Source organism: Sander lucioperca, chromosome 21 (assembly GCF_008315115.2).
Source record: "Sander lucioperca isolate FBNREF2018 chromosome 21, SLUC_FBN_1.2, whole genome shotgun sequence".
NCBI lineage: Eukaryota > Metazoa > Chordata > Actinopteri > Perciformes > Percidae > Sander > Sander lucioperca.
Genome location: NC_050193.1, coordinates 6,182,720 through 6,244,787, shown reverse-complemented (window position 1 = coordinate 6,244,787; position 62,068 = coordinate 6,182,720). Strand labels below are relative to the sequence as shown.

The 62,068-nt window shown below is 40.4% G+C and overlaps 4 protein-coding genes across 24 annotated transcripts in view; 2 read left to right on the top strand and 2 right to left on the bottom strand.

The window, feature by feature from the left end:
- Window positions 1–1,350: 1,350 nt before the first annotated feature.
- On the top strand, window positions 1,351–9,817 carry prkcsh (protein kinase C substrate 80K-H). 2 transcript variants are annotated; one of them, XM_031312792.2, is made up of 18 exons: window positions 1,351–1,475; window positions 1,833–1,992; window positions 2,140–2,256; window positions 2,941–3,036; window positions 3,124–3,181; window positions 3,351–3,468; window positions 5,008–5,137; window positions 5,400–5,484; window positions 6,754–6,832; window positions 7,150–7,233; window positions 7,316–7,465; window positions 7,553–7,646; window positions 7,958–8,027; window positions 8,138–8,227; window positions 8,318–8,392; window positions 8,494–8,593; window positions 8,687–8,846; window positions 9,602–9,817. In XM_031312792.2, the coding sequence occupies exons 2-17, from the start codon at window positions 1,893–1,895 to the stop codon at window positions 8,831–8,833; spliced, it is 1,593 nt and encodes a 530-aa protein (XP_031168652.1). In that variant the 5' UTR covers window positions 1,351–1,475; window positions 1,833–1,892; the 3' UTR covers window positions 8,834–8,846; window positions 9,602–9,817. The 2 variants fall into 2 exon arrangements, with proteins under 2 accessions (XP_031168652.1, XP_031168653.1); XM_031312793.2 differs by having other exon boundaries at window positions 1,373–1,460.
- A 362-nt stretch (window positions 9,818–10,179) lies between these two features.
- Window positions 10,180–28,041, bottom strand: elavl3 (ELAV like neuron-specific RNA binding protein 3). 16 transcript variants are annotated; one of them, XM_031312796.2, is made up of 8 exons: window positions 27,558–28,033; window positions 20,607–20,826; window positions 20,411–20,514; window positions 18,030–18,183; window positions 17,669–17,894; window positions 17,331–17,384; window positions 16,711–16,749; window positions 10,180–15,936 (listed from the first exon to the last, which is right to left on the bottom strand). In XM_031312796.2, the coding sequence occupies exons 1-8, from the start codon at window positions 27,564–27,566 to the stop codon at window positions 15,588–15,590; spliced, it is 1,155 nt and encodes a 384-aa protein (XP_031168656.1). In that variant the 5' UTR covers window positions 27,567–28,033; the 3' UTR covers window positions 10,180–15,587. The 16 variants fall into 16 exon arrangements, with proteins under 16 accessions (XP_031168656.1, XP_031168654.1, XP_031168657.1 ...); XM_031312794.2 differs by having other exon boundaries at window positions 17,669–17,897; window positions 27,558–28,025; XM_031312797.2 differs by having other exon boundaries at window positions 10,180–15,915; window positions 17,669–17,897; window positions 27,558–28,025.
- Window positions 28,042–36,173: 8,132 nt separating this feature from the next.
- Window positions 36,174–62,068, top strand: part of LOC116059603 (dedicator of cytokinesis protein 7-like) — a 31,741-nt gene continuing 5,846 nt past the window's right edge. Inside the window, exons 1-41 of one of the 4 annotated variants that reach the window (XM_031312791.2) lie at window positions 36,272–36,437; window positions 38,813–38,900; window positions 40,157–40,339; window positions 40,557–40,625; window positions 40,777–40,903; window positions 41,337–41,549; window positions 43,207–43,292; window positions 43,413–43,479; window positions 43,745–43,894; window positions 44,034–44,114; window positions 45,014–45,170; window positions 45,322–45,452; window positions 46,295–46,388; window positions 46,499–46,661; window positions 49,312–49,429; window positions 49,991–50,061; window positions 50,158–50,296; window positions 50,419–50,520; window positions 50,626–50,712; window positions 51,125–51,356; window positions 53,508–53,672; window positions 53,822–53,994; window positions 54,767–54,868; window positions 55,231–55,317; window positions 56,547–56,642; window positions 56,817–56,957; window positions 57,271–57,384; window positions 57,500–57,670; window positions 57,780–57,919; window positions 58,041–58,210; window positions 58,344–58,495; window positions 58,774–58,956; window positions 59,660–59,786; window positions 59,899–59,983; window positions 60,121–60,217; window positions 60,313–60,447; window positions 60,858–61,010; window positions 61,204–61,362; window positions 61,458–61,558; window positions 61,642–61,834; window positions 61,993–62,068. The exon at window positions 61,993–62,068 is cut by the window's right edge and continues 68 nt beyond it. In XM_031312791.2, coding sequence (XP_031168651.1) covers window positions 40,263–40,339; window positions 40,557–40,625; window positions 40,777–40,903; window positions 41,337–41,549; window positions 43,207–43,292; window positions 43,413–43,479; window positions 43,745–43,894; window positions 44,034–44,114; window positions 45,014–45,170; window positions 45,322–45,452; window positions 46,295–46,388; window positions 46,499–46,661; window positions 49,312–49,429; window positions 49,991–50,061; window positions 50,158–50,296; window positions 50,419–50,520; window positions 50,626–50,712; window positions 51,125–51,356; window positions 53,508–53,672; window positions 53,822–53,994; window positions 54,767–54,868; window positions 55,231–55,317; window positions 56,547–56,642; window positions 56,817–56,957; window positions 57,271–57,384; window positions 57,500–57,670; window positions 57,780–57,919; window positions 58,041–58,210; window positions 58,344–58,495; window positions 58,774–58,956; window positions 59,660–59,786; window positions 59,899–59,983; window positions 60,121–60,217; window positions 60,313–60,447; window positions 60,858–61,010; window positions 61,204–61,362; window positions 61,458–61,558; window positions 61,642–61,834; window positions 61,993–62,068 — 4,984 coding nt within the window. In that variant the 5' untranslated portion in view covers window positions 36,272–36,437; window positions 38,813–38,900; window positions 40,157–40,262. Of the gene's footprint in view, window positions 36,438–38,812; window positions 38,901–40,156; window positions 40,340–40,556; window positions 40,626–40,776; window positions 40,904–41,336; window positions 41,550–43,206; window positions 43,293–43,412; window positions 43,480–43,744; window positions 43,895–44,033; window positions 44,115–45,013; window positions 45,171–45,321; window positions 45,453–46,294; window positions 46,389–46,498; window positions 46,662–49,311; window positions 49,430–49,990; window positions 50,062–50,157; window positions 50,297–50,418; window positions 50,521–50,625; window positions 50,713–51,124; window positions 51,357–53,507; window positions 53,673–53,821; window positions 53,995–54,766; window positions 54,869–55,230; window positions 55,318–56,546; window positions 56,643–56,816; window positions 56,958–57,270; window positions 57,385–57,499; window positions 57,671–57,779; window positions 57,920–58,040; window positions 58,211–58,343; window positions 58,496–58,773; window positions 58,957–59,659; window positions 59,787–59,898; window positions 59,984–60,120; window positions 60,218–60,312; window positions 60,448–60,857; window positions 61,011–61,203; window positions 61,363–61,457; window positions 61,559–61,641; window positions 61,835–61,992 lie in introns of all 4 variants that reach the window. The other 3 variants (XM_031312788.2, XM_031312790.2, XM_031312789.2) reach the window with 3 other exon arrangements.
- Window positions 47,020–48,749, bottom strand: si:dkey-114l24.2 (uncharacterized protein LOC107990273 homolog). Of its 2 annotated transcripts, XM_035996697.1 has the most exons (4): window positions 48,210–48,748; window positions 47,596–47,739; window positions 47,303–47,413; window positions 47,020–47,222 (listed from the first exon to the last, which is right to left on the bottom strand). In XM_035996697.1, exons 1-4 carry the CDS (start codon window positions 48,519–48,521, stop codon window positions 47,205–47,207), a joined length of 585 nt encoding a protein of 194 aa, XP_035852590.1. In that variant the 5' UTR covers window positions 48,522–48,748; the 3' UTR covers window positions 47,020–47,204. The 2 variants fall into 2 exon arrangements, with proteins under 2 accessions (XP_035852590.1, XP_035852591.1); XM_035996698.1 differs by lacking the exon at window positions 47,303–47,413 and having other exon boundaries at window positions 48,210–48,749.

The following is a 62,068-nucleotide window of genomic DNA, read 5'->3' as shown; positions in this document are numbered from 1 at the left end:
ACTTAAGGTTGTTAAGTGAACCACTAAAACACTGCAGGCCACATCATCACCTTTTCATTCTCTGGTTATGTTTTCGCTCACTTGTGCTGACATTTTTTAATTGTCCACATCTATTGTTAAAATCAACTATATTTGTACCAGCACTTTATTTCGCCAGGTTTTAAGGCAGACAGTGTGTTTCAGGTAGTGAACAGTCTGTGCTGGTGGTTTGGTCATTGGCAGTCACCTGTTGATTATACTCCATTGAGCGAAATCACAAACCATCATTGTGCAGTAGTCAATGTTAATCCCTTTTCCAGAGACATAATCAAACAAACTAGTCATTCTCTATTAATAGTCAATGTGAGATTGAACTAATTTGACTGATAAAGTCAAATGTAAGCTGATGTAGTCACATAGGATGTGACATGTTCAAAGGAAATAAATGTGTCCTTATCTAACTTGGCCATCTCTAGTACTATCACCACCTCAATTTGTTAGTAACTTTGGTCCCCATCTGGGTTGCTGTCAGGTTACTTTGTCGCAGACTGACTCCCTCTGTGAATAACTCTCTGGGCTTTAATTCATGTGTTTATTCACGAGTAAGAAAGATTATTCAAGGGAAAAAACAATATGAAATGATTGTAATATTTGTAAATGATCTTGCTGTAATGTGTAAAATGTGTCCAAGTTATTTTTTATATTATTTTTATGAAAGTTTTTTCCTCTTAACAGAGCTGAGGTTTCATTTTGTGAATAAATGCATTTAATAAGCAAACATCTATATATAAAATAATATTATAGTATATCAGTATATTTTTCTTTTATTTCACTGTTCAGTACTGTAAAGTGTGTTAAAAATACAAATAAAGTAAGATTTTTAAATTAAATGCAATACAGTTGTCATGTTTGCGGTTATTACAGTTTCCTTGTATGCTTGTCCACTGTTAGGTGGTTTGTTAGCAAATCAAGTGTCAGCATACTTGTTTATATGTATTACATTGTTATTTATCCAGGGGCTGGTAGCCAAATCTTATTTTTGTAGCAAGACTGTATTAATAACTGGATATTGCAGGCAACGCCCCTTGGTTGTTAAAAACATTTATACTAGTTTTTAGATACTTTGTAATGATAGTGGTAGTTTTAAAATAATATCTGTCCATTTGAACGTTACCTACTCGTTAGTTTTTACGCCGTTATTAATTATGGTGTAAGGATAACGGTGCAAAGAGTTATGACTACCTGAACCCATGGATAAGAAAACGCCTGCACCTGTCTGGCTCCATGGATGTAAAAAAACTGGCTCTGGCATGAGATGGCTGCATCTTCCCCAGAATCCTCTACTTCAGACGGGTGCCATCATATTTCTATGGATGCCATGGCTCTCCACCAATCACAGGGGCTAAATAAAGCGTCGTCCAATCAGAGTGAAACATGACAGAGTGGTGATATACGCATGCGCTCTGACACCACGGAACTAGGTGGCGTATTTACTGGTAATAATCATTAGCTTGTTCTAAGAAAACGTTTCATTTTACTCTACCCACTTTATTAACCTTATAGTATTGTGATGTTTTGTGATGTTATTGTAACAACATACGTACTCTTGGTATTTTGTTAATGTATGGGTTGCTTATAGCAAAAGCTTTAGCTAAATTGGCTAGATAGCATTCATTTGTTAGCTCTCGGCTAACGTTACGTTGACAAGACGTTGTACGTTATTTGTCGAAATAGGCCTATGTAAGAACAGGCGCAGTTTTGTCAATGTTGTGTTTTATAACGCTCTCGTCCTTGTCATGGCATGTTAATAGTGAGTGCTTCTTGTATTAAACTGCAAAATCTGTGTGATTGAGGCGGTTCCCGGTGCAGCTGAATCTTGCTAAATACTGACTCAGTGTGGAGCCCGCCCCATCATGATGTGCTGTCAGTACATTCTGCTGCTGCTGCTGCTAGGTGTCTCAGGAGGAGTCTCAGCGGTGGAAGTCCAACGCCCTCGCGGTGTCCCTTTGTCAAGTAAGCATTTAATTTAATCACAACTATAACAAGACAGTTATATGAGTACAGTTGTATATTTTGCGCTAGGGTGAAAGTTCACAATGAGTTTCTGTAGTTTTAAAGCTGTGATGGCACTGACCCGCTTCTTCTGTTCAACCTGTGAAGAACGGCAGTTCTATGAAGAAGACAAACCTTTTACTTGCCTGGATGGCTCCCGCAATATTCCCTTTGACAGAGTGAATGATGACTACTGTGACTGCCAAGACGGCTCTGATGAGCCAGGTGCGTATATCCTGCATGCTGGAGACTCCTGTACTTCTCTAGTACTATTTTAGTACTTGCTGCTTAGTCTGTATAATGAATTAATGAACAGTAAATACCAGTCCATAGTGCCAGGCAAATCACTGCTATAACCCTATGGTACACCAAGCATCCACTTTACCAATAAATTATATATTTCATAGTTAAAATATTCACTGTTCTTTAACATGGTAATATAATCACTCTATATAAATCGAAACATCACTGTATATACTGTCATATCCACCTACCTCATGTATATAAAGGAACCTGTTACATTAATCATCCCATATTTATTCCAGCACCCTTTGCACTCTGCACTATTGCACTATTACGCTTTACAAATTCCATTGTGGTGTTTTATATATATGTGATACTTTTTAATATATATTTATATCTACCTAGTCTAATTAGTTATAGTAGTTATTGTTTGTAGGCTTGTTTGTTTACCTTCAGCTTTGTTGTTCTTGTTTTTAGCCATATGTCTATTTCTGTGTGTACGTTAGGTGCAACACAAATTTATTCAAATTCCTTGTATGTGTGTACACACACACACACACACACATACTTGGCCATTAAAGCTTATTCTGATAATTCTCCCTTTGCAAGGTCATGACAATATCCAGCAGTTTTGTATATCTACAGTAATAAGACATTTATTTGCAGGCACTGCTGCTTGTCCCAATGGCAGCTTCCACTGCACTAATGCAGGTTTCCGACCAGGCTTCATCCCTTCCTCCCGCATCAATGACGGAATCTGTGGTATGAGTTTTAAACTTTGCTGACTATTTCTTTTCAGATGTGTTGTGTGGGCAGGGTTTTGTTAAACGCCTGTGTTTCTTGGGACAGACTGCTGTGACACAACCGATGAGTACAACAGTGGTGCCGCCTGTCAGAACACCTGCAGGTGGGGATGTTTTTGGGTTATAATGCTAATAATTTAAGCATGCTTCATAGTCTTAAGCCTGGCTTCTCCATAGATCCTATACATGTGCTTAAATACACATTTAGTTTCCAGAAAATGTTAAATGTTTTGTTTTTGTTGAGTATTTTCTTTATATCATGTGTGATTGCAGGGAGTTGGGGCGCAAAGAAAGGGAGAGCCTGCAGAAGATGGCAGAGATCGCTAAGGAGGGCTTTCTGCTTAAACAACAACTTATCCAGGAGGCCAAGAGGGGCCTAGAGGATAAGAAGGTATGAATGACAAGAAAACCTTTGGTATTTGTTTGTGTAATAATTGAGAGCTCTGAAACATTGATTGTCACATTGTCAAATATGTTGTTATACAGAGATACAGACACTTCAGTAGAAATGTTTGAAGGTGTCTACGCCAACTGTTGCATATCTAGTTACGTCACTAGAGCTGGGCAATATGGATAAAATCAAATATCACGATATTTTTTACCAAATACCACAATATCGATATTGCGGCGATATTGTAGGGTTGACAATTGGTGCTTATACAAAATAATAACACATTGAGATTTTTGATAAATAATCATCAGTGGATATAATGACTAAAGCGTGGTTTATGCTTCTGCGTTAAATCTACGCCGTGGCTACGTACGTAGTCTCACTATGCTTCTAGAGTCGCTACTCACTCCAATGCTACGTTTACACGTGGCCGGCTATTTTCATAAACGGACATTTCAACCTCTCCGTTTTCAAAAATAACATCGTGCACAGGTGGCAGTGTAACGAGAAGCTCAAGCCCACGTTAGCCAATCAGAATCCCGAAATATAGCAACAACAGCAACATATCACTTCCTCTCTCTTCTCTTCCTCGGCTGCCTAAATCTCCGTTTGTCTCAGTTTACAAAATCTCCACTCTGGTCTGGAGTTTTTAGAAAGAATCGTTTTCAGAGGCGAATTCTCCGTTTGCGTGTAAAGGAAGGGCACAGACGAAGGGAAATCTCTCCGTTTTTCAAAATAACCATGTACGTGTAAACGGGGTACAAATCTAATCGCCGTTACTCTCTCACTCGCTCTACCACACTCCCCACGCACACACACATGCCGGCCCTGCTGTTTTCTTAAAGAGATTGACACGCACACCAACGCACAAGTATAAACTTCAGGCCACTTATGTAGGCTATGGCGAAAGCTCTGTGTGGAGCCTCCGCAGGACCATAAATCACGCTTTAGTGTGGAAAAGCAAATAATATAACAGCTAGAACAGTCTGGTAAGTTCATAAAATGACATCACTTTACTGTAATGTAGCCTTTAAAACCAGGAAAAGACTTGTGTCATAATACGATATCCACAATTTAAGACGATATCTAGCCTCATATATCGATATGATAACGATATATTGCCCAGCCCTATATGTCATGTTTTGCCTATTATACACAGAAAAACTGAAAGCAGTAGTAGGAGTGACCAAATGTTGAGCACATCCTACTCATTTACTCTTAATGGGCCTGGTTCACATCCAGAAACTAGACGCTGGCTGGCCATCTTAAGGCACGTGTAAAACACACACAAAATTAAGCTGATTTTAGATTAAAAAAGATGTGTTGTTGTGAGGCTTTAGGTGGCAGATTAGTTATTCTTTCCGGTTTCATTTCATCGTTACTGTAGCTTATTATGTGACCTGCTGTTGTTGTTGCATCTGACAGTTGTTTTCTCTGGAATATATGTTAAGATATTGTTTCGTAAATTGAATAGAGTTTTCAGGTATTGTGTAGATCTTAAATTTGTTATTATTGTATTATTTTGATTTGTCTCAACAGGCCAAATATGCAGATGTTCAGCTCAGTAAGAATGAGTTTGAAAAGAGGGTGGAGGCTCTGAGAACTGTGAAAGAGACTGCAGAGCAGCCAGAGAAAGAGGCCAAAGAACGCCACCTGAAGGCCTGGGAAGGTAAATTAGGATGTGAAAGCATATCACCATCTACTGTTTGTACAGAGCATTACATTACTGATAGTATAGTCTCTCTTATTAACATTTTCTTAGCTAGACTAAGTTGCCTTGATGCCACATACAATAGTAGTACTCAAACAAATTCACTGATGATGCAAGACTTCAGGCCTGAAGTTAAACATTTTTTCAAAACATGTAATAACACTATATAACGTGTGTCGTCAGACGTACTGATTACTCAAAATTAAAATTGTTGTTTCAGATCAAAAGGCTGTTATTCAAATGGAGAAGGACAAGGCTAGAAAGGCTGAGGTGTTTCTTGAACTAGATGATGATGCAGATGGCTTGTGAGTATCAGCACCTTCCAAATAATTAGCACCCATAATGAGGGAAGACAGTGTTGTGAATCTTACCACGGACAACTTTAAAAGTTAAATACAGTAGTGCAAAGAAGAAATGCAGCATTTATAAATCTGGAGCGATAGTTTATTTTGCCTTTTTTTTAGGGCTGTCAAACGATTCATTTTTTTTTTATCGCGATTAATCGCTGAATTTCTATAGTTAATTGCAATTAACTATAGGAATCAAATGAATGCAAAGAAAGTGACTTTATGAACTTGATTTTAAGATTTGTATTTGTTTATTATTTATTTATTTACTGTAAACAAAAGAAAAATGTGTGAATCTAGTCACACATTTGAATCTAGAGTCAATATAGTGTGCAGTAACTCCTAAATAATTTTGATTACTCACTGACGTCCAGTGATCACCTTGCATCACTTTGCAGCAGTTCCAGTTGGGCTGCTTTCTCTGTGTCGTACAGGCTGTGTATGCGTGAAACTACTGTCCCCCTCGATGGCAATGTATAAGACAGATCAGAACATGCCAACAGTAGTCTTTAAGACCCGAGACTTCTACGATGCTGACAGGTCTGCAGTTAGTTGCCACCCATTTTGCAAGAGCGGTAGTAATTTTTTTGGATTTGGTTTCATCCACAGGTCGGCAAGTAGCACTCTCCAAAATAGTGCTTTGCCCGAGCCTGCTAGCATCAACCTGAATCACGTTAACTGTACTACTATGCTTCGCTCGTAGGTGGTAGCTCAAGCATGACGTGCTTCGTGATATTTTAATTCGGCTTTACACAATGTGCATATGGCTTTCGACCCATCCGGGAGTTTTGGAAAATAAAACGCACCTTTCAGAATTTCGTTGCTGCTGTCTTTCTCCATCATGCCTACAGCCTGCAGCAGCAGGATGTGTTGTTACGAGGAAGTATGGCAAAGTGCGGCAAAGGGTCAAAATAGTAGCCCCTTAGGCACGACGCGAAACTGAGTGAAAATAAATTTACAAATGGCGGCATGCGATTAGAACAAATTAACGCGTTATGCTCTTTCCTAAGTTGTCTTGTTGCAGAATTAAACCCTGATGGCAGTCTATAGAGACCAAATTTTTTTTTCTGAACAAAAAATGTCTGAGAATAGACTCTTTATTTTATTTTTTTATGTTCATTCCTTTCACATGTAAACTTTTCATTAGTGTGGTAGTAACTTAGTGTTTTTGTAGCTGGCCTTGTTGTTGCCATAACTCAGTGAATGATTTATTTCTGTTTGTTTCAGTGTCTCAGTGGCTGAGCTTCTGTCCCACTCTGAGCTCGACCCAGATTCAGATGTTTCATTCACAGAAGCAGAGGCTCAGGTAAATGTTTTCTTTTGTATTGTTCCTTATAAAACACTAATGTTAAAGGGGCTGTACTTGACATTCAGAACATTAATATAGCAGTGAACCCATGCAAAGATATAGAGGATTAATTCTCCTGAGAAGAGAATGAAGCAACACATCCTCATACCTAAACGACATTACAGGTAGATTTCCAAAGACTCCCAACATGACCGTTCTTTTTACTGCCGTGCTGTGCCGGTTCATGTGAATGTAATCATGCGTTTTATTTAACGTAACAGGCGCAGTTTAAAACGCAGCATATTGAATATGAATTTTGTCTTTGGTTTGTACAGGGACTGTTGGGAGGAGTGGACAAAGTGGATGCCGTAGCATTTGAGTCTGTTTGGATTAACATCAAAGAAAAATACATATCAGAGGTAAGAACCTGATGATTTTTCCAATAAGTTCCATGTGTGAAAAGCCTCAGCTCTTCTAAATGTGCAGCTTTCTGTGCATCAGGCCAACGCAGACAGCCCAGCACCAGTGGAGACTCCACTGGCGGAGATGAGGGACAATGAGTCTGAGCAGTACCCTGAAGAGGACATCCCAGATGACGAAGAGGATGATGATGAAGAGGATGAAGATGATGACCCAGATGATGACTATAAAGTAAGTCCACTGTATTTCTCCATCAACGTATGCTGAATGACTCAAGTTTATTTTAGTAAGTCACTCTTATCTGTGTTTGATATGCAGAGCCCTCCTACGATGCAGACCCAAGAAAAGAAGGATGACGAAGATGAGGGAACTATGCCACCCTACGATCAAGAAACACAAAACCTTATTGATGGTAAGTGTGTATGAAAGTGAGTGACTCAGCCAGTCCTCAGCTATTAGTGAGTCACGCTGTGAAATACTAACAGAAAAAAGCACAGATGTGACTGCATACCTATTAGTTTGAATTTTAATGTGCTAACTTGAAACTGAACACTCCTTCTGGTAGCGGAAATAAATTGTTTTTCAGAAGAGCAATGTGATTTATTGAACAGATGTGATGCTTTTATATGACAGAGGTCTATTGCTTGCCTTTTATCAAAAGCATTAACTAGGACTGAATTTACTTTATGGGTTTATTTTTATTCTGTACATTTTGATTCCCAGCTGCTCAGAAAGCCAGGGATGCATTTGATGAGGCTGAGAGAGCTCTCCGGGAAGTTGATGATCAGATCAAGTAAGTACTCGGAATAACTCGGAAGGAGCAGTAATGCAATCAGAATTATTTTGTTGCAGTGTGATGTTAGTTAAAGAAGATTACATTTTGGATTTGCTTTCTGTCTGCAGGAACCTTGAGAAGGAAATCTCCTTTGACTTTGGACCCACTGCTGAGTTTGCCTACCTCTATAGCCAGTGTTATGAGTTGACTTCTTCTGAGTATGTGCAGACTTGGAAGAAAATGTCTTGTATTTATTAATTATTATAAGTTCCTACTTCTGAAGGACTAAGTTAATATTTTGGTTTCAGGTACATCTACAGGCTCTGTCCGTTCAACAGAGTATCCCAGAAACCCAAGTATGGTGGATCAGAAACTAACCTTGGGTAAGAGAATATCTGTGTTTTTTCTTAGTATTTTATGTTTTTTTTTTTTTTTATATCCATACTTGACTCGTCCCATACTTTCCATCATTTGCTTTCTGTAGTACATGGGGACAATGGGCAGGTCCTGAGGATAACCCTTACTCTATAATGAAGTATGAACATGGAACAGGGTGCTGGCAAGGCCCTAACAGATCCACCACAGTGAGTCTCCGCCAATCAGCCCTGATTAATGCATTAAGCCTTAATGTTTGCCATTCGACAAAGCACAGAAAATTGATATTCTTTGTCCTTCAGATTAAGTTAACGTGTGGAAAGGAGACAGTTTTGACATCGACCTCAGAGCCCAGTCGCTGTGAATACCTGATGGAGTTTACCAGCCCTGCTGTCTGCCAGGAGCCCTCAAGCCTGGATTCAGTGCTTCATGAGCACGAAGAGCTCTAGATCCTCTGGATTTGTGAGTAACTCCAACTTTTCTGTGTTTGTTGGCAAACTTTAAAATAAAAAGAATGAATTGAGACAATACACTGTATTGTGTGGGGCACATACAGGGTGGTCTGCTGCAGGACCATATATTTTCCACAGTAGGATCTTAGTCTTGGCCCCATTGGCCCAAGATTGTGTAGAAGAGAAAATGTACTGCACCTACAGATCAACTGATCACCATTTCTGAATGGTGCTTACACAAACAAAGTAAAAAACAAAACAAAAACAATGACAGTCAAAGCTGCATAATGGGAAGGTTTAGCATATCAACATTTTGTTGCGAAGAAATTCCCTTGTGCAGTTACAGCTTCCCTTTAGAAGAAGAGCAAGACAACAACAAGAGCAAGGTAATGGTTTCTCATCTCCTGTTTATGTTTTTTATTATTGATAGATGAGGTATTGAACAAAGCTGAGCTTTATTATAATGATAGTGTGGATGACTTTAGGTCCGTTCATGCGAGTGTGAAGGTGAGACGGTCTGGGACAATAGAAGTTTTTTTTTTTTTATGTATTGTGGACCTAAAACACAGCATAACCCAAATGTAAGTGCTGACTCCAAGATAACACAAGAAGTAAATACATCACTGGTGCTTAGTGCTTAGTCCTCGGAAAAGAAACCTCTCAGGATTAATTGCAACTAAATTGCCCTTACATTTTAACAACTAGGAAGTCATGACTTAAGCAAACAAGCCATTGAAATGAATGTGTATGTGCTCACTTTTGCAGGTTGCTCTTGAGGGACCACAGTCACTGCAGCAACATGAAGTTGCCATGCTGTGAGCGGCACCACCTTGGGGTCAATAAACAATGGAAATTCCAATGAGTAGTTATCTCGTCTACACATCCGACTTTCACTGCTACCTGTTGTTATTTCTCTGATTTATGTCAAATGTAGTCATTCCATTGTTTTCAAATAAAGTTAATTTTATCATATTCCAAAAACCGTTGTCCATTTTTAACTCTGGTTAAAAACATGTGATTTTAATTAATTATAATAATTAAATATACTTATATTTCAACATACTACATATCTCTAAATAACACATTAGGAAGACCTGTGTAGAAAACCTACAAATACCATATTTAAAGCCGAGATGTATTCCGTTCTTTCTGTCATACTCTCAAACCATTTAGCATAGTTCTTAGTCTGCATTAATTTAATTAATATAAAATATATGCCTACTTATAAAAAGACCTATTATAAAACTAACTGGAGAGGGTAAGGAAACAACTTAGTATAGACAGAAATGTTTGGTCATAACATTCAATAATATTGTTTTGACAGTCAATAAAAATTGGGTCACTCAATATTTGTAACTTTTATTTTATTTTTTTTCTGGCATGTAAAGTACAAATAATTAAACAATTCCATGAAAAAGTTTTCAAGCGTCTTCAGCTGAAATCCCAGTAATAAATATCCTAGACTAAACTGAAAGGTTTTATTTTTTTTTTCTTTGTTCAATTTTGACATTGTTCATTTGGTCATGTTTGGAAGTATGAGATTTTGTATTTCTTCCACTGACATTGGTGTCAGTAGAACCTGTTTTGATAATTTTCACTCTTTGATTTGTTCTACCATTCCAGGAAAATGTAAGAAAAACATCACTAAGTTACTGCGTCCCCTCTTCTAAATAAATAGACACAAAATACAGTTGGTTGAGAAACAGAAGGACCACTCACCCCTTTACTACCCTAGAGACTCCCAAGAAAACCTTCCTGCAGCATTTCTGAGCTCTGTAATATTTTGCCGAAGCTCTTGGCTGGGTTTCCAAATGCATCTTGGCTCTAAAGAATAGCTTAGTTTCAATAGCACAAATTGGTATTGAAATTGATACAGATGATTTCAGTATTACAATGCGTTTACAGAAACGGAACCCTTTAATATCTTTTTCAATCCATCAGCATAAACAGGAAAGCTTTTTGTGAGCATATCAAACCTAGGACACCCCCTTTGTTCCTGGCTAGTTGCTGGACCCTCAAATGGGCCAAAGCCTCGCTACAGGGGCTGTCCCATGTCTCAGGGGTTCACAGAGTGGTTGAAAAAACAAGACTGTGATTAGATTAAATAATTAAAAGATTTTCATTTAACAAGACAAACAGAACACAGGCAGTAAAGGCATAACATCTAGCACACAGCATGTATGTTTATACACTTCAATTAGTTAAATATAGCAGTGCATTCTTTGACTATGGAGAACGTTTCCAAATCGTACTTCTAAAGCTGTTTTTCTGTTTGTCCCCCTTTTTAAGAAACGAAATGGTGTAACCACAATTTTGGCAAACTTAAAATCTTTTAAACTTGCAAATATAATGAAATAAACCATAAATATACACAAAACATACTTTATACGAGGCAATAATAATAATCATAATAAATAGTTTTTAAGTTAACAATAAGTTAAAACTACAAGCTTAAAGTCGCCCGAATAATACAAGTTTGTTGGCGCTATTTTGAATTTTTTCTGTTTAAATTATTTTATGTTGCAACAAAAGCTACCACAGACTTTTACAAACACAATTGAACACAGTTTGATTGAAATAAAAAAATCTAACTAAGTCTAAAATCTGCATACACTGTAAAAACTGCAACTAATTAAATAATGGAAGAAAAATAACAAACTGTACCCAATCAATGTAACCAAACATAATCTTTGACCCATGTGTGTACTCTATGGCAACATCAACAACACAAATATGCTAATTTAACAAGTGAGTCTTGATATGTAAATGAAATTAATAAATTACAGGAAAAATGATATTTGAAATTGACATGGGCTAAAACTGATGATATATTAGACAGTATTCCTTTCAAGGTGATTTAGAATTGCTCTAAGTCAGCCAATATGCATTTTGTTTGAGCTTGCATGGTCAGAGCACAAATTAGGGGCTGAGGAAGTGATTATGGAAATTTACTGATCAGACCTCTCATTGCTTGTTGGATTTTCTTAATGAGTCTGTTGATTTTAATTTTTTTGTCTGAACTTTTGCTCCTTTCACCATTCCGCAAACCTTTTCAGTGTGATGTTTAATTTCTTTTTTAAAAAATATATATCATTTGTTCTCAGTCAATATAAAAACAAAGCACATTGCACTTACTGTTCCATAGGAAAGTTTTTTTGTCTTTTTAAATGATTATTGTTGTTGCTCAAGCAGTGTAGTATTGTTTCCTGCCATGGTCCTTGGCTCTCTACTGTACATCAGGTGTAGGTCTTTGTATAGACTGTGTATTGAAGGTAATTTTGGGCTGTGTGTCTGGTATGTGGGTTGTTTTTACTATCGGACATGGCTGGGTATACAACTCCAGCTGCAGTTCAACGTGACCTGTTATCTTGGTTGTTCGAAACGTCCGTCACTGGTCTCACCAAGTGCTCAGTCCGACGCTGCTAACTCTTGCAAATTTCTCGACCCGAAATAGCTAGATTAGTCCTTTATGTGGTCAGCTCTGGAAACACCAGCAACAATCATTTAGAGTATTTCAGGGATGAAACAGTATGAGTCAGATCGAAAGATGTCAGAGTAAGTGGTGCAATGTTAACGGTTTTAAAGGATTAAATTGGTCACAAAACAAAGCGTATGATATAAATGTTGGGGGAAATACATTATATGGATGCAACCAATTTTTCCTTTGTCAAGAGGTGAACTGATTCATCGTAATTTATTTTAGATATGACTCTTATCATTCGGTGTGTGCATGAAATTTGTGCAAACAGTATTGCTTGCAACTGTATCATTTTAGCATTTGGTCTAGTGGTTATAGGATTTAGAAAATGCAAACTGATATGCGCAACTTAGATTTATAAAAGTAATGATAACTGAAATTGTAGAGGGTCCTTGTTCAATAAATAACATAGATTTGTACAGCAATTACTCAGGGAATAATATAGTTAGTCTTAATTTATCCTTCTTGGTACTGACTTGCAAAGCAATTCTTTGGCAAAAATCAAATATATCTAATCATAAAGAATCATGCTCAGTGTTCATTATGAATCTGGATTACTGTTTGAATCTGCTTTTTACCTTTTTATTTGCAAGCAGCTGTTCAGTTTTTCAGCTGGGCAATGAGCTGGTCTCACTGCAGCTTTGTCTGGGATTCTCAAGTCAAAGAACTTCACTTCACTGCACTATCATTGAAGCAACACTGTACACAACTTCAGGACAAGAGATGAGTGTCTAAGCACTCATAAGTATAGATGTGTCTGTCAGGTTATACCCCCAAACTGTTTAATTTTACTTTTATTTTTTTACATCAAATTTGTTTTTGTTAAGTTTGTTTCAATTGTTGTGATATGGTTGAACGGTTAAGTTTGTACGAGATACAATGTTCCTTCGCCCCCTCCCTAAATCCCCACCCATACACCGCATGCTTATTCCCCCTTGCTCTGCAAAGATCAGAGGGTTTAAAATAAAGCCATGCGATGTCCCAATTTTCCAAGCTTAAGAATCTGTAAAAATTCAGCACATGGTCTTGTTCCTTTGTATGTATAAAAATAGATTTATCTCTAATGTAATCCTTTCAAAGAGATCGTCCTCTTTGGCTAACACAGCGTCATTTAGAAAAGCAAAAGCAAAAATGTCTTGAATATAGTTGACCTTATTTAATCTATGATCATGTGCACATGTCTTGATATTGAAAGACATTAGCTCTCCCCATGGTAAATCATAAGTCTGGTCTGGAACAGACATTTCAACTCGACAGGTTGGCCTTAATGTTTCATCAAGGGTGCCATAAATAACTTTCATGCAATTGGGTTTGGGGGTATTTTGAGAAATGCTATTTTTGTGGTAGCGCCAAACAGATCTGAAGCAAATAAATACCTTTCTGTTGTAAACAGAAGTATAATTATGACACTCATTTGCAGGCTTGATGTTGTACAGTCATCTTTTAAGAGGGTAGGAGTTCAAAGTTTCTGGGATGCTTTTAAGAGAATTGAGGGGTTTTAAATAAAACTGAGTAGCATTTGGCAAAGCTGGAGGAACTGGTAATCTTTCACCTCAAAGGATCAGTGATCATTTTAACGTTGCCAGATATTATCGCTCACACATGTGACTCTAAGTCAGTTTTATGTTTGAATGTCTCAGTCATTTGGAACTGCAGTCCTCTTAATCTGCTCTATGCATGTTGTTACTGTTTCACTTAATGTTAAAGCTTTTTTATTGGAGGAGCTTCTATCTGTGCACTAGACTGAAGAATAATACCGGTGCTCTTGAGTTTTTGCTCATCTGGGTTATTTCTCTGCAGACCAGCCTAGAACATTGTTCAGTCCATGGGGTGTGTTGTTGGGGTGACATTTTCTTCTAGTTACTTTTAGCAGCTACTTGGGTCATAATCTTATTTAAACTGTATAATTCCCTGCTTCCATTTATCTCAATTAATCTGGAGATTTAACCTGTCTTGAGTACAGTAACATTCATAATCAAAGCATGTAGAAGAACAATATAATTTGGTCATCTTGTTTGCTTTTTCCTTTTTTCTGCTTGACACCAGATAGCCTTTCAGTTAAAGGGATAGCACACCAAAGTATTGCTGACAAAGCCATGCAAAGTCAAATGGCCTGTGGATAATGTAAAATACAGGTGCAATGAAAAAATGTTGCAAAAAGTGAAAAAACACCGGTATTTTCCTTTGACGTGGCTGTGTTATGGTGAAACGGTTTCCCCCTCGTATTCGTCACTCTCGCCCACTAGAGAATTACTAATGAACACTGTCACCATGGGAGCACTGCCACTCTGCTCTAAGTTCACAGACAGTCTGCTTGTGTTGAATCCATCCTGAGGATAGATTATAAGAAAAACATTTTTTTCATGTTTTTGATCTAAATATATCTTCTAGTTATTGAAATGGGTTTCTGTGATACAGAAGTGTACTCTTAATGTTGTTCGGTGTGAGACTGTGAGGGAAAGATTGATTATGATGACTTTTCTGTGACCAGTATTCATTGGTTCGCCTAAATCTTATTGGGTCTGAGCTAACAAGCTCACAAAGGGTAGAGAAACTGCGTTTACGCTAGGCACCACCTAATGCAGGTCAGGAAACAGTTGTCAAAGTTTCTAGAAAATGCTTACATACTCGGCTATTATAACCACCTTAAATATTGAATATATAGTTATATTTTAATAGACGTATATAAGAGAACACTGTTTTTTAATTTCATTTTCTTTGATCTAAAAAAATCGCTGATTCAAAATGCCCAAGTGTAAAAAAGTGACTACATCCTCTCCAGCAAGATAATAGGAGAGATGGTGGGGTAAGAGTTTGGGTAAATTGCACATATTTGTTCATTTAAATTTTTGATCGTTTTGTTCATCAGTTGTCATTATTTGCCTGAATTCAATCAAAGCACTCAGTACACATTCTCTGTCACATTCGTTAGACTGTCTCCTAAATAGATAGCTCATCCCCTACCCAACAAACCAGCTACGTACCCCTTCTAATTCAATCCAGGCAAATACAGGGAAGGACTAGCATGTTGTGTAAAGAGAAAAGAAAAACTCCACTAGTGTGTTTGTTTGACTTGTGTATGCTTGCATGTATGGATATGTTTGGTTATGTCTGTGCGTGTATGCGTGTATCTGTGTTTGTGATAATATATTATGGATTTGTGTGCGAATGTGTCAGAGAGAGACTCAGTCCAGGCCCATTTAGAGTGATGACACAGGGAGCTCAGGTTGCTCTCCCTGTAGGTTGAAGGAGCTTATGCCAGCAGCCTCTCTCTCAGGCCTTGTGCTGCTTGCTGGTCTTGAAGGAAACCTGCAACACGCGGTCACCCAGGCGGTAGCCATTAAGGCTAGCGATAGCCATGGCAGCTTCATCGTAGTTGGTCATGGTGACAAAGCCAAAGCCCTTACATTTGTTGGTGGTGAAGTCACGTATGACCTTGACGTTGGTTACGGCGCCGAAAGGCCCGAAGAGCTGCCACAGGACGCTCTCGTCCGCCTCTGGGGAAAGGTTGTACACAAAGATGCACCAGCCAGCTCCAGTTGGACCAGTAAGGTTGACCCCCGCCAGGCTGGTCATGCTGTCAATGGTGATGGGGGAGAATCTGGGGAAGAGAGTAGGAGAGCTACCATGGGTGTCATTCTGAAGTTCCACACAGAATTCAGTTCTCTATACTGTCTTTTAAGGGCATGTATCCGTGAGAAATGATAAAGATTGTAGTTGGGTATGGAGTCGAGGGACACCATCCATCCCCTCTGCTGTGCAGTAAGTAAATATGTCTGGGCACCACAGTGGCTCCAAACTACCTGCTTTCATACAAAACGACACTGTGTTCCCAGAGACACAGACACCCACACAATGTGCATATTTTCTTATTTTCTCTGCTGAACAAAGCCTCTGGAAGAATTAAACACATGAATCACAATGTTCAACAGAAATCACACTATTGAACAAAACAGAAACCTAGAGAGGGATGAAGAGCAAATTGGAATCAAATCATACACAAACTGGAGCAAACAGAGGAGACGCAAACGGAATCTGGTATGTCCATGCTGGTGAAAAAAAGGGGACATTAAAGCAACTGAAACTGACAATGTTAGTTCATAAATAAATACATATAAATTATTTCTATTAATTAAAATAAAAGAACGAAAAGGTTAAACAAAGCCATGCCAGAATACCCTGCTGTTAGAAGCTTGCATCATTGCTTATTAAAATTACAGATAGTAAGTTGTTGTCTGGGCTGCTTCTGTACCATGGTTTAAATGGGCAGTGGGTATTAAGAATTATGGCCATTATATCTGATTTCGAGATGAAGTCAGCAGGTAGTATTCCAGGCACTTTGTTTGAGGTTTTATTTTGGCATGGATGCTTTTGAAAATACACCTTTGGCATTTACCTCTTGACTCCGTAGCTGGCGTTTAGTAAATTGTCGAGTCTGCAACGCAAGAGGGAGAATGAAGGGGATGCAGAAGTTAGTTATGAGATCTACAAGGAACGGGGGCTTTCAGTTAACATGTTGCTCCTTCACCAGCTGGCCTCCAGAGGGCATCCTTTACTGCAACGTAGTCCCAAACCATCCAACCACAAACTGATGGCGTGTAATATAGTCCTGTGAGTATACTATATGTCTCAGTAGGTATTTATTGTTCATTGTGAGTTCAGTTGGTTAAGCTCCAAAATAGATTAAACTTTAATAGTTTAAATGTAACAAATCCTGTATCCTAGGCCATTTCACATACTGGTTAATAATAATTATCCATACTGAGTATGTGAGCATTCCAACCTGAGAGGGTATCTCCAATTGTTTGTGAGGTTCCGAGAAATATTTAATACTGGGAGCCTTTGACTTTCAAACCTTTTGAGCCTTTATTCAAAATTACCCATGTGGATGTGGCCAACATCTGGCAATGCCTGTGTAGAATAGGCAAACTTTCACAGGTTCAGTATTATTCTTCTAAAACCACTATTTAGTTAGCTTTAGTTTTTTATTGTATTTGGAAAAGTCTGGTCTCTTACATTGGTTTTGAGCTGCTATTTGGATCTGGTCCCTTTCCAAGTGAAGGGATCATGCTGCAGTTTAAAAGAGAGTCAGAGAAAAAGAGTGAGAAGGAGGGACAATGCAATATTGCCAATTCCTTCTGTACTGCAAAGCAATACTATTGCTTAAAGGAACAGTTTACTAGTAAGTTGTGTTAATATTGACAGAAAAAGTTGTGTTTTATTTGGAATGTTTTCAATTACACAATTTTCCTCATTAAAAATTAGACCACATTTGCTGATTTTGGGCTGGGCCTTCATTTGATTGATTTCTCATTTTACTCTTAGGTGATGTGAGGTTGCCAAAGGTTCAGTACCTGAAACGCTGAGTCTGGTGGTGCAGGGGCCCTGTGTAGCGGCGGGCAGCAGTCTGATACAGCTGAGTCAGTAAGGCCTGGCCTGTCTTCTGGCTGGGGTTGTTGGCGAACTTGACGGTGATGGGCTCGGCAGCACCCAAAGGCTTCTGTCCGTTCAGACCTTTGATGGCCTCCTCTGCTTCATTCCGTTTGTCAAACCGGATGAAGCCCACTCCTCGTGATATGCCTGCTCCGATTAAGAATACAAAAAAATGTTACTACCTTGGCATCAAGGACTGTTGCTGCCTACCAGTCTTTCATTCAGAGATGGAATGGCACTTGATGTCAGAGTGACAGCATGAGACATGAAATAAGGCTATACCTGTAACTTGGTCCACTAGGATACGGGATGTGATGATACGACCATATTGGGAGAACAGCTGCTCCATGTCCTTCTGGCTCATAGTTTTGGGGAGTCCACTTACATAAAGGTTGGCATCACGAATAGAAGCTGAGCTTGGCCGGGCATATGATACCTATAACACCCAAATAAAATAAACTAATAAGCGCATTATATTTGTATAACACAAAATTAGTTCATCAAAGTTTTTCTCAGAGGGCCTAAATCAGAGAAAAACAAATGTGTCAACTTGAGGAAGATGTTAGAAAGACCTGATGCAACAGGAGTGAGTTCCCAACAAATAGTCTTCATTTTGACTCCTGCTGATTTCTCCTAATTTCCCCTCTCCACAGACCCAACTGTCTCTTTGCTATCTGTGGACCTAATCAATGCCTTTAAGCTCACACTCAGTTACAATGAGACTGTCACAGACACATTATGAAGACTGTACAGTAACAATTACCCAAACTGATACCAGACATCAGCTAACAAGCCCAAGTGCCAGCTTTGTTTTGCACTGAAAAACATCAGCCCGAGTTGATGTATTTTCCTGAATTCACTTGTGACTTAATTAGTGCATGGACATTTTTGGTGCGTGTGTTTTTATATCCCTTATCGTTTTCTGTTTTCAGAACATTTTACATCTAGTACTGCAGATGAATATCTGATTGATTGTAAAAGAAAAAGTCATACACACATTCTTGTTTTGTGTTTATGGAAGCATGTGAACATGTGTGATAGAAAAAGTTCAGTGCAGTGTTGTGTTTGTGTGTGATGGAGAGACAGAGTGAGTGTTGTCTGCGATAGGCTGAACAGCCCTCCCTGTCCTGCCTTCTTCCTTTGTCTCTATCCTCTGGGGGAGAAAAGCTCCACTGGCAAACAGCAAACAATGTAAGTGCATCACAAGACTTGCAGGATCCTTGACAACTTTTAAACACTCTGTACACACACACACACACACACACACACACACACACACACACACACACACACACACACACACACACACATATTGTTTATATGTATATGTATTGGTGTGATGAATTTAAATTTATAATAGTAATAGTTTGCGAATTTTACTATTTTTTTTAAAAATGTTTGTAGCTTTAAATTTGGCTTATTGCACAGGCACAAACAAATCTTTGATGCTAATTAAAAGGACTTGTATATTATCTTTCAGATGAATACAGGTGTTCTGATTTGATCCATCAGTACTAAGCACCAGTGTCTATTGTGTACACAGATGGACTGTATGAGCAGGAGGGTTGTGTGGTGCAGTGATTAGGGTGTTCTGGATGAGTCAGGGGGGAGTTGCTGTGTTCAGGGAGCAGTAGCTGCCCTATAATTAACCCTCTCCCTGTCGCTCCCACAGTACAGATGGTGCCTGAAGCCCATATGGCCTCTAATCCTGTCATTGGCATTCTGCTCTCTGAGCTACCCCCTACCCTTCTACTGCTGCCCCCTCCCTCACAGCCTCACCCCTCTCTTTTGAAGCCTCCTGCAAAATCAGAGAATTAAAACTATGCAATTGACCAAAGGAGTTATTTTCTACATCTGAGTGTAAATTATTAAGTACTTAATTACAGAGTGATCTATGTATAGATACATCAAATAATTAGTCAATGTCATAACACAGATCAACAATATAACATAACAATTGCCATGACAATCAATACTTTTTCTACTTGGTTGTTTCCGGATTGAGAAGTAATTTCTTTTGTGCAAGATATTTCAATGACAATATACACAAATATTAACTATTTGTTCTTCCAAAAAGGAACCAAATCCAGTACTTGCCTTTTCCTGCTTATAGCGCGTTGTTTGATCAGTCACTAGTCAGAATTAACGTCCCTATTCATGGACAGCTGTTGGAAGATCACCTGCTCTGCTCTCTCAGAGATTCGATTTCTCAATCCTGCAGTTTGTCTCAATCTTTGATCTACTTTGATCGGGGGGGGGATGGAAGGAAGTGGTGTTTAATAATATGCTCCCTTTTTCCCTCATCTGATTTTGGGACAAAGAAGCCCCCTAATTAGCTTAGATTGGAGGCAGATGGGGTAACCAAGACTGACCCTAGTGCACCAAAGTCAGACTTCCTAATTACATTTCCATCACAATAACCTCTGCATGCTGTCCGCCCCTTGCTTTCTGACCTCCACTCTCTCCTGCTCTTTTCACCCTTTCTCCCACTTCCTTTGTTCTGGCCACTGCTCCCCTTTTTCTCCTCCCCATTTTCCTCCCCTCCCTCTGTCACGTCTGTCGCCACCTCTCTCAACCACCCCCACCCTCAACATCTCCACTTCCTTTCTTTTTGTCTAGCACTTCTTCAAGAAGAAGATTTAAGAGTGTAGAGGTCTGCTCACCTTGATTGTTTTAGTCTGCAGTTTGAGACCATTGAGTGTGTTGATGGCCTTGTCTGCATCATTTGGATCCACATAGTTTACAAAGCCATATCCCAAACTCTGACCTGGAGACAAAGAAAGAGACACAGTGGTTTCAGTGCTTCTCAAAACCAGTAATAGTGATGATATTTTTTTCAACGGGGACAAAGTGTTGTACCTGTTATCTTGTCTCTGACTAGCTTGCAGGACTCAATCTCTCCAATGCTACCAAACAAACTTTTGAACTCTTCCTGGGTCATGTTCTGAGGCAGATAGTTGACGATCAGGTTGGTTTTGCTGTCGTCTGTAGAGCCATTGGTGCTAATGACTGGACCGTTAGGCAGACTGGTTCCGCTTGGACCGTTGGACACCTGGGTTTCCATGGTGCTGATTATCTGCTGAGAAAGAGGATGGAGTTAGATTCATAGGTCACAATGAGACACAATAGGACACAGTGGAGATATGGCTGTATAAATGTGCATGTGCTAATGTTTAACATATAATACATGCACACATATAAACTACACACGCACGCACACGCACACACACACACACACACACACACACACACACACACACACACAGACTGTCCACTCTGTCACTGTCAGAGGGAAAGGTCAGGAATCAGCATTGCTAAAATGGAGATGGATACACGGTCTGATTTAAAATCTCCCCTCCCCCACTTTTACCCCATCTTTCCTCCCCTCGCTCCCTGCCTCTGGTTCTGCAGATGTCACAGTCCCTTTTTCCTTACTCCTCCCCTCCCCCTACTCTCTTCCAGGGTCAAACACCATTACATCATTACACAGGGACTGATAATAGTGATGGTGGTGTGTGAGGCTGGGGGAGATTGAGGTGGCAGGGGTTGAGATGACGGATAAAAAGGAGAGTGACAATGTTGAATGGACTTTGTGCTACAAGAAATGAGGAATATCACGGTTTGGTAGAAAAAGGATTTAGGATTACTTGTTTGCTATTTGGACATTGTTCAGGTTTCTTTGTGGTCAATTGACTTATTTTTGTAAATTGATTGAGGGTGTGGGTTAATGCACAGTATGGTGTTTGTATTGCTCTGGAGTACACCTTGTTGCCTAATTTGATCCACAGGGGCTCCTTAATTGTGGTCAGAACCAAAACCTCCTGCTCCACTTTCACTTTCCCTTTTCTCACACTCTAGCTCTCTGTCTCTGGATCATTATTGGGTGAAATTTGTTGTGATGTTGCTCTGTGTGAAACTGATATAGCTGCACTGATTTGTTCAGCTGTTTGAATTAGAAAATAATCTCTGATACCCTAGGGTTTTGTTATGTACTGAAAACCTGCAACAGTTTCAGGCATTTTCAGTAACTATTAACTGTCTTGTTTTACTTCCTATTTTATTGTGCACGTATTGAATATAAGGACAGGCATTTTTTCACTTGCATCTGTTATTTTCATGTTCAAACATCATTAGATTAAATATTTGATTCATTGCACATGTCAAAGTAAATAAGTATGCCTGTTTAGATTTAGTTATCTTTGTTGACTCATGCAACTAAAATGAGCCTCTATAGCATTACCATGTTACATGTGTGTGCATTAGAATTTCGATGCATTTTGATTCCTTTTCACAAACAAAATGGACAGTTTTAATGCATATACAGTGTGGTAGTAATGCCATAATGTAAATAGTTTTGTCACATTGTGGGTTCGAGCTTGTTGGAGATCTTTAACTGGTGGCTGTTATGTATGTCAATAAGGCTAAATAAGTCTCCTCTAAAGCTCGTGGGGTCTCACAATGTAGTCCTAGGCAACAAAGGGACTTAAATAGTGAATCTTCAGAATTATTTCAAAAGTATATTCAGGGGATCTCCTGTCTTGATTAAGAAATATTGTAGATGTCACTGAAACATAAACATATACTTATAACAGATGTATTTACCGGGCAATTAGCCCCTACGGCTTTTTAGATTATGTCCTCTAATAATGCATACCAATCTTCTTTTTTTCCCCAAAGAGGGGTATTTAAGTATTTTCTTTGTTGGTTTCCAAGGAATGATCACAAACAGAATTTCTGTCAGGTTGTTAATTTCATTCACAGCTCACCATCTCTTGTAAATCCACACCAACCTTTTATGTTTGTATAGGCTCTATTTCTTTTGTCATCTATTTACTAAAATAATCATTTCTTCAGACATTTGTGCCATTTCATGTGTTCTCTCTCCTTTCCCAGCATCTTTGAATGGGTCTGTCTAACCTGCCTCTTCTCATCGTCTCTGTAACCTGCTGTCTAGCTTTGAGTCTCACCTCGAGTCAGGTTGCCCAGGTAACAGCCCCTCAATGACATGCATTGTAATGACTGAATGGCTTTCTTACTTCCAGTTTGTGTCTGTACTTATTAGGAACAGATATACAGGTCAGACTTTTTCCCTCCGTCTATTAATATGGCTTTGCAGAAGCAGGGAATATCAGTGAGTGAAATTGATAATGACAGGGGGAGAAGGAGCACAGTGACAGAGTTAAGACAGCCTAAAAATAAAATACTTCAGACACACATCTATGCACAGAGGCAGCGCAACATAGATAGCAATCTGTCACACCATTTTGATGCAAGGCTAAAATGCCTGCTGACTATGTTTTTCATGCCACCATGAATTATGATAGGATTAACACATGTTGACAAAAAAAGGTGGAATCAAGCTGTTATGTTGTATTTGTTGAAATATTAACCTAGTACACTATTGTGTGATGTGATATCTGACTAACAGAAATACGTGCAACTGAATGTGTCCCAAATATGACGAAAAGTATTTTGAAGGGGAAAAAAACATTAGGGCAAATTTGACTCGCCAACTGAAATAACCCTCAACATGGCAGAACACTCATCCCCAGTGCACAGTGTGAAGTTATATAATTCACAGACCCACTGTGTTTGGGCTGGGTACACCGAAAGTGTCTGACACAAGCAGTAACTAAGATTAAGATTTTCATACAGAAATAAACAAGAACAACATGCTTTAAAGTTATTTGAAATATAGAAAAGGATTGTTTCATCTTAAGGCATATTTCATATTGTATACCATCAACACATATCAACATAGTCTAGAGTTTGGTTTGCAATAACCCAATTACTATGACAACGAGACAATAAATCCTTATTATGATGTAGCCTACAGTAGCATAAAAAATCCTAATACGCCCAGTATAGATCTACTCCTCCAGACATTTTCGACTACTGGAGACAATAAAAACATCCACAACAGGAGTAGCTTGTAACCATGACATCCTGGGTGCAAATATGGCCTAGGTCTTTTTATTGCATATCATTCCTCCTTTTCTCTCAAAAATATTTCTTGTTATCTATCTATTGAGGATGACAACATGCCATAAAATAGTCTTTTTTTAAATCCTCTTTTAAAATTCCTAAAAGATGACAGTTGTTATGGTAGCACTAAGTGTACCACATTGCTTTTTCTCTATTTTGGGGTTCTGTGAGATCTCCCTAAATATTTAATGTACTGCATCAGCATCGCCCACACATGGTCCCAGACTTGCACGCAAGCAAGAGCCCTGCCTCCTCTGCCAAACACATGAACCCAGACTTGCACGCAAATAAGAGCCCTGCCTCCACTGCCAAGCACACGTACCACCTACACTGTATACTATTAAATTACAAAACACAGAAGCATTACATGACTAAATGTAAATGCAGTCAGTGTTCTCTGTCTTCTGATGCCTCTAACCCGCTTTTCCCAATTCATTTCTGCTCCAAATGCAGCACAGCACTGGAGGCTATAATGTACAGAAGAATAATCGTCTCCCAGTTTAAGTCATAACATGAGATTTGCCACGTTAGGCTACATGTTACAACACACTAATGCACACCACAATTTGAATGTGAGATATAATGACATTTAGGCTTAGTGCAGATTTAAATTCACTTGCTGTATGTGTGTAATAGGCCTATATGTATTTTAGTTATATTTGTGTTAACAACACATCAATCAAAATGAACACGTAATTTCTTTAAGAACACTATTGATAATGATTTCTGCTTTTAACGCATAACCTTGTCTGTAGTCCACATTATATTGCATTATATAAAGATTTTTTTTTCTGGAAGACATGAATCAAAACTGAATGCTAGGCTGAAGTGTAAATGAGCCCTCTAAATAACACAGATTACAGGATTATCCCAAACAAAGGGCATTAGCCACACTCTCGGCAGCTTTAGGGATCATGGTGGCAGCTGTAAAACAACAGAACGACAGGAGTCACAGCCCATGTCAGCCATGCATTGAGGCTCCTATTCTACGCTCCACAGACTAAAAATAAAAAGATTCCAGCTCTCTGATTATTTGCTGCTTTGATAAGATGGGGACAGACAACGTCAAAGGCTCAGGGAGACAAATCTGTCCTGCAAGTCCTTGTAGCATGCGGGGCGCTATCCAGCGTGCTGAAAAAGGGAGTGGCTTTCAGACGGTCTCACAGAGGCCCGTGAATCCAGCAAAGACCACCGAGTGGCTTTATTTTATATTTCGTTGGTTTTAAAAATGTTTTAATTCGTGTAATTAAGAAATAAATGACAAAAACGGCTATTCAAATATGGCAGCCGCAAAACATAACCCTCGATTTCTCTGCTTCTTTATTTAGCCCCCTTTTTTAAAGCCAAGACTTGTGAGCTCTGCAGGCATTCATGAACCGGAGCGCCTTTTTGCTGAATAAACGTATTGAAACGACCAAACAAAAGAGCCACCCGTTCCTCCTCTTCTCTCTCGCAGAGGCTATGGCAGCACTATGAATATTAATGTAAACAGTGGCGCTTTGTGTCGTGGCCAGGGGCTGCAGGAGTCCGGGAACAATGACTGTTACAGTTGCCAGCCACAAGTCAAAAACGCCATCGTAGGTCAAATAAAAAATCACCAATCCGAAATATTTATTTGCTGAGCATCGTTTCTAATTATTGGTCTTGTATTCAGTGATAGTTGTATTTAAAAAGCCACATGGCTTCAACTCGGCGAGCTTTGGCGTATAGAATATAAGGCGAATGGCCACTAGTAGATATTGTCAAAGGAATTAAACTCAAAATCAACAGTCGTATGTACCCTGTTAATGATATTGAAATTATATGATCGACATTTGTTTCCTAAAAACATGAACACGAGATACATTTTGCAGTCTCAGAGATCTCTCACCTCTTTCTTCCCTACAGGCTTTATATCTCACGTCTCATAGGCTGTAAGTTACACGCCACGTCTTAACTGTAGGAATATAACGCAGCATGAAGCATTTTAATCGTTTTTATTTTGGACAGAGAATACAAATGTCCTCTAACCTTTTAAATCATCAGCCAAAAAGTATCTAGGCCTACATTTAATTCTGTATTTTTTTTTAACTTAACACCAATCAACTGTTTAGGCTGGTTTACAGTAATGGCCTCGGCTGCCCTTGTCCTTGAATTGTGTAAGTGCCTTGGATAGGTTATCTGACTCGACGCTTTTATTTGCTTGGCACTGCGGTACAGGCATTGAGGACTGCGGACCATGTGGAGGGGAGCTACAGCCTCTGTCGGTGTGTTTCTGTCTGGGCCTGCAAGGGACAATAGGTAGCCTAATGTACAACAAAGGACATAAATATGCGATTAGAAATGTGTGAAGTGGACAGTTCGAGCCTTACAGATGATGAAACAACTTGCTGTCCACCTTCATTTTATGCATTTTTTTCGAGGCAATATTCGATTTCAAATTCAGTGAAATGAGATCAAGTTGTTCATGGGCCCAACTCCCTCTTTCACATCCTGTTCCTTCAATGTGTTAAATAATATATCTTGTGTTCCTACTATTAGTCATAGACCGAACAGCCTGGTATTTTACCATGTGTAGGCTACATACTGTTCCAACTCGTATTGATAATTTCATAATTCCAAAAAACAAAACTAATAAAATAGTTTAGGGATTTTGTCACTTTAATAAGCCGGGGGTTTTAACACCGGCATGTGATTTTAAGATTGGACAGAGAAGCATCCACGCTGATTACTGGTTTTATATTTATTTCCTGGCTTCTATAATTTAATGTACATGTGTCTAAATTGCTATGCTTAAATAAACAACCTACTGTTAACCGTAGAGCATGTCAAGAGGTAAAGCGGAGTAGGCCTTTTGAGGCTTCAAGGCCCTCGTCTGGTGCTTAAGTCCAGCAGAGACACGCCCAATCCGGCGTTGGCTCAGACCAAAGCTAATTTATCACCGCTCACATCTCCTTTTATCCGACACGCGCAACGCAAGCATGGCCATCTTGTACGTATGCGATGTGATACTTGGAGGAAATGCGCTTAAAATGGAGATGTCCGTGCGCGTCCTTGCGGCCTCTGAGATTTCCAGCCCATTTACTCGGTTGCATCGCAACGAGAACCATGAGGAATTTGGACTGTCTGATTCAATGCAAACCAATGGATGCGTAATGCCCCCCCCCTCTCCCCACCCTCCCGGAGTGACTCGACCCTTTTTTTACTTTGCCTTGCTGGATGGGCCCTCAGCCTCCTAAGCATCATGTTTTGTCTCACAAACCCGTCTCCAGCATCCTTGTGCTGCACCAGGCAAAGAAAGCAAGTCCTCCCCCCTCATCGCCTCTCTAACTCCATCACTGTAATCCTGCGGAATTCCTTAATTTTGACTTCTACATCATTTTGAAAATATAAAATGAAAGCTTCGATATTAAAGCAGTCTAAGTCGCTGTGATACGTAAAGGCTGTGCTATCTAAAATGGCAGGATAAAGACTTTAGCCATGATGACTGCAGGCTGGAGCGCAGCCGGCATGGCGCATCACTCAGTATGAGATTGCTAATTGCCACTATCGATCGTTAATCTTATCATAATAATACGGCAGTGCATTTCAGACAAAAACATAGGACTAATCCCAAAGATCCTCTATGTTTTGGCATGTGGGCATAGCCATGGTGCTCTGTTTAACATTACATTTGTCTCCACTAAAGATATATCAGTAGGAAATAAATATGTGTGTATAGCTACATCACATGTACACATGCATTGTAATGCATAACAAATCCAACATAAAGAGACTGAGATACAATAAAAGCATGCTACTACAACATCCCCTTCACAAATATAAGAGAAATGGAGTCATACGTACAGTAACCATTCTTGACGTACAATGAAAGAAATCTAGGTCCTTCTTTCCAATGGTCTTGAAGCTGGAGACTGAGTCTATATATGCTCTTCAGCCTTTATATTATATGGCCGTAATGTTCTGTCAGGAGTCCAAATGAAAATAAAAAAAAAATAAAAAAAGGAAAAAAAATACAATCTTCGCCAGGGAATCTCAGCCCTCTGAGATTGTAGGTGTCCTCTATAGGATGAAAATGAGGAGATAGGGGTTTTCTACTGGATGATGATGAGGGAGAGCGTTCTCTCCGAGTGGCGTGGGCGATGGTTCAGAAAAAAGAGAAGCAGTGATCCTCAGCAGGGTGTGTCCAGGGGAGGGTGTTCTGGTTCTCCTGTTTTATGTGTATTTCCCTGCTCCTCTCACAGTCTCCTTCTGTGCCTCTGCTGCAATGTTCTTCTTTTATGCGTCCTCCTGGCTGGCAGAGCGAGCTGCTGATTGGCTAATTGTGCAGGGAGGGTACTACATGGCAGCCATTGCAATGCGCTCCTCTCCCATTATCCCCTTCAGGAGAGATCACCAAGAGTCCCCCCCTCCCCTTGCTCTTCCATCCCTGCCCTTCCATCTCTCCACTCCCTTTTTCTTGCTGCCCTTCCTTTCTTCCTGCCCCCCTCTTCACATACACACACACACACACACACACACACACACACACACACACACACACACACGAGGAGCGGAGTGAATAGGGCTCCACCTGCACTTTCAGAGCAGATGGGTGCAGCAGAAGACAGCAGACTCTCATTCCCCACACTTTGCACTCACTTCTCCCTCAGCACAGCCCCTTCCTTTCTCTCTTATTCTCCATTTAGGTCTGTTTGAAACCATAGCAAACAACTTCACTCCTTAGGCCTTTGTCTTTGCAAATAAAAGTGATTTTGAGTGTAGATCGACAGACTTTCTGAGTCCACATTCCTGGCTGATAATCACAGAAATAAAGCAATAGGAAAAATGCACACAATATGCAATAATTAGGTGTGAATTGTGGTAACAAACAAAGCATTAAATCCATAATCTAACTAATGAGTGGGTGATTTTTGGCCCTCTCATATGCAAGGCAGATGGCTAGCTATAGGGTCAGGTGCAGACATGAGAATAACAGATTAGATGCTCCTTGAATTAATATATGTCTATTCAGTGAAAAGTTGAAAAAAGGTGCAGATGCAACTCAGATCAGGCTGTGCTGAATGATCTCTTTGCTGTTTGAACAGAAACGTGGCCAGCAGTGATTTTTGTCTTACTTTACGACATCCCTGTATCCCCTTCCTGAGGAGTTCTCATTCCTCTTTGCCCACCTCCTGCTGCTCCCTCCTGTGTGGTGAGTGCTCACTGAGACATGCTGTTTGGGCTCATCTATAATGCATCCCCTGCCCCGGGACATCATGTGTGACAAATGACCTATTTCTGTGCAGACCCCCATAGGGCCTTGACCTGGGGGGGTGGGTGTGCGTGTGAGTGTGCGTAAATCACTGTATGTTTGTTTATTTGTGTATGAGTCTAAGGTTGCTGTTCATGTGAGGAAGTGAGATGATGAAGGCAGTTTGTGCTTTGTATTTAATTATTTTTCTTTAATGTCGATGAGTGGAGAAGTGGTGCTGATGTGAGTCCTCCTGCAACAACAATCCCTTTATCTGCTTTGCTCTCCCTAACTGACCTTGAGGAATCCTTAGACGATCTGGCTGGAAGGAGTGATGGTGTCAGGGAGGAAATTGTTTGCATTTTCTGACACTGACCACTTGCCTTTGATGGATGTGTGGATGATGATCAGATGAAGATATAGTACTGGACATGCAAATAACTAATTTCCTCGTACAGTATGTCTCTTATTGTTTGTCCTACCTTCCCAGTCACTCTTGTTTACCCCCTCTTTCTCTTTGTCATTGTCCTGCAGTCCTCTTTCAGTCAGATTCTGAACATCAGCCCTGTCTGATATTTTACATAATTGCCTTACATAAGTAGCAAGCTCGGCTCAGAGCTTGGATGATATTAGTGGAGATGAATATTGCATGAGGAAAGCACTCGTTAAGCGTTAATAAGAGGATAGAGATGGAGCCCTACTGTCAGTCTGTCTTAACCCCGCCCCCACTGTTCTGTCAAGCAGTGACTCAACTCAGCCTGGATGTGTTGGAGGCTTTGAGTCAGTTTGTTAGAGAGGGAGAAAGAGTGTGTGTGTGTGTGTGTGTGTGTGTGTGTGTGTGTGTGTGTGTGTGTGTGTGTGTGTGTGTGTGTGTGTGTGTGTGTGTGTGAACGTCTAAGAGGAGATGGCGAGATTTGGTCATTAGGTGCTTGTGTTTTTTCCGTCTTTGTTTGCTGAATAAAAGCGGCTCTTGTAACACAAAGGCACCCAGGTCCATCACCTGACTGCAGCCCCACTTACAGTTCACACTTAATGTGAATAAATGGGCTTAATTGTGGCCCCTCATTAAAGCCCTGGTTAGTTGCACGGCAGCTGAATTCTCCCTGTGGTAAGAGGGCATTTGAAGCACCTATTGTATATTGCTAAATCAAAGGATCAAGCATCGGTTTTGCTTAAAAGTCTTTTTGTTATTCTACTGATTATTGTCTTATTGTTAAGGTTTCCTTTACTAGTGGTGATTAGGACTCTTGTTGCAGTGGTCCTTTTCTCTTGGCATATCAAGGAATGCTACTTGGTGCCAGAGGGATGAACTCTAAGCATTTACAAAATTAGTTCACAGATTTTGCAGTTCATCAGCCTGCACAGAGGAAACATACTAAGCACTGCTAATTATGCAGCTATTATAGAAAATAAAGTAGGAGCAGAAAAATGCACGTGTTTCATTGCATTTTTAATTGTAATTATACTGTTTTATCTATGCAGCATTATCAGAACAGCAATAATATGCCAGTAGTACAGACTGTAAATTACATATTCATTATGTGTTTGAACTATAGTAAATATGTAATGATACTTAACTTTGTAAATTGCAAAAACCCTCTAGGTCGGAATTCCTTAGCCTAGCCTTTTCTGTTTCTCATCTCTGTTATTCTTGTAGTATTACGTCAAAATAAATGCCTGTTGCCATTGCCCTGCGGTAAGGCAGTGGCCTTGTGTATTTGTGAGGAGGAGAGAGAGTGACACTATGACAGTGTATCTGGGGGATGGGTAGGATGATTCAGCCTCAGGTCTGGTTAATTCAGTGCTCTCTCCACTAGGCCTGGATCTTGGCAATTCAGGGTTTTGTGGCAGCAGCAGTCAAGCAGTTATTGCTTTTAGGAAAGGATCCAGAATTAAATTAGCCTCTTTTTAAAAGGACATTTGTTGATAATGGCAACTGGCCTAATTCAACCCTTTATGTATTATTTGGCAATTTTTTTGTGGTCTGCCTCATGGGTTCACTCTTGCACTTTCTCTCTGTCTCTCTCTTTCTCTCTATATCTTTCTCTCCCTCTGTGTCTGGATGTGTTGTCTCTGGGCTATTATTAGAGTAGACAGGCTGGTGGGAGGAAGTCTCTGAAGTAGACACTCTTGTCATCTTTTTATTTATGGATTATATTTTGCTTTCCATGTGCCTGTTTTATTTCTATTTATGTCTTTTGTTTGTATGTATTCAATGCAATATGATATATGTTTAACATTTTCAGGCAATGTTTATGTGCCACATTCTTATTATTTGATTAAAGTAAAAAATTGAGGTGCTGGTATATATTATTATGTGTTAATCATAACATCTGTGCCACCTTTGTATGTTGCTTAAGTGTGTGCATGAATGTTCATGTGGCTTTAAGGTTGGGTGAAGCAGGACTAAACTCCTTTAAAGAGACCATGTTTTACTGTAAACCTTTTTAAATATAAAGCCATGGTTATTAATCTTTAATTTTGTCCTGTCTGAGTTGGTATCTAGGGAGAGACCTTAAATACACAAAACTCTTAGACATTCTCTTTGTTTTTTTTCTCTCGCTCCGTTTCCTGCTGGTTTTGTTATCTGACATGAACAAAACACACAAGTGACAGACACAACACGAATAGAAGAGGTACAAGTATGCCTGCTTCTATTCAGCTGAGCTGTTTTTAGCTTCATGAACTATGTAAATGGCCCGACTTTAAATAAACAATAAATAATATAATAATAATAAACACATTTCCTGCCTCAACCTGAAATGTACTCATTGTTCTTTCATGTAGAATTAGTTCCATGTTTACTTGACAGAGAAGGAGTAGATCGTTAGATAGATAACGCGGGCTGTCCAAATGGAATATGATAATGTTTCCTAGAGAAACTCACTGGTTTAGCTATTGCAGTCTAATTTTCTCCCCCTCCATCTTCATCCTTCCTCTTCTCCTCTTTCAATCTCTTGCTCTCACTCCGTGTAGTCCAGCTCTCTCCCCATCATGGCCCTCCCCCGTTTCAGTAACAGGAGACTCAAAATCAATAGCACATTAGTCTGGCCGGAAATTCTTGTGGAATTAAATATGAATGACTGAGATTGCAGCTCTACCTGCTGCTAAGAGAGATGCATGATGGCTCTTGGGGATATGGGTTTTAGCTTTTGTTCCTCCCTCCAGTAAACAGCCAAGCCATTTTGTGCTGTTCTTTTAGCTTACCGGATCACTGGGCTGTTTTGTCAGAGATCAGTATGCAGCACTGTGGACTTCGATAGGTATTGTCAGGGTTGTCATTTGGTCCTCGGCACTGAACAGTGACCAGTCCGATAGCATAATTTGATAGAGCAAATGGGATGGTTGACGTCACAGAGCTGCGACAGCTCAGGAGGCAAGAAGAATCAACGGGCCACACCCATCCTCCAAACACAGAAGCAGCACCATTTAAATATGAAAGAGGTCTCTGGTTATTAACAGATTGCATCTTACTTTTTTCTAGTATTTCCTCCAAATACAGTATGTGCTGTCTCTTTCATTAAGCTTTCAGGTTCACTGCTTTGCACATTCATTGTGGAACTTTTCACATGCAAATTTGTTACTTGGTCATCTTCCATTTTCATTAACTGGTTAACTGTGTAAAGTGCAACACTTTCTTTGAACATGCTGTTTGGTTTAAAGCATCATTTGCAAGGTGGTTGGAGAGTGCTAGCTTGTGGGAGGAAAGTAATATGAGACAAAATGACACTGCGTATGTTTCTTGGAATTGGTAGAGGCTTGGGCACCAGTAAGCTAATACACATAGATGATATAGCAGTAGATGTATTTGTGGGCTATATTTCATCCCATCAGAGATGAAACGGTTTGTGACAGATGGAGTGATATTGTTCCCCTGTACAGCCCATGAGTGTGGCCCCTCCTGCTTTCCCTCCCTGACAGATGTAGGGGAGGACCACAGTGCACTCCTCTTTCTTTCAATTGATTTGGGTGCTTGAACCCTTAGGGACTGGAGGATGGTGGTGGGATGGGGGTGGTGGTAATGGTGATGGGGGTTTATTCGTTTCCTGCAGCAGAGAACCTGTGAAAAGTCTAAAGCAAGTGCTGTAAAGAACTCCTAAACATATTATATCCATATATCTGCATATATTCAAACATGGAGCACAATAATAGCAGTGTGCTCTGTGCACTGCACTGAGTGGAGCTGGAAGGGAGTATTTCCATAAATCTTGGTTAGTGAGTGACAGCATAGCATGCATCCATGCATGTAATGTAGGCAGAGGAGAAAGTGTGGCTGTGCATACTGGTGGATATGTGTTGCTGTCCAAGATACATTCAATTGATTATTTACAGCTTATCAGTTAATAAACATAGAACTACAACACATTTGTCTTCTGTCTGATAAGTTCAATATACGGTGTAGGCTTGTGTATTTTGAAACAAGTAAGCAGATTTTAAGTGATTCAGCAATGATTACCTTTAGCCCCCCCAGCCCCCCAACCCTGACTGTAGGTTCAACATTAGGAGACGTAACAGCTGTCTTGGAGCAGATGTGTCCTATTGCAACACCTCACTCTCTGTCCCTGGAGGGCAAAGGTCAATACAGGGGTGGAGGTCGAAGCAGAGATTCTCCTGAAGATGCTACATGTTGATGCTTTGAGAAAAACCAACAAATGAGCATCTGCCTGCCCCTTGTATAGGACTCCACCACAGGACAGAGATTATAATTAGCATAATTGATTACAATATTCAGTCTGGTGTAATGCCGCCATCCTGCTTTAAAATCAGCTAAACTATGAAGAGCTAGAAGGAATTTGATTGAGGAATTTATTTTTACTTTAAAAATGTATGTCAAACCCTCACTATTTATCTTCAAACAGTAATTGCATGTATATTTTTTTCCTTCTTGTTGGTAATTATTTTTCCTTTTTATATAAAAGATAGATTGTGGGGTTGTTCTTCTTTTTTAGGAGTTAATGTTGTTAAAGTTTTTCCTGCTGGTAGAGTAATGTCCTGGAAGCAGACCCCAGTAAAAAAAAGTGGTTAATGATTTTAATAGGACTCCCTGGTGGGGTAGGATGGAGAGGGGACGTGCCCTGGCCACGGACGCGTGGCGGCGGAGCAGGTGGATGACGGGCAGCTGAGTAGTGGGCTCCAGGGGGAGGGGGGCCTCCATTTTGGAGGACTCTTGGGGTTGAGAGAAACCCTGAAAAAAGGCAACCCCATCTGGAACTGAGGTGGGGGCTCTGGTGTGAAAGAGATCTAGTGGGTGGTGTCTGACACTCTCTTTTGTTCTTTGGTAACACAGCAGTGATGGTGGTGGTGGGGGCTCTCGCTGCCATGGGGGCTGGGCGCTCAAACAATAGTGCCGATCTAGGAATTGAAAGCCTTCGATGAACAGAAAGGCAAGGAAGCAGGCAGGGAAGGTGCAGACAGAAGGATAAAGCAGGCATGGGTTCAGCCCACTTATAGTAGGTGGGTTTTCCAGCTATACAAGGACGCTTCAATGTCACACAAACAATACTGTATATGTGAATTCCTATTGAAATGTTCATGGCAAATATTTGTATTTGTATTTTTTTTAAATAATGTATTTCTTCAGGTTAGTTTAATTGGATATGTCTGAGATGCATGTACATATGATGCCTGGAAAGAGAGCAATATTATATTTCGTTAATATAGCAATAAATTATGAAAAGCACCATTGCACAATAAACTACAATTTGCTGAACCTTGGAGCAGCAGAGAAAAAAAGATGAGTTTTGGCATTGGGATGGAAGCGTGCCTGTATAGGGGTGAGATGGAGAGCGTGAGCTTCATTTGTTTTCATTAGCCTGCTGCGAGCTCTGATGCTGTTCTGACTGCTGCTCCATACACAAACATATATCCCTGAGACATCTGTACTTGCTTGGCTACAGCCAAGCCTCTGTCACGCAAGGTTAGTTTTACCTCTGTTTCCCCTCGTTCCACTTTTCACATCCTTCCTATACAATTCATGCCGTTCATCAGCCATCTCGCAGAGGACGGCCCGAGTACCTGCAGCAGCTCTCCAGGGTGCTGAATAGGACGACTGTGGGGTAGAAGTAGTGAGCCGTGGGGGGGAGGGCTGCTGCAGCAAGCATTGCTATATTAATTCCACATAGTAGGCATGGGGGTATGGAGTGATTGCAGGCAGGGAGGAGGGAGATGTAGACCCACCATTACAATAAACTGACAAGTCCTACATTAGTGGGAAGACACACTGACAATGGCATTCCTCATTGAATACTCAATACTCAAACAGACAGAGAAAGGACCTGTCAAATAAACAGTTTCTGACATATTTGTTTTACTCGGTTTAAAGAATCCAGAATCCTTTTATGGCTACTAGTTTAAAAAATGTACAACGTTTTTTTTATATTAATTGTCTCACTAATTAGACTTTCAGTCACTGTTAGGCAGTAGGCCAGTAAACAAAGCTGTAGCTGCCATTTCTCATATCCTCGTAGAGGTCAAATTTGAGGACTAAATCTTAAACAATCACTGATGAGGCATGGCTTTCTTTCTTCTCCAACCATGGTGAACAGCCCCACCTGCTGGTGTGGTCTCGGTACAACACGCTCTGTTGTCTTTTAGAGATCATGTAGTGCAAGCAGTCATCTGATGTTGCCATTGTGCATTTGTTTTCTAATTACATTAACTTGGCATGAACAATAGGGCCGTTTTTTGAGCTGTAGCTAACGAAAGAAACGTCAAATCATGTTCCACTCAAATAGATTTTAATGCTAGTTGGTTTTATGAGTGTCTTAAGTCATGTTGTCAAAGTAAAGAAATCACCTCTTTAAAGCACGACATTGTGAGAACGTCGGGCTTGAAACTTCTTTGTCATGCTTCCTAAATTTTATGCAGAAATGAAACCAGTGAAACCCTAAACTGAGGTGGATATGCGCCATTAGCAGGTTGCTGTAAACCGGTCAGGTGAGATTTCTGCATGAACAGATGGTGGATATAGCCACCTAGTATCCTACAAGCTGGTCAAATTAGTGGGGACAAGTATTGTAAGACCGGAAGTGAAATACTGACTTCCTAAACGCTGTGACATTCAAACACATTAATACGCTCATTTAAAAATGGCTACATCCCCGTAAAAGTAGAATCTGAAATATGTTCTACAAAACTATTGATATTGTTGCGTATAGGTTAATTTAAAAAATCGCAATAAAAGCAAATCGGAGTTTATTCTGTATTTTATTTTGATTTTTTACAGGATGTAGGTATATCATCGCGGTCTTGACGCTTACGGCCACGGTTCAGCTCCCAGCCGCTAGGAGGAACAAGGAGGGATCCATGCCTAGTCCTAGCGTGGAGAAGGAAGCGGTCTGAAAGTCCGCATCCCCTCACAAGACGGGACTTTTAGCCAAGGCACAGGAGAGGGAGAGTACTTTCAATTTGACTTCGAAGAGCTTCTTTACATGGGGACAAGAAATGACATCTACAGCGAGCGAAAGGAGGGCGTTTGCTCATAAAATCAACCGGTGAGACAGTAACAGAAGTTATTGTTTAACAGCTAACGTTTGTGCCGCTCGCAGTGCGTGAGAGTGACCTGCTGGACATTCGGCACATAATAGCCAGTATGCTAGGATTTGAAAGGTATCACTGACCATAAATCGGTCAGTATAAACACAACTGTACATTCCTGGAATTAAACTAAATTTTATTGAAGCAGTTTGCGCTCTCATAAATGAGCTCTGACACTTTGAAGAGTTTAATAGCCGGTTTTATGTACGTTAACGTAGCATCGTAATAGCATTGTCATCAACAGTGATTGAGCTACTTAAGAATAACATTGTGAAGCTGAGGGCTAATCTAAAGTCTCAGATTTCTCAATGGTCAATATTAAAACCTATGTACACCGATGGGAATGCTTTACACATCACACAATGGTTCCAAGTGACATGTATCATGATGTTTTGTTCTTGTGTCGTGTGAACGCCTTGCAGCGTTATTGTAGCAACCTGTTTCCACATGTTGTAAACTGGTTTTCCCTCCTCGTGAAAATGTATGGACTGGAAATCTAGTATGTGTTATTAATCTAGATACATATTAATCAGATTCCAGGAGAAATCTTAAAGGCATGTCACATCTGTCAACTGGCTCTTTGAATAGCATGCTTTCACACTTGGTATCTGGAAGTTGCAGCCAAGTGCCTCCCTGTTTGCTGCAATAGATATTTTATATAAATGGGGCTCCTCCAAACTTTGATTTTGTCCAGGGTTGTGCACCAAATCACCCTGTCATCACAATTCATTTAACCAAGAAACCGATTATCCTTGCAATACCAGATAGCTTGTCGAGAAAACAAACAGGTTGACAGATAATTATCATTGACCTGCAAGTGAATATTTTCTCACCCTTGTGAAAACCTTCCTAATATCATATCAGTACAGTGGTTAGTATTAACTTTGGCCCAAGCTCCATCACAAGGTTGTTTTATTTTGAGTAGTATTGCACTATTGGTAGCCTGTCACTTTGTTTAAATGCCTGTTAATCTGTTACGCCCTGCTGTGCCCTACTATGACATGAACTACTATGACTACCATTGTGATCACTGCTTCACTATCTTTATTATGACTATTATTGCCACCATTCACCACTCCCCCAACTGGTGCCGTCAGACACCGCCTACCAAGAGTCTGGGTCTGTCCGAGGTTTCTTCCTAACAAAAAAAGGGAGTTTTTCCTTGCCACTGTCGCAATAGCTACTGCTAATGCTTGCTCTTGAGGCAACCACTGTAATAGTTGGGGCTTCGTAAAGTACAGAGTTTGGTCTAGACCTACTCTATCTGTAAAGTGTCTCGAGATATCTCTTGTTATGATTTGATACTATAAATAAAATTGAATTGAATTGAATTAATCGTCAATAACATATCCTGTAGAGATATTAGCTCCATCATACAGTGTCCCACTGCATTCCCCAAGTTCTGTCTGTCCTCTTCTAAGTGGGAACCAGTCCATTGTCTAGTGCCGGATGCAGGAAAGGGTGGGAAGGGGTGTTTTGGCTATTGCCCCTGCAGTCGATAGCTTTCCTTTTTCCTGTTTTAAATTGAAGGCAGCAGAAACAGTTTCCACATCTTTTGAGGGTATAGCACTCATAAAAGTTATGCATGCGGAATAGGCTGATTCCAAAGAATACAATGTTATCAGGAAGTCTTGCTACATCTTGGAGATGGGAGTAGAGGTCTAGGTCTTCTTCTCTGCCTTACAGTCCATGTGTATTGATGGAATGAAGGCATGAACTGTAGCTATGTAATTATGAGGACCATGGTTTGGGAAATGTTGAAGCCTTTGCAGCTGTGTGATATGAGAGAAAAAGAAATGTTGTGGTTCTAGAAGGACAGCTGCTGACTGTCTCTGTGAGAGGATTGTTTTTTTCCCCTGCTTTGTTTCTCTTTAAGCCTCCCATTTGCCATTAGTCCATAAAGGCCATAGACCGAGCTCTGGCTCTGTGCCTGCTCCCTGGAGCCAGCTCGCCACCGCTCGTGCGATCCGCTTGAGTCCCTATTCAGAACAGCTGCTGGCCTTCAGCATCTCTAATAGTACCAGAAAACTTCTGTTTATTTATTGTAGAGTTTTAAAGAAATCTGAAAAGTTTAAATGTGCACTATCAGTTTAAAAATCATTTTATTTATGCAGTATCATTAGATAAGCCTAATTGCCTAGTTTCTTTTACAGTGGTTTTAGTAATGAGATTTATGCATTATGCAAATCAGCCACTATATTTTATTTATCTTGAACACCACACAACTTGACCATTAATAGGATTTTTTACAGCTAGTTTTTATGTCTGTAAATTTGTGCTTTTGTTCTCTGTTTACCAGTTGACAAATCTTTGATATCTTTCTCTTGCTCAGGACGGTTGCTGCAGAGGTCAGAAAACAAGTGTCCAGAGACTATGGCTCTCCTCAGCTGACTAAGAAACGAGGAGGCGCACACCACCCTGTGAGTCACCCTATGTTTAATCTGCCCGAGTTTCAAGCCAGCAGTTTTAAAGCTCCAGTTAACAACGTCAGAAGTTGATGGGTGTAACTTTGGGAATTAGGTTTACTTTTAGATAGAAAGAGTGCAGATGAGTGTAGTTTTAATTAGTGTTGACAGCAGGCGTGAAAGGAGGTGGTTTGAAACATGATATACCTGCTCTTGCTCACCTGTGTTGTTTACCAGCCAGGCAAGGTTTCTGCATGGGTGCTTACCCAAAACAAAGTAAGGGTAGTTAAATAAAACGCTGAGTTTTGGAAAATGTCTGTTGTCATGTTAAAAGAATGATGATGGAATTTTGAATTAGTCCATCAGAAATGTATGAATACTCTATGGACTTTGCTGTGAACCAGAAAGCAGACATAGGTTGTGGAATAGAGACTGTTAACTCAGTGTCGTCTAGATGTACTCCATAAGAGCAAAGGAGATGAGCAAAAATGGGATTTAGGGTAATATTGCTGAGACAAGGTATTAAACTATAATTTATATAAACACTTAGTGGTTTGGGCGCCTGGATAGCTTACCTAGTAGAGCACGCACCCATATATAGAGGTTCACTCCTCGACGCAGCGGCCGTGGGTTCGACTCCGACCTGCGGCCCTTTGCTGCATGTCATTCCCCCTTTCTTTCCCCTTTCAAGTCTAAGCTGTCCTATAAAAATAAAGGCCTAAAATGGGCAAAAAAATAATCTTAAAAAAAAAACGTAGTGGTTTTACATACTGCTAGCAGTATTGTCTGCGGCAGACTTGTTAGCTGTAACATAAACAAACGTAAGCGCGTCGGGATTAGAAGAATTGAGATCCCAAAACTGAAACACCATTCAAATACAACATTGAACTTATCCTTTTATCATTTTGTGAACGTGTACATGTACAATGTGCAAGAAGTCATCTAAATACAATTCTTTGACACTGAGTTTAGTGAGAAGTGCCCATAAACTTTATTATTATTTATGTATTGATATTTTCATATACATATTTATAAGACCACTAAAGAAAAATATTGTTTTTGCAGTGAATACCTCTGTTTTATTTTCATCCATTTCTTGTGTTTTGTATCATGTATAAATGTCAAATACCCCATATTGTTCTATCCTAATCACACCCTGCCTCCTTTTACCCCATCTTGTAAATCTTTCTGATCCTTCTGATCAGATTAGGATCTGTCATTATGGCCATGTCATAGTTATTGGTACATAATAGTCTCACGTTGATTGACAGTTGCCCCTGACGGAGGTGGTTGAGCCGGTGGACTTTGAGGAGTATGTGAGCAGTCATGCTCCTGGGGTGGAGCCCGGCCCACTCAGACAGCTAATGGAGTTCCCCCATGATGACCTGGAACTCCTACCGCTGGAAAAAGAGTGCATTACACTGGAGCCCCCACTGCCTGAGGAGGAGGAGTGAGTCCAACTGCTAATGGCCAACACATCCCTCGTACTGTAACACACACACCTCTATGGTCTTTACACTACCACACACACACACACAGTAGAATAATATTACTGTAATGGAGGACAAACATCACCACATATAGGAACAAAGGCTTTCTCTCTGTGACACTGAATGAACATAAATATTAAAAGCATGCTTTGCTCAATTATTAATGTGTTTTTCTATGCAGCTCCCTGGATCCCAGAGTGAGAGATGCCTTGGCAGTCTACACAGATGACTGGCTCGTCATTCAAAGAAAGTAAGTGCTGTCAGTTGTGGTACCAGCTGAATTAACCTACAGTACATGTTTCATCTATTGTTTAATGATGTGCATCACTTTTCCTTGTTCACGTGATCGACAGATACTACATTATCACTGGGAAAACTTTTTTTTTTCTGATTTCCCGTAGATATCAGCGCTACAGCACCGCATACACCCCTCACAACTCTGAGCGACAGAGGGAGAGGCAGCGAGGGCTGGTCAAACAGACCTTTGAACTGGACGAGGTTGCTGCTGCTGAGCGCCAGGACGACCAGGTAGCTGATGGTGATGTTTAAAGGACTCGTTATCTCGAATGACCAATCAGTCATTTTAGGTTCATTAAACTTATTTTATTGATCTACTGTACATACAGTGTTGCCAAGAGTAAAAGCATAGATGCTTTATCATGCTACTGAAACATTCCAACATTTATTCCTGGAAAAAGAGATTTGGACAAATAGCCAGCCAATGAAGTGTGTGTCTCATTTTGATTGGGAAGGCAGTATGAGTTGTATTCTGCTCAGCGAGTTGATCGTATGGAGAATGAGTAATGTATAAATGGATATAGCTTGTCCATTATCCATTACACAGTCTCCATATGAGTCATATTAAATGAGTAATAAGGTAATTGGATCTGTAGCATGTTGTTTCTAAAACATCTGCAGTGAGCACTTAAAGCTGTCATCTTTGCTTCGTCTCACTCTGCAGGATGACGCAAAGCGGCGGTCAGTCAGCCTCGATGAGACTCCTCGAGGCAGCTGGGCCTCCAGTATATTTGACCTGAAGAATTCCTCCCCAGACGCACTCCTGCCGTCTGTGCTGGAACGCACAGCCGCAGAGGACATGGACCGGCGCAATACTGAGGCACGCCTGCAGGGGCGCCACAGTGACCTATTGGGCCTGTACTCTCCCCCTGATGAGGTTCGTATTAAATGGGCGCTATGCAGTTTTGGCAATTTCTTTGCTGTTTTCTCGCTTTTCGCTCACAGGTTTCTCTATAGAGCTCCCCCTACAGCTTCGGAATAGATATTTGGCAACACTGTAAAAACTCGCTCGGTCAGTCGACCGTTTCCGCTTTCTCTGTTCCTCCAACAATTCTTTCCTAGCTTTCTGCTTCTTTTTTGCCGGCTCAGCCGTGACAATAGTGTGAAAAACTCCATCGCTACCTTGTTAGCCGGTTCCTGGATGGGGGCGTATATGTGTGCAGTGGCTAAAGCAATTTGTTACATCGCGAGACCTGGCCAAAAGTTGCAAGGGTGGTTTTTCAGCTGACAGGCGCTAGGGGGAAGTGAGACAACCATCATTCAACCCGAAAAAAGTCATATAACCATTCCAATGACTCCGAAGCTGTTCAGTTAAGGTAAATTAAACTTAAAAAAACTGCATAGTTTCCCTTTAAAGTTATAATATTATGCTTTTTGGCTTTTTCCCTTTCCTTTATTGTGTTATATATCTTTTTTGTGCATGTTATAGGTTTACAAAGTGAAAAAGCCCCAAATCCACCCCAAAGGGACTTACCATCTCCAACAGAAAACACTGTTCACAAACCGCTCCAAACAGCTCTGTTGTATTTCAGCCTTTACTCCCGTGACGAACGTGCGTCACTTTGTAACACGTTTAATGCTAGCCTAGCTGCTAATGTGACACGCCCTCATACTCTGCTTCTGACTGGCTTGTAGTCCTTACCTAGCTACTGCGCATGTGCGACTCCCAACAAAGATGGAATAGAAGTGAGATGCCTCACTCCGGAGCTAAAACAGAGAGCTCAACACACAGGGTGAAAAGAGGAGCTGCAGCAATGTGCAGTACAACAAAAATATGGTGTTTTTTGAAAATGAAACCATGTAAAACTATTCTGATATAACCTCTAAATACAATTTATGAACCTGAAAATGAGCATAATATGAGCACTTTAACCCGTCCTGTATCTGCCTCTGTTGTGGAACAGGCTATGTTAAAGTAATAAACCTGTGACTTTATCATATAAAAGTATTTTTCATGTCTCTTGATTACCTAGTTTCTATGAAATAATAGTTTCTTAAGCTTTACAAAGTTAATGAGGGGTTTCTTGTAGCTCAGAAATTATTTTTCTTTTTATTCAGTATAATAGGCTAAGTAAGAGGAAAATGGACAGTGGCACTACATCACACAGCTATGGCCACACGTTTAATAAGTGAGGGGATTGTCTAAACCTTCATCTAGTAACTAACTACTACTAACTGTAATGTGCATGTTAACACAGATTGATTGTAACTTAATCTCAGAGATCTATACTTTAAACTACAACCAGCTGTTCTGCTAGTTTGGAAATGTTCTTAAATGTAGTTGTATTTGTTCAGCTCAGAGTAACATTAATGAGTGTTCCCTTAAAGTGAATGTCCATCATGTCTGCAAACCCAGCCACTTCTACAGAACTGTTAGCTTTTCTTTTCTCTATGTTCTCCTTCTCTCGCTTCATCCTTCTTCCTTTATATCTGTGTACACACTGTCGCTTTCTTTGCCGCTACGTTGCCATGACATCTGTGTAAATGTTATGCTGCTGTGTGTATTGTACATGGCTTTTATGTGTGTGCGGCAGGATGAAGCAGTAGAGAGATGCTCTGTCCCTGAAGTGCCCAAGGAACACTGTGGCCAGAGGATTATGGTTAAGTGTCTGTCTCTGAAGTAAGTAAAATTTGGAATATAACGGCTGACATTTACGTCTTCACACACTCACACAATTTTTAGAAACACCTGCGATACCTGCTCTCCATATTTGCAGACTATATTTTGTATGTTTTTCAGGTTTGAAATAGAAATTGAGCCCATATTTGGCACACTTGCCCTGTATGACGTCAAGGAAAAGAAAAAGGTATATATTTTGTTCCAGCAGATCATTTCTTATTTGATACAATGAGTATTCTTCCAATGACTTACACTCTGTGAAACCGCTTACGTAATGCTGAGCTCATACTTAACTAATCAAATTTTCCTTGTCTCAAAAAGGTCTAAGTGGTCTTGCGGTTTAGCTCATTGAGTCAAAACTGAATTAAAATCCCTTGACGTGCATTCCCATTATCATCTTTCCTTCCCCTCCCTCTGCTGTTTCCCGCTTATCTCAATCTTCCCCCCAACAGATCTCTGAGAATTTCTACTTTGACCTGAACTCGGATCAGATGAAAGGGCTGCTTAAACCCCACACACCTCATGTAGCTATTTCCACACTGGCCCGTTCTGCCATTTTCTCCATCACATACCCTTCCGCCGATATCTTTTTGGTCATTAAGGTATGGAGAGAACCCACTTTTACACAGAAGAATCTGACTTAATGTTAATGGCATACAATTGTTATGTATTAGTATAAGTCAAATATTAGTATGTGATAAAAGATGTGCTTTATTGTTTAACAATAGTTATGTGTTTCAGCTTGAGAAAGTCCTCCAACAAGGAGACATTGGAGAATGCTGTGAACCCTACATGGTCATGAAAGAGTCTGATTCCTCCAAGGTAATGGAGCCAAAAACGTGTTTTAAACTGTTGCAATGCTCAGGGCCTGCATGCACGTGGGGCCCTTTTAATGTCTAGACATAAGCATTACTCAATTCTGTCTGGGTAGCTGCAATATTTACCATCCTCTTTGGCAGGTAAACTGTGTTGGCCACTGCAGCTATATTAAGCAGGGCCATAGCCAGCCTTACAACCTCAAAACTCTGTCACTCTGGCTGAATCCCAGTTCCCTTAAATTGCATCCACAGTACCTTCACTTGCTTCCCTTCCTCGCGTCTTAGTCTGTCCCACAGAGGAATCATGGGAGAGATGCAATGAAATCCTGCAAGGACAGAGGAAACAAGGACATGTTTGAAGTGTGAATTGTTTTTAGGGGGATAAGACGTCTTTTCCTCTGAAGCGTCACATTCATTTGTCAGCTGTATGGGCGGAGTTAGCAACGGCTTTCAGCTGCACGGCTTCCGGGAAGGCTGCTCTCGTGTATCCTGTTCAAGCGAGGAGCTATTAAAGAGAACTAAGATTCAGCCTCTGTCACTCTGTCACTGAGTGATTAAGTTCCACTGGTCGGAGCTCATCATGTTAGACCATCATTCGAGGCTGTGATGAGTAACCCAGAACAATAACTTCTTGAAAATACCATGATTACATTGAAAAGCAGCCCTCAATTATTTATCTTTACCATACGTATGTTTACCATGTGATATGCTACTTCAGTACACAACCAACAAATATTACTGGGACCATTACAAATGAACATTTAATATCCTATATTCACATTATAGACACCAGCGCTGACTATCCCTGTAACAATTTGGCCACAATCAAGCACATTGACCATACACAGTCCAGCCATATACTAAGATTTGACCTAGTCTTGTCTGCTCTTTGTCCCGCTTCAGCACAAGGAGAAGCTGGAGAAGCTGCGTCAACAGGCAGAGCAGTCATGTAGTCGTCTTGGCCGTTTTCGCATGCCTTTTGCCTGGACGGCCATTCACCTTCTCAACATCGTCAGCAGTGTGGGAGGTCTGGATCGGTCGGACCCTGACTCTGACTCTGGTATTGCTGATTGCAAAAACTTCCTCAATTTAATACAGTGTCACACATGCACATACACAGAGCATTTAACTAGTTCCACTGACAAAAAATATTGTATAAGTAACATTCATGCACATGTCTCTCTAATATTATATGATTTTTCTTCATCCAGAGCGAAAAGGTCATGGAACATGGAATGAGAGAAAGAAAAAGGGGTTTGAGCGGATGAGTGTTGGGGATGACATGTGTAACTTCGCTGCTTTCCGTCCAGCGACATTGACCGTCACCAACTTCTTCAAACAGGTCAGACTCTGTTTTATGACTCATTTAATAATTAATGTTATAGTTATCCTGACTGTGATGTTTATTTTTTTTTATTTAACCTTTATTTTACCAGGGAAAAAATCACATTGAGATTAAAATCTCTTTTACAAGTGAGCCCTGGCCAAGAAGGCAGAACATAAAAATACACTTTAACATACAACAAATAACAGACAGACAGGGATGGACAGCAATAATAAATAAGAAATAAAAACAGAAAATCACATTTTAAAACAAGCGCAAACATGTTGATATATTACATGATGTATTATTTAATGTGAAATTAGTCAAATAGTTAATAGTCAAATTACATATCATTTTATTTAAAGCTGAGTATTGTTATTGTAATGGTAAAAGGTGAAGAGTTAACTAGTACTAATAATTTCATAAGAAATTAAGTCCTTTTTGTCAAGCCTGTTATATCTTAGACAACCTATGAATCAAGGATGGATTTCTTTTAAAGAGGCTGGAAACTTGTCATTATAAAAGTTAAGGGGAAGAATTGGCAAGAGAGAGTATCATAATTCTGGGAATATATATAGAAGTGTAGTTTTTCCAGTAAAATCCATGATTTTGATGTTGTATATTGTTTCAGTTCTATTAGTGTGATAAGATCAAATGCAGATTATTACATGCACTATCCCCCCAAAAACATGTACTCAAATGTTTCAACCACAAATCATTTTATGAGTAGTTAACATTATAGTACAGTACTGTTGTTGTTCTTTTTTTTTTTTTAGAAGTGACAGCTATTATAACTATATTATAATGAGGCATTTTGTAAGCCCAATACAAACTCTGCTCTTCTGTTTGTGTACATGAAGGAGGGGGACAGACTGAGTGATGAGGACCTCTACAAGTATCTGGCAGATATGCGCAGACCGTCCTCTGTTCTGCGACGACTAAGGCCTGTCACAGGTTAATATTTATGTGAAATTGTCTGAGTTCATGTGGAAAGGTTTATGGATGATTTGTGATGAACAGTTTTTCTATCTTGTTGTGTCTTCATGACTTATTTTGTCCCTCAGCCCAGTTGAAGATTGACATCTCTCCAGCTCCGGACTCGCCTCATTACTGTCTGTCACCAGAGCTGCTTCATGTGAAGCCTTACCCTGACCTGCGTGTTCGCCCAACCAAAGACGTGCTGGAGTTCCCTGCTCGCTACGTATACACACCGCACACCACCTACAGGTGAGTGTTTACCTATCACAGATACACACATGTATACACACACTCTATATGTTGACCCATAGAACAAATATACATTCACCCCTTCATTGCATGCATGGCTTACTGTGTTTGTTTGAATATTGATTTTTTTACAGAGTTGTTCTTCCTTCACTTTGGTCTGTAGTTTCAAGCAAAGAGGACAGTAGGTTCAGAATTTTTAATAGATTTTTTTTTTATTGATATCATTGTTTTGTAGATTATATAAAACATTTTTTCAATATATAAAACATTTTTTCAATACATTTTTTGATGTACTTACAAATAACACAAGATACAGAAACAAAATCCTAAATAATTTAACGACTTTATTTGAATGGAAAAACGTTTACTAAGTACAGAGATGAGAGCTGCTACAACAAGGACATAATCCTAAGAGTACTAATAAAAAATATTTTCTGGCCATAGAGTAGATCTATGGCACACATTGCAGGGTTTGATGGGAGTGCCGTTACAGAGTTGAGATCTGCGTAGACTGGGAGACCTCAGCAGTGAATCTTAAAACAACTATGTCATAGTTTCACTCTGGAAGAAGAAAATAAAATGGTGAATTTATTTAAAAGAAAACATCAAAAGTTCAAAACTGTTTTGAACATGTGAATTACCATTGTCTGCAGTTTGGAGAGCTGCTCATTCTGACTCTCAACATTCTCTTTTTGCAACTGGGTCAGATGCTGTAAACCCTGTAAGATGTTGGATTGCTCTTTTGCTCTCTCCTAAAAACAGGAATGAAGTTAAAGTAAACTATTTACTGTAAGAAATCAGAGACTGGTGTTCAAAAATGTCAAGTTGCCTCATGCTTTTGCATTAAACAAAAGTGAATATTGGCAGGCTGGTGTGAGGTTGTTTCTTCTATCTGTAAGTAGTAACTACAGAGAGATTTTCAGTTGTCTGTTACCTGCAGCTCTTTGATGCTGATGTTGGTGTTGAGATACATCTCCAACTTCTTCACTTTTGTTTTCAGCTCCACCACTTCCTGCTCCATGCTGGCCAGCCAGTCTTTAGTCGTCTTGGTCTGAGCCTGTTGCTTAGCCATCTGGGCCTGTCAAAAGAGCATCTGCACATATTATTCTCTTCCCCCTAACTACGATCCCAGTGCAGCTGGCAGCTGCCTGTCCCACACTGTGACATGCAGCTTTTTAATAACACTCACTCTTATATCTCAGATGAAAGAGTTACATTAATCCGTATACATCAAGAAAATACATTTTAAAATCACATGATGATGGTGGGTCTTACAAAAGAAGAAGAGTGAGATGCCCAAGCATGATCAGTTACAAAACGCTGCTGTGTTATGTCCGTTCAACAGTTTGTTCTCTTGAGAGCTGACAAACACACAAATTTAATCTGATGTGGATTTTACATACTTTACATACTGCCTCTATCTTCCTCTACTCCTGCATCTTGTGCCTTTTTAGATCTGCAGTTTGATTATATATGTTTTTTGTAATAACGCAACCATTCAACAGCACATAGGAAATCCATTGTTTACATATTTCTGTGCTTTCTTACCTGTAGCAACTGTATCACTTCCTTAATCTGCTTCTCCACTTCTGCAGCCTGTTCAGTCTGCCTCCCCAGCCTTTGGAGAGTCCCCTCATGGCTCCTCAAAGTCTGGCTGATTTTAGCTATCTTTGCCTCAGTTGTTTCGTAAATATAGTTAAGGGATTCGCTGAACTGTATGACACCAAACATGAGCACGTTGACTTCTTCCTGTGGCACTGCCTTGTCTGCCATCTTGCCGGTCTTCCTGACGGGACCTGCATGGACTGCTCTTAAACCCCCGGCCAAACAAAGCAGGCACAGGCCCCAGGTCATCTTCATGATACCAGTCGCTTACAACTGTAGTCTAGTTGTCTGTTTCAAAAGTTGTTCAGTTGTTCACAAGTTTGTGATTTCTTTTTCAGTAATTCAGCCAGTTAAGGAGTAAACTCGCTTAATGTTAAGTATTAAAAAAGAGGAAATAAGGCTATAAAATGCGTATTTGTCTATCACAGCTTTGCAGACCTCAGCATCATCACAATAACCAGTGGATGATGAATTTGGAGTCTGGTCAGTGTGCCTTATATTGGATGTACATGCAATACCATGGTAAAACATTAGCTCAGCTGTGGTTCGATCACAGGTCTTGTCCATGACCTTAGTCTCAGTGACCCTGCCTTGAAGTTTAACCCCTGAGAGACTCATTTTTGTCATTTCGGTCACAAACACATGAGAACTACATAACAATGTATGTAACACTCTTGTGTTTGATAAAGAAAATGTATAAGCAGTATCATATAATCTGCACAGTTAATGTTATTTAATGTTATTTTAAAGATCATTGCCTCTTGACATGGATAAACTCAGCTGTTTCAAAATATGAACAAATAACCTCTAATGTTTGATTTGGACAGCAGTTAAGGTGACTTTCACCAGTCCAATACTGGATCACACTTTTCCCATGTGCACACATGACACTTATCTTTTTTTTCTGAGAATAAGACTATTAAATGAAAGTACAATTAACCAACAAGCGGTGGTCCTTCAACTCTTTCACGATGGTTTTTCTTTTTTTATTATTCTGTCCTTTTCATCTTTCTGATTCTCTGCCTTGCATAATTTTGCCTTTCAGGAACTTGCTCTATGTTTACCCACAAAGTCTGAACTTCAGTAGTCGGCAGGGCTCAGTGAGGAACATTGCTGTGAAGGTTCAGTTCATGGCAGCAGAGGACCCCAGTCAAGCTTTGCCGGTGAGTCACAGTCAAATATAATAAGTGACTGGGTGTTGCAGTCTTTTACAGCCACTTAAACCTACAGGTGTGCAATAAGTATCAAATTAAAATGATTGCCCCATGTAAACTGTTAATTTTACCTTTGCAGATGATGTACAAAGTAAAAAATAGGCTTATTCATTTTGCATATTCAGGTTACTGGAAGATTTGGATTAGGTAAGGTTAATATCAATAATTGCCAACTTTTTTTTACAGCCCCCCTCTCAAAAATGTTTTTTTGCTCATTTTACCTCGCTTGGATGCTTGACCTTTACTGTGCAACATTATCTATTTTGTCACTAGAAGGCTGTCTGTCCAGCAGTTAATCCTTTGAAAAGACCAATATTTCCATATCTGTACCATATCAGACACAAATCTTTATTCCAAGTGTAGTATTGCAGTATATGTTGCAATCTCTGGAGGGGATCTTAAAGGTTTGAAAATAGTTAATAGACAAGACTATGGTGAGGATGATTATTTCAAAGGACGTCTTTGTATGTGTCATGGAACAACTATATTTATACTCTGCCCTTTGACCAGGTCATCTTTGGGAAGTCGAGTTGTCCTGAGTTCATGCAAGATGCGTACACTCCCATCATCTATCATAACAAGTAAGGCTCAATCACCTATTGATCCTCACTGTTGACCTATGAGTCTGTCTAACTTTTGTCTTCCTTAAAACTTATGTTCAACTTTTACTCAAAAAGGTCTCCTGAGTTCTATGAGGAGATCAAGATGAAGATTCCCGCCAATCTGACAGACAACCACCATCTGCTGTTCACCTTTTACCACATCAGCTGCCAGCCCAAACAGAATACTCCTCTGGAGGCCCCTGTGGGCTACACCGTGAGTACATGCCTTTCGCTGGCCCACATTTAATACTTCCGCCCACACACTCACTTGTTTGATAGCTCCTTCTGTTGCCTTGCCATGGGTGAGCGATCGTGTGTCTCTTCTTCTGCCTGCAGTGGATCCCTCTGATGCAGCACGGCCGACTACGCACCGGCTCCTTCAGTTTGCCTGTCTCGGTGGAAAAGCCCCCACCTAGCTACTCTGTACTCACCCCAGACGTGAGTGTGTTTAAACAGATTGTATTTATTTCAGTTTGCCTGTCATTACCTACTCCTTTGTGATGGGACTGAGTGTTAAATGAGTTGGATGTCACTCTGCGGCAGGTTCAGCTCCCAGGCATGAAGTGGGTGGATAATCACAAAGGAGTGTTCAATGTTGAGGTGACGGCAGCCTCTTCGGTTCATACTCAGGTACACAAATGTGCACTTTATAATCCCACCTTTTAAAACTCCTGGTTCTGAAATTGTAATACATTTTAACTAATAGCATCCATAGTTTCCATCTATTGTGAATGAAAATGCCCATAGTCTTTGTCTGGAGAGAAAACAAAACTAACTGGAGCATATATACATAGGCATTTGAGATATCAAGTTTTTTTTAACCGCATCTTTACTGTGTACTAGTGCATTACATGTCTGAAGGCCTACATATACTATCAGCAGTGCATGCATGTAATGTAACATTTTATATTCAGAAAATCACAGAGACCCTTGATCTTGTCTAAAAAAATCTATTGGATTTTCAACCGTTGCAAAATTTCTGCCAAGTTAAAATTCACCCAGTTCAAGTGATACTTAATATTTATTCTATTGTTAACTCTAGGACCCCCATCTGGATAAGTTCTTTACTCTAGTATATGTTCTGGAAGAGTACTCCTTCCCCTTCCGCCTGAAGGATGTCATAATAACTGAGGCAAACATGGAGGGGGAGCTGAAGGCCTGCATGGCTGCACTGAGAGGGGCTCTGCTAGATACCTGTGTCAGGTTCCTGCACCAGCTGCTCAACAAGCTCATTCAGCTCATCATCTACCCACCAGTCATCGCGGGCCAAATTGGTAAGTGAGTTCTGAAGTACCGCTATTCGAGATTTGAAGTGCACTTCTCAGAACAAGGCTAAAATGCTAATTCTGATAATTTGAGTAGATAATGTGGTGATAATTAATAATTACTGTTTTGGCCAACAAAACTGTTTCATTTACTATATGCACTTTACAGTACATCCAAATCTTTATTATTTTCAACTTCAGTGACACACAAGACAGGGCTTCAGATATGCTAGGTGCCACTTTCATACCTATTTATATAACTTGACATTCTACCAACCTCATTATTTTTAAAAGTCCTTCATTCCATCGGCCCATGTACAATCAACATTATAACCCACTCTCTTTTATCAGGATGTGTCCCCAGTTATTTTAAGCAGGCAGTTGTTTATCCTTTGTCAAAGAAACCAAACCTGGACTCCTGCTTGCTAGATAACTACAGGCCTATTTCCAACTCCTTTTCTTTTCAAAAGTTTGAGAAAAAAGTTGTCGAAAAGCAACTTCTTCAAATACTTGAACTACACAGGGTGTTTCATAAATTTCAATCAGGTTTCCGTAAGCTGTATTCCACGGAAACAGCTCTCCTTAAGGTCTCAAATGATGTGTTGATGGCTGCAGAGGCCGGAGATTGTTCCGTCTTGGTTCTATTGGACCTTACTGTGGACCACCATATTCTTATTGAGAGGCTTAATCACTTGGGCATTTCAGGGACTGCGTTGGAATGGTTTTCTTCCTATCTCACAGATAGGACTTTTTCAGTTTCTGTAGGTGAATTTATGTCAGACTAGTACAGAGCCCGTTGAAAATGTGTCTGTTTGGAACGGGCGATTGCTTGGCCTGTGGTATTGCTGCTTGTAGAATTTTTCAAAACCAAATTGTACCCCAAAATGCCTTACAGAAGGACCCCAAACCACTTAATATGCAACTCCACTGTATAGCCTACTACTGACTTACAGTGTAGGCCACATCTACATCAGAGGAAGACATTGTAGCCTACTACTATATTTACCTGACAGAGAACGGGGCAGATTCAGAATGTAATCACAAAATATCAAAATGACAATGTGGAGTAATCAGACATTAGTGTCATGGACTCATGGCAGTGTGCTACCCACCTGGCCCGTTATGAGAGCTAATCAGCACATATTTGTGTTCATCAACCACGTTATTAGTGTTGTAAATTAGCAGTAGACTTAATTAATCCGGCCCAGGGTGAGTCTGATGAAAACTGCTGTGTCTGCCCGGTACAACTCTGAGATTTTCTCGCATTGCACAGCGCTGTGAAGGAATAATCTCCGAAATTATGCTATGTTATGTTCGGCCAGCTCACAGCAACTTAATACAATAGCAGGAAAAGAGTCAAAGGCTGTAACCCCCCCCCCGCTGTTGTAAAGCATTCTGCATGTGGCGTCTGCGTGTGATGTGCACCTTCTCCCCAAACACGGACATACATACATACATACAGATACATAGATAGCCTGCCTATAAGTGGCATCACGCTCTGTCTGCACTTGTTGTCTGTATAGCTGGTTGTGCTTTGCATGTGTGGGATTCTGAAACGTCCTTAAATTTGGGAATTGTCGTTTGTTTATTCAAAGTCAAAGACAGTCCAAAGTAGTGCTACTCAGTCAGTGTGCAGTGTGAGAGGGGGAGCGGCCAGAGGCTAGAGCGGCAAAAGCCAATGTGTGCTTACTTACAGAGCCCTTAATGGCCAGTCTCCACAGTACATCATGGACCTTTTGCGTCCCTACACCACATGCCGAGCTCTCAGGTCCTCTGCTCAGTGTTTTTTGAGTGTACCTCAGACTCGTTTTAAAACTTGAGGAGACCGTGCCTTTCAGTCGGTAGCTTCTAAGCTGTGGAATGCTCTTCCAATAAGCTTAAGGTCATTGGACTCTGTGGACTCTTTTAAAAAGCAGCTAAAAACCCATCTGTTCCCACCTGTCTGTTTTCTTTGTTTATTTTACCTGGTGTTTTATTTGTTCTGGTAAATTCTTGCTTGCTAAATAAATCAAATTGTGTTAAGGTTCTGGTATGGACACGCATTATGGTTCATTTGTGAAGTGTATGTATATTTATACAGTCTACAATTATGCATGTTTTTCCCCCAGCCCTACTTTTAAGTTCTGCCTCTTGCTGCTCTCACTCTTAATTTATCCACAGTGAACCTGGGCCGGGCTGCTTTTGAAGCTATGGCTTTATTGGTCAATCAGATCCACAAGAACCTGGAGGGGATCCAGGACCAGCACGGCCGCAACAACCTGCTGCTGTCCTACATCCACTACTGCTTCCGCCTGCCAACCGCCGAACCTGCAGTACCCCCGACAGGTGAGTTACCAATCTGAACTGTGCAGTCTGTATCTGAGAAGATGTAAGTGCGCCTTTTACTGGACCACGGACAGACATTTAATTGGGGGAAATGGCTGTTGACTTGCTACAGTAATGTGACCTTTCTATTCGTCCATCTCCATGAGTAGCTGGCACACAGTCCTACGAGATGCCTATGCAGTACGCCACCTTATCGAGAGCAACAGCCCGCCCAAGCAGCCTCCACCTGTCCCGCTCAAAGAGTATCAGCAACTCCAACCCGGACCTGGCTAGCACTCCAATTTCTCCTGACGAAGAGGTACAGAGGATCATAGGAAGCAAGGTGAGCTGCATCCGTCTTTCGAAATGGGTTATACTTATGTGTGATAGTTCTGGAAAAGCCTTAAAATCATCTTGAAAGTCGCGAGAGCAGTTGAATACTTTATATTCAGTTTTAGAGTTCTTAAAATAATGCATTTCTTGATATTGTGTTTTGTGAGAAATCTGTTATGTATTTGCTCTTACTTGTGTTCTTATAGGTGTTTGTTGTTTATTGTATGCATTCATTTCATTTGCAAATTGTCTTATATTTGATTTTGTCTAGCATTAAAGGTCGTTTTTAAATAATGAATCTCCATCGTGTTATACTCCGTTTATATTCCTGGTAGATTAAAAAGAGAAGCGGCAGCACAAAAAATGATCACGTTGGTGTTTTTATGGTACCCCTTGTGACATATTCCTACTTTCTGCTTATCCAATATCAGTCTGTTATGTCTCGGCTCCTAACAGCAGATTCAATAAGCTCAGGTTGACTGATAACTATGCCAACAGTTAATGATGCTGCTTATGTGCAATTTTGCTTGGTGCCTCTGTCCCTTGTGTTTCATTCAGTACCTCCAGCCCTTCCTTTGTTCTTTCCTCTCCTGCTGTCTTTGCTGATTCAAGCTTCACTTTTCTACACTCCATGCCCCTTATTTGTTTCTTCCCAGTTTTATCCTTAAAAAATATAATATTGTGTGTTAATTACCTTCCCTTTTACTCACTGTGCCCTTGCCTCTTGCCGCACTGTGTGTTTGTGTATGTGTTTTGTGTGTGTCTCTGGTGGCTTATGGCAGGGTATTGACCGCTCCCACTCCTGGGTAAACTCTGCTTATGCCCCCGGGGGCTCCAGATCTGTGCTACGCCGAAACCCCAACTCCAGCTGTGAGCTCAAGCAGGTGCCAAATCCCTCCTCCTCCTCCTCCTCCTCACCTTCACCTCCTCACCACCTTCATCCTGAACCATCTCTGATCAACTCTCGTGGGTCATTTCCTCTCACTTTGCTAGCCATGTCCTACCTGTCACACATTTTTGCATCTTGTCTGTCGTTCATAATTCATCCTCTCATCGCCGACTAACAGACTACACCTGTTGTGTTTGAGAGACATAATCTCTGCCTGGGGCTCGTCAGACTTCTTACTAGGCTAGCAATCATCAGAGTTCATAGAGAGTTCTCTGGCCACCCATCCATTTCCATTCATTCATTTTCACATCACTTTGTCCTCATCTGTGTGTTCACCTCACCACCACTCCATGTCAGGCAAACGACCGCAGCTGCAATCGCATGTCTGCCTTTCTGGACAGCGTGGCCTTGTTTTCAGTTCCCCCAAGGCAGATTACCAAGAAGGTAAAACTGACATCTACTATAACAAACTGTAAAAGTGACATTCTTCATAACAAACTAACACATTTTGATGTCCTGGCATTCATCAACTTTCCGTGTCATGAACATTCATCACCATTCATGACATTTTAACAATTGTGTCTTTCTGTAAGTTGGTGTGAATGTTTTTTTTTGTTGATAGACTGACATTAAGAGTTTTTTTTTTTTGACTGAAAATGTCAGGACTCAATCTGTAGCAGATTTACTGATGAATTAAATGAATTAGTTTAATGTTGTTTTACTATCACTTAATAACTTACTAGATCATTACTTGATAAATCATTTAATAAAGTGTTTAATTTCAGGTTGTTTAACCTGAATTAGGGATGGAATTCCGTAACTATAAAACAATTGCACTTATCTTTTACAAACCACAGTTACAGCTCATATCTTGTGAAAAAAATAAACATGCACCACTTTAATCTTAATAGCTCATATACAGTGGTGCTCATAAGTTTATGAACCCATGCTAAAGTTGACTAAAAAGAGGAATAAAAAAATCATCTTTTGGAAATTGATCTTAATGCCTTAATTAAAAAAAATTAGGGAAATCCAACCTTTAAGGACACCAATTTTCTTTGCGAATGAATAATGTATCATAAATAAATAAATGTTCTTCCTTAAAATACTGGGGGCATAAATAAGTACACCCCTATGTTAAATTCCCATAGAGGCAGGCAGATTTTTATTTTTAAAGGCCAGTTATTTCATGGATCCAGGATACTATGCATCCTGATAAAGTTCCCTTGGCCTTTGGAATTAAAATAGCCCCACATCATCACATGCCCTTCACCATACCTAGAGATTGGCATGGGGTACTTTCCATAAGATCATCTCTCAATGCAAATCAAACCATCTATTAGGTTAACTGAAGTAAAACCAATCTCTAGGTATGGTGAACGGTATGTGATAATGTGAGGCTATTTTAATTCCAAAGACCAAGGGAACTTTATCAGGATGCATAGTATCCTGGATACTATGCATCCTGATAAAGAGATGATTTTATGGAAAGTACCCCATGCCAATCTATAAATTTTAATTAAGGCATTAAGATCAATTTCCAAAAGATGATTTTTTTTTATTCCTTTTTAGTCAACTTAAGCATGGGTTCATAAACTTATGAGCACCACTGTAGTTTCTAAAATGATTTGTTCATGTAAGCTTAAATTAGATCTGTGTTGGTCCATGTGTAGCTGCTCCATGAGGAGCTTGCATTGCAGTGGGTGGTCAGCACCAGCGCAGTGAGGGAAGCAGCGCTGCAGCAGGCTTGGTTTTTCTTCCAGCTTATGGTGAGTATTTCTTTGTACATTGATATTAATGTTATACCACTTTCTTAAGAGTCTAAAGGGAATACTACAAAAACAAGCCTCAAAACACACATTCTGTAGGAACCATTATTATAGCACGATAGCTAATATTTTCATTAAGTGATTATTTTTCTTACTATTTGCCCTCTCCTCTAGACAAAGAGCATGACCCATCATTTATTCCTGACCTCGAAATTGGACATTGCCAGGCGTCAGCGTTTTCCAGACCGCTTTGTGGACGACATCGCTGCACTTGTGTGTGCCATCAGTGCAGACATTGCCAATCGATACCACAAGGTATACAGCCCACAATCCACATTACAAGCAATTCAACAAATGAACTGTGGACAGTTGTTTTCAATGAAGAAACTATAATATAATTAAAGATGGTCAGAGGTTGTTTTATCCAATAGAAAGTTGCCTTATTTCTTACACAATGCTTGATCTTTGTCAGTATCATTGATTTAAATAACCCAATGTACAGTGACCAGAAAAAAATCATGTCCTTTTGATATCATATCTTTCCTTTGATCTAATCATTTGTATTCTTTTGCTCATTCCTGTCCTCTCTCTCTCCCTATGCATATCTCCCTCTCTCTCTCTCTCACAGGATGTGGAGCTTGTGGAGAGGTTGAATAGTAGTCTGGCCTTCTTCCTGAATGACCTTCTGTCTCTCATAGACCGGGGCTTTGTGTTCAACCTCATCCGCTCCTACTACAAACAGGTGTCTATTGCTTCTTTCCCAGTTGTCCTTTAATATAAAACACTGTAAATCCCAATGCTCCCCACGCATATTTTAAAAGAGCTTTTTCTATCTCAAACAAACGTGTGTTAAACAGATTGCCAACAAGCTTCACACAGCGCAGAACCCGAGCTCTCTGATTGCCCTGAGGGTGGACTTCACTCGTATCGTCTGCAGCCACGAGCACTACGTCATCCTCAACCTGCCGTGCTCCACTCTCAGCCCTCCAGCCTCCCCCTCCCCCTCCACCTCCTCCACCACCTCACAGGTACTTGAGCAGGCCGGAACATACGATTTAACTGATTTAAGATACTCATATTCTATTTTCATAATCTTCTATCTCACCCTCCTATCGGTTGTTGTATCCACATCCACAGAGTTCAGCGTTTTCCAGTATGGTGCAAGACCAGGGTGTGGCCACCATGTTTGAGCTCTCCGTCCCTTTCCGCCAGCAGCACTTCCTGTCTGGCCTGCTGCTTACTGAGCTCTCTCTCATACTTGATCCTGATGGAGAAGGGTAGGCTCTTACTAGTTGCATATATAAAAATCAGGAGTTTTATTCAGTTTCCCCATAGTGATCATCAGAGTTTGATCTTAACTCAAAATTAAATACAGTATATACTTTTTTTTCCCCATAGGGTTTTCTTCCTTCATAAAAAGGCCATTAGTGCGCTTCACTCCCTGCTGTGCAGCCATGATGCAGACCCTCGTTACACTGACCCTCAGGTCAGAGCCCACATCGCTCAGCTCTATCTGCCCCTCATCCCCATCGTCATGGAGACGTTGCATCAGCTCCACGACTTCTCTGGTAAGCACAACATATATGCAACCCACTGATATTGTTATGGCTATCCACCTCCTCCGCACATTTATTTAATTTGCAAATTGGTTTAATTTCCAGTATTATTGCACCTGAGAGTGCTTTTCTAATTTCTTTCTAGACTCCTCGCTTGCTCGGGTTCGCCATGCCTCAGCCCACGCCGATGATGCTGACCCAGACAGCGGCAACACTATCAGTCAGTCTGTTGCCATGGCGATTGCTGGCTCTCCTTTGCCGCATGTCAAAGCCAACCCGTTTGCTCTGCCCACAGTGGTGAGTGATAGCGGCAGAGGTCAGGCTGTTCCTCGGGCCCTACAGACTGACGGGTCACAGATCGGCCTCTGTGTGGGAGGCTGCTGCCTCATTTTAACAGATGATCACTCCTAACACTTAGTCAAACAGCATTTGCATTTTTCCCATGTTATTTTTTTCTTAATTACAACTGCTCCTCTTAGCCTATCGGTGGCTTTCTGTCCTTTTCTGTAGACAGACTTTTTGTACTGTAGCAGATTAAAAGACTGGCACTGAGTGTGTGTGTTTGTCTTCACCAGGCTGGGCGCCAGTCCAGCTCTCTGTCTGCTGAGTGCAGCAGGACTCTCCTGGTGAGTTTCTTGTGGGTGCTGAAGAATGCAGATGCTGCTCTCCTGGAACGCTGGGTTTTTGATTTGTCTGTACTGCAAATCAACCGCCTGTTGGATCTGCTCCATCTTTGTGTCTCCTGCTTTGAATACAAGGTACAATAACCAGGCAGTGTCACTACTATTAGAGTATTTCATTACTCATACACCCAATAGGAGTCAAAACCAATTTACAGTTGTTTAATTTGGACGTGCCAGATCTACAGCACATCATTACAGATACTATGACAGTAGTTGTTTCAAGAAAGTTGCCTGTGTGGTGGAATTTCCAGCTTACAAACTCATGCTATGTAAGTTGTACCACACTTTTGCATACTTCCCAGAGCAATAAGACTGAAATAGGCTTTAGCATCTGTGTTTTAGGTGCCTGCAATATCTTTGTTTACATTGAAGGTTCAACTAAACGTAACGCCTCCAGCAGGAGTTCAAATACACCTTCAGGAAGACAGGAACTTCAGAAGTTGGGATGGCACCCACACTGTACTGTGTGATCCTAAATTATCCTCAATTGAGTGTTCATTAAATGCTTCTGTGTAATTCACCAAAGTCTCCTGAATCTTCTTCACTTATGTGAAATGAGTTGTGCTTCTCCGAGTTTTTCCTCAACAGCCTGCCTTGATTTATCAATAGTGCAGTGTGCTGTAGTTTTGTTTTTCTGAAGTGTTTGTGTTCTGAATTATGGTTATGTTATGTCATGCTGTTTATACGTGGTAAAGTGGAATATGTTTGACCAAATAATCTTGTTTTTCCCTGTTGTCGTTGTTTGTCCCTGTCCTGTGATGTTTGATGGTTGTTGTAGGGGAAAAAGGCTCTGGAGAGAATCAATAGCCTGACATTTAAAAAGTCTCAGGACATGAAGGCCCGACTGGAGGAGGCAATACTGGGCACCATTGGGGCTCGTCAGGAGATGGTCCGCCGCTGCAGAGGTAAGTAGCATGTGAGTAGCCAGTAATGTGTGTGAGTCGGTCGCTTTTTTTTTTTATTTAAGGTCTTTATAAACTTGTGTTCATGGAAATTATAATTTGTTTTCTCTGCCAGAAAGGAGTCCCTACGGCAGCCAGGAGAATGTTAGGTGGAGGAAGAATGTCACTCACTGGAGGCAAAATACAGACAGAGTCGACAAGTATGTTCACATTAATTAAATTACTGATAGATTTCTGGATTATAATTCAAATTATGAACATTGCATTATGTGCTGTCTCATCATCTAAATAGTGCCTACATGTTATAGTGATGGTTGTAAAATTACACCTCTTACAGGACTAAAGCTGAGGTGGAGCAGGACTCTGTGGTGGATGGAAACTTAGCTACTGAGGCTTCTCTGATAGTACTGGACACACTGGAGATTGTAGTCAAGGTAAAGCAGTCATTATCACCACACACAGTAGTGTTCATTTTATGTAGAATTGCCTAACTGTAATTTGATGTTTCTCTCTGTTTGTCCTCTGTCAGACTGTGGTGGCATCAGAGCTAAAGGAAAGTGTTCTGGGTGGAGTGCTGAGAGTGCTCCTCCACAGCATGGCAGGCAACCAGAGCGCCCTCTTCCTGCAGCACTGCTTCACTACACAGAGGGCTCTGGTCTTTAAGGTACATACGTGAAATGTGTCAATTATAGTTTTCTGTTGCTTTATTAGTTGCTTTTTTAACAATCTAATATATTTGAAGCTTGAAATATTTTGACAGTCACTCAACACACGTGTAACTTTTCTCCCTACGTATTCGCTGTCTTACACTTTGACCTACAGACTCATTTTAACACTTTTCAAGATGTTTGTTGTCACTTCTGTTATACAAGTACAATTATGTGAAATACTGTACCTGGGAGGCTCCATTAAAGAAAGACAGTAAATATATAATGTATATTTACTCAAGATTGCATCTGCATGCGGTTAACCATTGTATAAAGAACTTGAATTTTAAAGAAACAAATAGTAAATCATGCTTAATGTGTTTGTGTGAGGAGTATACAAAGTGAGAAAGTGTGTTTGTGTGTGTAGTTCCCAGAAATGCTGTTTGAAGAGGACACAGAGCTTTGTGCGGACCTGTGCCTGCGTCTCCTACGTCACTGCAGCAGTAGTGTCGGCTCTGTCAGAAGTCACGCCTCCGCCTCTCTTTATCTGCTCATGAGGCAGAACTTTGAGATTGGAAATGTAAGTCTAGACAGTCTCAGACAGGCAGACTGTCTCTGCATTGTGGATCATTTTTATTTTAATATTCTTGGTATAACTAGGGACATGCCAGTAAAACAAAATGGATCTACAGGACAGATACAGGGTGTTTGAGGAATAGATGCTTTAATAATATTATGAGTTACAATTTGTCCTAATTTTGCCCTTGGAACAGAACTTTGCTCGAGTAAAGATGCAAGTCACAATGTCCCTGTCATCACTGGTGGGAACGTCACAAAACTTCAATGAGGAGCATCTTCGCCACTCACTCAAGACGATCCTGACGTATGCTGAAGAGGACCTGGAGCTGCGTGACACGCCCTTCCCAGAGCAGGTATGTAACAGCTTCTGTACAAAGTCCCATATGGAGCTGCAAGAAAGAATGAGACTTGTATACTAATGTCCTGGATGGCACTTTTGAAACTGCAGGTCCAGGATCTGGTGTTCAACCTGCACATGATTCTTACTGACACTGTTAAGATGAAAGAGCATCAGCAGGATCCAGAGATGCTCATTGACCTAATGTACAGGTACTGTGATGCACATTAATAAGGCCTGCAAACAACAAGAAAGTGTCACAAATATTTGAAAGAAACATTATTTTTTTTTTCAGGATTGCAAAGGGCTACCAGAACTCCCCTGACCTGCGTCTGACGTGGCTCCAGAACATGGCAGGGAAACACTCTGAGAGAGGAAACCATGCTGAAGCTGCCCACTGTCTGGTCCACAGCGCAGCGCTGGTGGCAGAATACCTCAACATGCTGGAGGATTGCCGTTACCTGCCAATTGGTTGTGTCACGTTTCAGGTCAGTGCATGCTGTTTAATTTGGTGACTCACTCTACTTACAGCAGTATGAGATAGGACATGGTCCCAAAACTGGAGCACCAAGACTTAAGCCCGCGATTGTTGAAACGTGCAGATATAAAGATTTTCTATGTAATGACTTCTCTGTTTTTCCCTCAGAATATTTCATCCAACGTATTGGAAGAGTCAGCCGTATCCGATGACGTCTTGTCTCCAGAGGAGGAGGGGATTTGTG

Coding starts and splice junctions, on each gene's coding strand:
- prkcsh (XM_031312792.2), top strand. CDS start 1,893: ATGATGTGCTGTCAGTACATTCTGCTGCTGCTGCTGCTAGGTGTCTCA. Junction 8,228..8,317: donor TATGAGTTGACTTCTTCTGA/GTATGTGCAGAC, acceptor TTTTGGTTTCAG/GTACATCTACAGGCTCTGTC. Junction 8,393..8,493: donor GGATCAGAAACTAACCTTGG/GTAAGAGAATAT, acceptor TGCTTTCTGTAG/TACATGGGGACAATGGGCAG.
- si:dkey-114l24.2 (XM_035996697.1), bottom strand. CDS start 48,521: ATGAAGATGACCTGGGGCCTGTGCCTGCTTTGTTTGGCCGGGGGTTTA. Junction 47,740..48,209: donor AAGTGATACAGTTGCTACAG/GTAAGAAAGCAC, acceptor CTCTTTTGACAG/GCCCAGATGGCTAAGCAACA. Junction 47,414..47,595: donor TCAGCATCAAAGAGCTGCAG/GTAACAGACAAC, acceptor TCCTGTTTTTAG/GAGAGAGCAAAAGAGCAATC.
- elavl3 (XM_031312794.2), bottom strand. Junction 18,184..20,410: donor TGCAGACTAAAACAATCAAG/GTGAGCAGACCT, acceptor TGGGTGTTATAG/GTATCATATGCCCGGCCAAG. Junction 17,898..18,029: donor CCTAGTGGACCAAGTTACAG/GTATAGCCTTAT, acceptor TCTTAATCGGAG/CAGGCATATCACGAGGAGTG.